Source organism: Dioscorea cayenensis, chromosome 4 (assembly GCF_009730915.1).
Source record: "Dioscorea cayenensis subsp. rotundata cultivar TDr96_F1 chromosome 4, TDr96_F1_v2_PseudoChromosome.rev07_lg8_w22 25.fasta, whole genome shotgun sequence".
Classification (NCBI taxonomy): Eukaryota; Viridiplantae; Streptophyta; class Magnoliopsida; order Dioscoreales; family Dioscoreaceae; genus Dioscorea; species Dioscorea cayenensis.
This window is the reverse complement of record NC_052474.1, coordinates 21638241-21710329: the sequence shown is the minus strand read 5'-3', so window position 1 is coordinate 21710329 and position 72089 is coordinate 21638241. Positions and strand designations below refer to the sequence as shown.

At 34.1% G+C, this 72089-nt stretch overlaps 4 protein-coding genes, 1 long non-coding RNA gene and 1 pseudogene across 9 annotated transcripts in view; 4 read left to right on the top strand and 2 right to left on the bottom strand.

The window, feature by feature from the left end:
- LOC120258961 (coilin) overlaps positions 1-12461 on the top strand; it is a 14388-nt gene extending 1927 nt beyond the window's left edge. Inside the window, exons 3-14 of the mRNA XM_039266452.1 lie at positions 1270-1548; positions 4134-4367; positions 4537-4767; positions 6932-6998; positions 8132-8209; positions 8353-8542; positions 9407-9444; positions 10806-10997; positions 11126-11197; positions 11344-11502; positions 11589-11754; positions 12106-12461. Coding sequence (XP_039122386.1) covers positions 1270-1548; positions 4134-4367; positions 4537-4767; positions 6932-6998; positions 8132-8209; positions 8353-8542; positions 9407-9444; positions 10806-10997; positions 11126-11197; positions 11344-11502; positions 11589-11754; positions 12106-12293 — 1894 coding nt within the window. The 3' untranslated portion in view covers positions 12294-12461. The remainder of the gene's footprint in view (positions 1-1269; positions 1549-4133; positions 4368-4536; positions 4768-6931; positions 6999-8131; positions 8210-8352; positions 8543-9406; positions 9445-10805; positions 10998-11125; positions 11198-11343; positions 11503-11588; positions 11755-12105) is intronic.
- A 935-nt stretch (positions 12462-13396) lies between these two features.
- LOC120259222 lies at positions 13397-18482 on the top strand. Its single transcript, XM_039266792.1, has 10 exons — positions 13397-13432; positions 13529-13830; positions 14771-15378; positions 15464-15657; positions 15858-15938; positions 16045-16131; positions 16244-16376; positions 16472-16543; positions 16770-16844; positions 18046-18482. The coding sequence occupies exons 2-10, from the start codon at positions 13589-13591 to the stop codon at positions 18174-18176; spliced, it is 1623 nt and encodes a 540-aa protein (XP_039122726.1). The 5' UTR covers positions 13397-13432; positions 13529-13588; the 3' UTR covers positions 18177-18482.
- A 356-nt stretch (positions 18483-18838) lies between these two features.
- LOC120258924 lies at positions 18839-26199 on the bottom strand. Of its 3 annotated transcripts, none has more exons than XM_039266400.1 (15): positions 25914-26199; positions 23809-23919; positions 23612-23711; positions 23300-23443; positions 21753-21857; positions 21314-21397; positions 20456-20571; positions 20254-20355; positions 20056-20169; positions 19891-19947; positions 19743-19809; positions 19605-19658; positions 19423-19497; positions 19301-19336; positions 18839-19223 (listed from the first exon to the last, which is right to left on the bottom strand). In XM_039266400.1, exons 2-15 carry the CDS (start codon positions 23835-23837, stop codon positions 19113-19115), a joined length of 1194 nt encoding a protein of 397 aa, XP_039122334.1. In that variant the 5' UTR covers positions 23838-23919; positions 25914-26199; the 3' UTR covers positions 18839-19112. The 3 variants fall into 3 exon arrangements, with proteins under 3 accessions (XP_039122334.1, XP_039122332.1, XP_039122333.1); XM_039266398.1 differs by having other exon boundaries at positions 23612-23723; positions 25914-26198; XM_039266399.1 differs by lacking the exon at positions 25914-26199 and adding an exon at positions 25871-25892 and having other exon boundaries at positions 23612-23723.
- A 9432-nt stretch (positions 26200-35631) lies between these two features.
- On the top strand, positions 35632-47266 carry LOC120258111 (annotated as a pseudogene).
- Positions 47267-47431: 165 nt separating this feature from the next.
- On the top strand, positions 47432-48426 carry LOC120258110 (CRIB domain-containing protein RIC4-like). Its single transcript, XM_039265455.1, has 2 exons — positions 47432-47715; positions 47804-48426. Exons 1-2 carry the CDS (start codon positions 47586-47588, stop codon positions 48187-48189), a joined length of 516 nt encoding a protein of 171 aa, XP_039121389.1. The 5' UTR covers positions 47432-47585; the 3' UTR covers positions 48190-48426.
- Positions 48427-49988: 1562 nt separating this feature from the next.
- On the bottom strand, positions 49989-71794 carry LOC120258112. 3 transcript variants are annotated; one of them, XR_005535955.1, is made up of 8 exons: positions 71679-71794; positions 71511-71556; positions 71194-71412; positions 62262-62356; positions 51347-51527; positions 51210-51274; positions 50287-50368; positions 49989-50190 (listed from the first exon to the last, which is right to left on the bottom strand). It is a non-coding gene; the product is annotated as an uncharacterized LOC120258112 (long non-coding RNA). The 3 variants fall into 3 exon arrangements; XR_005535954.1 differs by having other exon boundaries at positions 51222-51274; XR_005535953.1 differs by lacking the exon at positions 51210-51274.
- Between the last annotated feature and the right edge of the window lie 295 nt (positions 71795-72089).

Sequence of the window (72089 nt, the reverse complement as noted above, 5' to 3'; positions counted from 1 at the left end):
AAATGAGGAGAAGTAGAAATTTTTTAACCTCTCTGGCATGGTTATATAAAAACCTTGGTCTTTTGTACATGTGAAGCACAAAAGAAGTTGTTGATTTGCATGGCATGTGCTTCTAGCTATTACATTAAGCGTCAAATATCCAAGTTAACTATCACTTTTAATTGCTTCCTCTCAACAACTATTCACTGAATCTCAATATTTGACAAGCGATAGCTTCTATTCAAATTTCAATCAGTCATCGTTTTTCGGAGTTTCAAATTTCCATTCTTGAGAAATGGGATAGCCAGATTGCCTGAGTTGGTCACTTCAGATTTTAGATCTTACTGCATGCTTCTTCTCTTCTCTAAGTTTATCAAGTTCATTTAAGCTTTTGTATCGATAGACAATTTTTACCAGGTCTTTCATGAGATACCAGGTCTTTCATGAGTTATTAAAAGTCTTAGCAGTAGTAGTTTAGTGGTTGTTCATGGCTATTCTTCTATGTCAGACACTCTTATTGTGCACTAACAAGCAGATTGGTCTTCATTTCTTACCAAATTTGCTGAGTGCTAATACTGTTACAGTATCCTCTCTTCTAGATTCACCAGTTTTTATCTTTTAGTGAAGTGAAAAGCATGTTGGTCTCTAACTCTTATCAAATCCACAAAATACTGATGCACTTATCCATTAACCTGATTTGAGATACTTTTCGGTTTGATTAAGAGACAAGGTAATTATCTAAGTACCTTTTAAGAATACAACATCTAAATGATAAATTTTTTAAAAGCTTGTTCAAGCTGAGCTGGTCATATATTCTACTCATGCTTTATGCGCTTGCAGATAGACTCTGGAAATTTTGTAATATTAACATTGCTTACCATCTTTTTAAGAAAATAAATCACAGTAATATTAAATGAGTTATGTATCCTTGCCCTCTACCTAAACTAAAGAACATTTTGTTGCCCATCCTGCATTTTGTTATCTTATACAAATTGTGAACCCATAGTACCTTCATCATGTTGTAATATTATGTTTCTATTCTTTAGCAGGTTATACATTTAAGTGCATATGATGAAGTTCAACACTGTTTTTGGTTATGCCTTGTTTTTGAAAACCTAATATTATATCTATTTTTCTTATTATCATACTTAATCTTTAAAATTTTTGCCAACATGACCTGCACAGAGATTTCCACACTTGCATTAATTAAGGCTGCTTGGTTTAAAATGATGTTTGCAAAATCCTCATTAGAAGTGATTATTATGGAAGGCCTATCTGTCTCTGTTTCAGTGTGAGGAAAAAGACTGTTCAGTCGAGGAAGGTTGTTAACATAGAAGATCATGATGCACTTCAAATTCAAGATTGTGAGATAGTGGAGAAACAAACTATTGCTTGTGGTGACCAGCGTTTGGCCATCAAGGAGCTCGAAGAAGAGTTGGAGGGACATGAGAGTGAAAATGAAGAGAATGCAGATGATCATCCTGAGAAAGCAATATCCGAGGAAACCCCTGTTGGTGTACAGATAAACTCAAAGAGAAAAAAGCGTTCAAGTGAGGATTTGGTACCAAGGTGAAAATATCATCTATTACTTTTCTATTCTGATATTATCAAGACTGAGCCTATTATTATTCTTAAATCATTCCTTTTAAATGCTCAGTTGGTTAGCTTTTGTCAATAACATGATGACCTTCTGACTGTGGGAAAGATAATTTATTTCAAGTTATGCCTCTCTAACAATTTTGGTATAACATCTGATATTATTCTTTTGTTTGTGTTTGAGACTACAATACCTTTCCAATAGAATCACTTATACCTTCCTTAAATTTGCATTAATGTATTTCAAGCATTTCAAAGTTTAATACTTGGCATATTTTGTGAGTGCTCATTGTTAAAAATATGTTTTTATTTCTTTTTCTCTCTCTTTCTCACTGATGATGGTGATTCATATGTGTTATACAAATTTAGATTCATTTGTCAGCAGTCGTCTTGTTGGCAAAAGCAGTATCCCTTGTTGAAGCCTTGTAGCATGTCATATTATCATTTATGGATTCAAATACCATTTTTTTGCTGACTAGCAAAATTATTCATATTTAAGGAATCTTTTATAGACTTTTTCTTGTTGAATGATGAGTGCTAAGAGTTACTTGTTTTGTTGTTAACGATAATTATTTGTTTGGTATTTCATCCTTCATTTGAAGAGATTTTGTTACATCTATCCCTTTGTGGAGCATAGGCAAGCTATTTACTTGATGGAACTAATGTGAAAACTTGATATAATCTATGGTCTGTCATAATGCTCAAAAATATACACTCCATTTATATACTATATGTTTACAAATCACTCTGTCTCTTATTAATGACAAAAACATTGATGAAAAGAGTATTCGCTGACATGAATATGATTATATATGGAATTAAGGATATTATATTAGTATTACTGCTTGTTCTTTTCCAAATTCAAGTTGTCATAAGCAACAGGGTCCTATCATAAAGATGAACTGAACCATGCATCATGCAATAGGAAGCTGCACAACACAAATCGAACAAGAAACCTTTTAAAGGTGCAAAGTTGTGAAAGTATGAATCGAAGATTATACTGCTCAAAGATGCAGGGCCAAGGATGAAGCATGTGGAGCACTGTTTTGTGAATACTGCTTATAAGTTGATGTGATAGGATGTTGAAATGAAGCTAGCAAGGAAATAATATATCTGGCAGCTTAAGTATGGCATTATTTAACAGTAGAAGGCAATAGTCTTATTGTGATATTAAAATGCTTACATACGTAGACATGATTGCATGTGTATGCAGAGCAGAGACAATCGGAATAACTCTTTTGTTTTACCTATCAGTAGTTGGTATTATTTTGTGAGATCATCATTGGTGATTGATAATAGCCTTGCTTATATGATCTTACATTTTGAAAAGTGACCAAGTGTTACTGGTCTCCCTTGAGTTATAAAGATTTGCATTCTATGTGTTGGTTTGCGTAAAAATCTTAGACATTCTGCTTGTTGGTAATGCTGATCTGTGTAAAGATAACAATTCCTAAAATCAACTTAAATACCATTGGATCTTAGTGGCCAAGTGACTCGATCTTTTATTATGAAATTTTCCTAAATGCTAATGTGCGTGAGCACGCGCACACGCACGCACGTGCTGTGTGTGTATATGTATTCTTTAGAACTTTAATTAGATGTTACATATTGTTTTTAGAAAGCTATTATTCTGGATATTAAAGAATATTAATTTAAAAGAATTTAAATGGATATATATATATATATTTCTGAACTTGGTTCTTTAGTAGTATTTGAAGACCTTTCTTTCTGTGAAATTAATTTATTCTTTGTTCTAATCAAGCATAGAAATGTAAGCTCATAACTAACCAATTTGTACTGCTTTAAACAATGCCTTTTGTAGCTTTTCCAATAAAAGTTATGACTTTTCATCTTGATAATTGAATACATCCAAAACAATTAGCTGCAATTTTTTTTTCTTCAGTTTGTGAGTGTGTGTGTGTGTGTGTGTTTTCCTTGTTTCATCTCTATTATATTTCACATCAATTTTCTGCCTTACAACGGGTAACTAATTTTGGAAATAGCACATTTATAGTATTTACTGTATTTCAGTTTCATATTAGAATCATATCTGAACTGGTTTTCAGCAAGCTTTGAGACAGCCTGGGTGTGTACTTCATGATCAGAGGCATGGGTAGTGCATCCAGGCTATTAAAGGTTTATCAGATTATAATATTTATTCTGTGCATTTGTCATTTGATATATGTATATAGCTTGTATCCATGGTTGCATATGGATTTGTTGCAGTGTTATAATTCCTTTGCGTTGTCCAAACAGGTTTTTGCTTACTTGATCTCAACTCCAATTCCTAGCAAATTGAGCTGATTATTTGCAATTATTTTGCCAATAAAGCGCATCCAAAGGAATTTCTGTATTATATGTGCATCATTTAGTTTTGCCTAGTACGTTATTTGGGCTCATATGATTATTGCAGATGTGAGTCACATATTAAACCAAGCTATTTGTTAAGTATCTGTTATAAATTTTTGCTTCTTGAGGCATCAGTTTACCTGGTTGGATGATATAATTTTTCATACCGTCTTACTATTGAATCCATCATTTTCTGTAACTTATCATAGGAGAAAGAAATTGAAACAAACCAGCTTCGAGGAAATGATTGAGGTTAGTGCGAGAGTTGATGAAATTCACATAGAGCATGAGGAAGTTTCTTTGAAAAAGAAAGCCAGATCCAGCAAGAATGGTCACAAGAAGGGGAAGGTACCTTCCAGTGATTTTTCATCTGATGGAATGACTACCCCTAAAGTTGGAGTTAATGATAAGAATATGGGTGGTTCTGTCACTTCAGAAGGGAGGTAGACTCATTTGTCTTATATACTCCTTGAAAAATATTTAGTGATATTAAAATTATCCTTGTCATAGCCAGTAGCCATTTTCATTGCTCTATTTTTTGGCCTGTTTGTGTACATTCTTTAGTATTAAATGATTTAGGATTTTAATAGCATAATTTTCAAATTATTGCAGGGGAAAGAAATTGAAATCAATTAGGCTTAAGGAATTAATTGGTGCCAGTGAAAGAGATGATGAAATTCACTCAGAGAAGGATGAAGATTTTTCTAAAAAGAGAGGCGGTTCCAGGAAGAATGACAAGAAGTGCAAGGTACCTCTTGGTGATACTGTATCTGATGGCATGTTTACCCCTGAAGTTGGAACTAGTGATAAGAATAAAGCTGGTTCTGTCACTTCAGAAGAGAGGTAAACTTAAAGTTCTTTTATATTCCACTTGAAAACAATTTACTTAATGTGAGTTGGACTTGTTATGGCTATTTTCATTGTTCTATTATATTACCTGTCTACATAAATCTCAAGTATCAAATGACATTATGATTGAAATAGTATGCTTTGTCTACTTATTCTTGAAGAATAAATCATTTGATGCTCAAGAAATAAAAAATAATGCAATTGCCAGGTCATCATGCCATACAACAGTAATTTCTTAAACTATGATTTATAATTTGAGTGCAATTGAGTTGGTTGTTTTATGCTTTTTAGCTCAACACAAAATGAAATAAACATGATAGTAGAAATGCACGCCCAACATGTTTTCTGTTTAAAATCAACCAAGAAACTCTCTTATGGCTGCCTTGGAGGATGATCAGGTGTGGTGCAGTTGCACATGTGCTATATTATCTCTGTGCTCTTAGACTGTCAGGTTTATTTAATTCGCCATTTTTTGTGTGAGAAGGGGCCTAAGGACTTATGCAATTTTCCTACTGGATGTGACTTCTTCCATTTATGGAAGGATAGATCAAGTGAAGAAGGAATGTTATGATTCTATGTTCTTTCAAAGTATCACTTCTCGGTTGACAATGTTTGATGCTTACGCTTGAATTCAATAGAAATTAATGTTTTCATATTTAGAACTAAACCTATTAGTGTTACTACATTTAAAATTTTTGGTTAGTTGAATTTTTAAGTATATATTTATTATTTGATTGCAAATAATGACATAGTAATGGTATATTTTTCTGTCTTGGTATCTTCAAGAAAACATAATATTGATCCATTGATCCATGGATTTTGTGGCCTTCTACTACCTTCATATTCATAGCTTCAGTATGTTATGGCCATTATATGTTAATCTAATCTGGCCTGATAGCAACTATATTATGATAATTTCTGTGAAATATTGAGTTAGTTTTGACCTACTTTGGATCATAACAAGACCAACAACAGAGCAACTGGTCCCAATGGTTGTTTGAGCTCGAGTATGAAAGTAGGTGACTTGATTGCCAAGAAGCTTGAAGTGGCTTCATGAGATTTTCAAAGGCTGTGTTTGTCATAAGTTCTCACTGTGAAGCCAAATCATTTGAATGATAGGAAGGTCTAATCAACTGCAAGATTTGACTGGCTTGATTTAAGCCGTAGAGGCGACACTCACAAGCATGGCTGAGTTGCCCTCTGCTAACATTTTTTGGGAAATAGGATAACAATGAGAAAACAATGAATTCTGACATTTATTTGCCCTCTTGAAGAGGAAAGTGGAATGTCTCAAATTCATAGTGTTCCTATTACTTTCAGGAGTCTACAGGATTAGATATGGCCTTTAACTAGGCCATGATTCAGATTGCAAAGGGCTAGTTTTCTCTGAGTTTGGTTGATGCACTATCTATGTCTGAATTAGTTCATAATTCATGCTGTCTAAATAAAGTGTCCTGTCATCTTTCGTCCTATGATATTGCTTTAGGGTGATGGTTTTACTTCTAGTGCTCATATCCTGTAAGATTTGGCATGTGTTATGCTGATATACACTTATATATGTAGACAACTGATTTCTTATCAATTAATCTTGCTTTACATGATATATCACTAAGATGAGGATTGCTTCATAATGGAACACAACCCTTGATAGAATAAAGTATGCTAACCCTCCCACACAAGCCGCACATGGAGATCAAACACAGCCTAGATTATTTGGAATGCAACTCCTGATTGGATAGCCTGGAAGAGCCTTTGTGAGGACATAGCAATCTGTTAGTATACATGCAAATGAGGAAGACTTATCACTTTGGCCTTGAACATCTCTCTTATTAACTGTCTATAATATGTCTTTCCTGTAAAGGCTCCCCAATTTTTAGTAGTTTACGAACTATTTCCTATAAATTTTTAGGTTATAAGTTGAATACATTTCGAAATGTTTATGATGAAATACCTTTATTCTTTTCATCTGACACAATGCCCTTGCTCTCATAATATGATGTGTTTCTTCATCTGAATGCCATCTATAATTTTGTTTAACAAGTAATTAGAAAATTAGAACTAGTTTTCAAATGATGAACCTTCAATATATTTTCCTTTATTTTTTAAATTTACTTGATTTTGCCTTAGGTTTCGCATTTACTTATTCCATGCTCTGTAGGCACAACCAAGTTGAAGGAGAAATTGAAATAAATGGATGTGAAGCACTCAGTGAAGGTGTCAGGAAGGTTAGTTATTAGCTGCTATTTTCTGTTTTAATTATTTGACTGGAACCTACTAGTTTCATACTTGTTTTTCTTTTGGTAATTTTTCTTGATATCCTTAACTATTTATTTGTCATTTTACTTGACTGTACTTGCTTAGTTTAATGCCATCCGCAGGGCAAAAACCTCGTGACCTCACTCAAATATTGATACTAAGCATAGGTGTCTTCTTTATGCGGATAAAGCAATTAGCTTAGGCTACTGGAACTTTTTATGGCTATTTGGCTTCAATAGTTTGGTGAATTCATGTAACACAATGCATCACTGTTGTTGCCACTCGAATACAAAAGATGACTATAAATTGAGTTGCAATGAGTAATCAACATTGTTGGCATGACCTAGTAATTACACATTATTACTTTTATGCTATAAATTGATATTAAAATTGAATAAGCCGATAAATTAATTTCATGTGAAGCAATATTTCAATTTGTTAGTTAGTGCCAAGCATATTCTTAAGTAAATTTTGGCTTTACTTTCTTAGTTATTATATTGCGAACTAATTTCATAGCACTACTAATAATGTTATAAAAAATATCTAGCATACATTGCATTAATGATGCTGATGGTAAATCTTACTAAATAGGAGCGCCTTTTCATTGTATGTGATAATTTAGTAAATATTAGAATAAGTCTTTTTTAAATTGAGAACAATACTGAATTGGTATGCCACATTCCCATGAGAACCTCTCTACATAATTTCTTTTAAAAGTTATCACACAAATTTCCGTCATCGTTCTAGGTGATAAGATTCCTTTACTTTGGGATATGCACATGTGTGAAGTAGGGACTGGATCTCAGATTTCTTAAATTTTATGGTATATCAAGCTTTTCCTGAAAGAGTGATTTTGAAGAAATAAAAAGTCTTATAAACTTTTTGATGTGAAATATTTGTGGTAACCTGAATTAACATGTATAGATGCATTCAGTTGGAATCATATAAATCTGTCTCTTAACCTTTCTTAGTTGTTACCCTTTTATTGATTCAGGGTATCGATTAGTGGCTTTTTTTATGCTTTGATTTTAGACAACAGTTACTTTCACTCAATTTACAATTATATGATGAAATTCCTGTCACAATAACATATGTTTAACAGTCTCCAAGTCGGAGTGCACGTCGTAAGAAGGCAAGGAGAAAATGGAAACAGTTATTGTCTAATTCTAAGAAGCAAGAGGTATTGTGTGTAATTAACAGTTTTTTTATATTTGACAAATATGGAATGGATACATTTTTTTGTATCTGCTGGGTGTAACATCTGGGCATTCAAAATTTGTATCTTCTTCACTGATGTGGAATTTACTTCCTTTTTGGAGCCAGGACCCTGGAAATGATGTTCAGATTACATCTTCAAAAAATCAATCCTCAGAAACTCAAGGAAGGGATCAAATGGAGGAAAATTTGATGCATCAGATTACAGAACCTCAAAATGTGGAACAGACTACTGATATGGTTGAAGAAGTAATTCCCATTGTAGTCCGTCCTGGGCATATTCGTTTTGAGCCAGTAGGTAATGTCTCATTTCAGCATCCCTTTTATTTTGTTCGAACCATTTTATCAAAGCTATACATTTAACTTTTTTCTTATTTTTATTGTTTGTTAATTTATTCATAAAAGAATCCCTTGCATTCTACTTGACTTCCAAACTTGTGACCAGCAAAACTGTTAACCTTATTGAGAGCAAGTCTTTTCTTTGTCACTGACTGTTTGATTTCCTTTGTCTCTTTCCTGATGGTCAATACTTGCTACTCTTATTTTGTTTGAATGTGTCAAACATGAGAATGGTAAAGGAAGTAGATCAATTTACTCAAAGTACAATCTATGCCTGAAGCTTTATGTTAGCTCAGAATTGTTGAAACACCTTGATATACCTGTACCTTAAAGCATTTATTATGTCAGGATATCTAAGTTGTGTGATATATGGGAAATAAAAACTGCATTATATCAAGGTGTATGTGCACTGTTGATATGTTTGCCCTTTGACCCAATTAAAATAGATTGTTTGTGAAAATGCTATTAGTGATTTCTCATTTGAGTGAACCCACATTGTTTCACCACTCTATTGTCCATTTATGTTATTGTTTTGTTAAAATATTTCCTGTGACAAACATCATACTTTATTTCTGTTGGTATATGAACATGATTAAGTTGATAGCTTTTGGTTTCTGTGCCATGTCTGCATTCTTCAACTGAACTCAAAGGTTTGACTAACTTATTTAATCATTAGTGCTGTTGAATTGTTTGCTTTTAGTTTTACCGGTGCATATGCTGAGCAGCTGAGTCTTTATTGCAGACTGAACATTTTTGTGAACCTTACTTTATTATATATAAAATTCACATTCTACCTATTGATGAATATTTCTCTTTCTTACAGATGCAGAACATAGTACACAACAAACCAATGGAAAAATGGTATGTACCCGTTCTAGTACCAACTATATAATTTATGATCTTTGTTTAATCTTACCTTTCTCGGTATTTATAAAATTGGGTAGTTTTTTGTTGTTTCAGCGGCTGGAATATCTTTCGTTTTTTTTTTTAAATTCTAATTTTATTTATGGTCTAGTGAACCTAGCTTGGAATATTGATTTATTCTTGAGCCATGACTTATAAATACAATCAGCTTCTAATTTATGGATTCTAACGGATGTAGAAGCATTTAAATTGACATTTCAGTTGGTTAGTCAATTATTAGTTAAGTTGTGACCATTTGGCACATATAGATCTGGTCCACATTATGTATGTAAAGTTGGATGATTTCATCTAAATTTCCCTTGCATGACTTGCTGATTTGTAAATTATGTCATGATTTTTGAAGGTGCTTGTTTGACTCTGTGATTTAAGTATAAAAAAAAGGGGTAAAAGAACACAAATATACCCAATTTTATCTGTGACATATTGCTCCTGTATTAGGAAGTTAATTCATTTTTTTTTTAATTGCATACATACCCCTGCAAAAGTGGTAGTTGCTGATGTACCTCTGCAAATATGGGTTTAGAATTTTAACCAAGGATAAAATACTAACCATAGGTAGGCTGTAAACAAATCTAAAATGTCTTTCTCGCTCTTTCTCTTCCCTTCTTTTTTTTTATTAAATAAATTGTTTATTTACATTAAGACAAGTTCTCTTCACTCAGTAAGCATTAGTTGACTTTAAGTTGGTTGTTCTGCTGAAGTAGACTTGCCATATGTCTGATTTTGGAAAACTCATGTCTATGCTCTTCAGTTTTTTATAAAATTATTGCATCTTGCTATTTAGGAAACTAAACTATAATGCACCAGAAATGATTGGTTCAGTTTAGTTTTTAAGCAGTTGAGGTATAATAGTTTGAACCAAAAAAAAAGCATACCATATTTCAAAAAGCAGAAGATAAAGGAGGCGGTAGTTGTGTTTTTCTGTTTAAGATTGTTGAGTTTGAAAATCTTGTTAAACATTAATATAAAATTATTTTTATTTTTATTTTTATTTTTTTTAATTAATAATGAAGATGTGAATGAGTCCTAACAAGAGTTAGACAACTAAATTTTTTTTTATTTATTAATAGTATTTTAAAAAAAAAATTTAAATCTCTTCTCAAATCAAACTGAACGAAAACTCTAGCGGTTTACGAGAAATTGAACCTGAAAGAAACCAAATAACCAAACTGAATTGATTTTACCCGTGTGGCCCGATTTATTGGTCTTATGAGGTTGGCTGAACAACCTAGTTCAATAGTTTATTCTGGGACATCACAACTAATTTCCGACTGTTGATTATTGTTTCTCTTGTTCAGGAGACCTTTCATTGGAATGGAATCACCAACAAGAAAAAAGGCCAGAAGTGGGGCAGAGAGAAGGGTTCATGGAGAAATGGCAATGATGATAATGTCTGCACCGCAGAGGCTAATGAGATAAATGATGAAGTATCATTGGTGAATGATCAGATAGACTTTGAGAAGCTAAAGCCATTAACTTCCCAACCTAAGGTTGCTTTCCATACATGCTCATTGCATGAGATAATAATCATGATCAAATTCACTATCATTCTCTTTATCTTAATTAACTTTATTGATTATCAGATACAAGCTAGTTATACTATTTTATGTATTTACAGGAAGGTGATGTCCTTGCTTATCGTTTGGTTGAGTTATCATCATCATGGACTCCTGAACTTTCTTCATTTCGGGTTTGTAGCTCCGCTTACGAATTTTATTTCAACTGATGATAAATTTTTTACCTTTTATTTGAAAGTTGATGATCAACTCAGCAGAATGTCTTGATATGCTTGACCAAATAGTACTCATACTTTCTTGATCTTTTAAAATGTTATAGGTTGGGAAAGTATCGTCATATGACCCCATATCGAAGAATGTAATCTTGCTACCTGTACCAAATTTCCCAGTTTTTCCTGACAAGGAAAAAGAAGAAGAAGAAGAAGAATTTTTATGGCAAACGAGTGGCTCACTTTATAAAGAGGATGGCTCTTTAGAGGTGTTTGACATTCTCATATTTAGTTCCTTTTAAGTTTTGATATCTCAATACCTGTTTAACATTTAATCGGAAAAATCGCCATACAGATTGATTATGCATCACTAATGGACGTCCGAGTTTTCAGACCGAACAAGCAACTGGTGCTCTCAAATAGCAAGCATGGAAACATGACCAAGGAAACAATAACTCGGATCGGAGATTTGAACCCCGTCTTGACTAACAATATTAATGGGACAATGAACCGGAATGCAGGTATTTTAATATTTACCATGGCAAGATGTACTACAATATTTTGGGTTCAACTAATTTATAATATTTTATGACTCAAAAACTATTTGTGGACTACATAACACATGATGATTCTTTGAAGATTTAACTGTTTGCTTTATTTTTGCTCATCAAGTTTTGTAGTCATAAAGACGATTTCGGAACCACCAATGAAATTCTCATTTCACCAAATCTTTATTTGCAATTTAATTCAATAAGATGAAGCCTACTATGCAACTTATAAATTCTCATACAATATTTGAAGAACATATTGTCATGATGTATATATATTCTTTGAAATCCTAACATCAACGTGCATTGGTCTTTAATTTGTAGATAAGACACCGGATAATGAATGGAAAGAAATCAAGCAAGCCCTCGACGAGAAGAAAGAGCAACTTCTGAAGACGGATTGTTCGAGTAGTTCCAAGAACTGCTCGACCGGTACTTGGTCTTACCGTGCAGTGAGAGGTTCTGCTCTCGGACCTACAATTGCTCTTCTAAGAGCCGAAAATGATCGATGAAGAGTCATATCTATGTTCTCTTTAGTTCCAAAATACTTGATCATGTATGATATCTAATGTTTACTTTCAGAGACTTAAATGTTCTTGTTTGATTTTTTATTTGTTTTGTTTTTGTTTTTTTTTTTTATAGAACTGCTGCATTATCAATATCCCTCCCTCACTAGTTAATTGAATTTGTGTGTGATTGATGGTGATTTTTGTTAGTATCTTTTATCCTGAAATTTTTTACAAGATGTAATTAACTTACAAGATGTAATTTTTATTAGTATAGATAATAAATATTTGTGTATACAAATTAAATCTAACATTTTTTTTTATTTTAATTATTATTGATCAAGTCCAGATGTGGTTTTCATATAACTACTCGAATTTTGTGAAGAAATTAATAATAGTACATCATTAAAAGCACATGATATTTGTTTGACTCATTGTGTAATGCATTTTAACTCTAAAAGTAAATTCAAACATCCTAATGATAACTTTACCAAACGATACTAAAATATTTTTAGTGCAATAAATTTATAGTATATTTATTTATATCAGTATAGAAAAAATTTTCTTTTGAAATATTTAAATAAAGAAAATAGAGCATATTAGCTCTCTGTTGTGCAAACTTCAAATATATATATATATATATCAATGCATAATAATATGTTAAAAATCATATAATTAAATTTAGAGAGTGAGAGAGAGAGAGAGACCTTGGATTTTAATCAATGAGATCTCCACAAAGCCAAGACCATATAAAGCAAGAGGTTCGCATTCAGGAGACCAAGAAAATCACAAACAATAAAATAGAGAATTTTGAATACCATCCATGACTTTCTACACATTTTTTTTATTTTATAAACCTTTAAATAAATAAATAAATAAATAATATATAAAGTTAATAATACTACACCTCTCTGACTCTACCCCATATAAAACAAAGCCGGCACTCCTTAAATTTTTTTAATTTTTCTTCATTTTAAATACATTGAATCATCTCAAAATAACTCCCAAATTTTGCCGGCCTTTTGACTTTCTTCATTCCAACTACTACTTCTACTTATACTTCTATTCCCCTTCTCTTTGCAAACAACCCATTCATTTATTCATTCATTCATTCATTCATTCATTATGGCCATGAGATCTCACTAGTACTAAACTTATATATATATATATATATTTTTAATTTTGTAAATATTTATTTAATTCATTAATTGACATGATACTTTTTTTTTCTCTGTGTATAGGAGAAGCCATGGAAAGAAGAGGATAGACAAAATGAGCATCTACATAATCTTAGTGATTTGATGAATGGGCAATTTTTGGGTGAAAATGCGAAGAAGATCGACGATCACATTCGAAAACCGAGTATGAGTACAAGTAGTCAGACACATGAGTGGCTTGTTGAAGCTAGAAAAATGGTCGAAAATTCACCTGCCAGGACTGGTTCATCTCCTAAATTAGTTTCGGCCTCGCCAAAGTTCGTTGTTAAGGACAATTCTTCGGCTTTGAATGATCGTCGTGATCCTTTCTCTCGGTCTGCAAGAAGGTATATCATGTATGTGCATCTTAAATTGATAGAATGAGAGACTCAGACTATATATATATATATATATATACATTAAAATTTTTAATATAGTCATGTTTTAATATAATGTTAAATATATTGTTCTATGTGGGAATTAATAGTGTGAGATTACAATGTCAATGTAGGATTACATTTGCTCATTGAGAAGAAGCAGAGCCCAACAAAATCTAATTATTATTATTATTTTTTTTTTTTTTTTTTTTTTTTTGCTTTAAAAAATTATGCATTTTTATGTTCCTAGTAATGTAGTAATGTAAAGCTTTTATCCAATTTCTCATCTAATTAGAATAATATTTAGAACAACAAAACATATGCATAATTTTTTTTTATCATACTGAAAATTTTGAATTCCAAATTTATATATATATATATATGTATGTATGTATGTATTATAGATTTCACTTTCAATAAAAGTGGCATTTTATTTTTTGGATAGAAAGAGATGGAGGCAAGCCTTCTAAAAATAGATTAGAACTGTTAACATTTGTCATTAGATTATTAAGTTTCTTTAATTTGAGTTTTTAGTCAATTATCCAGCTAAAACATTCATTAATTATTCTGAGTTTAAATATTAAAGAGCAATTTGCATATACAACCTTTTGAGATTATATATCTGCATAATATTTATATATATATATATATATATTTCTATGGTCAAAACTTGCTCTTTTTTTTTGTAAAAAATGAAAATTATTAAGATTTTTATTTTAGTGTAAAATGAAAATAAAATTTTTAATTTTTTAATTAGTTTTGCAGGTTATATAAGCTTTTTGTATTTACAATTCTTTCTTTGTAGTTAATTCGAATTTCGAATATAAATATATATATATGAAATTATGAAGGTTTGCAGGGTTATTAATGCAAAAATAACATTTAAAAAAAAAAATGAATGCTTGCTCAGGCATCGATCATCACCGAGCATCAGCGCCGAGATCCTCTTCAGGTCGGCAAGGCACAACGCCGACGGAGAAAGCTCCGGCGATGGCTCCGGTGATGGATCCGATGACCGCCGATGGCAGTGCGGCGATCCCACCCCTGAACCCGATGACTATCTCGCCTCTTCCCTCCCTCCGAGGCATCCCTCTCACCGCAAGTCCCGCTTCAACGATGATTCTCAGCCGCCAATCCCTTCTCGGAGGAACTTCCGAAGCTCCTCTCCCGGCGCCGCCGCCGCTGAGCCAGCCTCCCGGAACGATCTCGTGTTGTCGCCGCCTCGGAATTTGGTGGAGACTGCACATCGGCGGTCAATTTCCTCGTCGACGTGCTCTCTTGAAAGGCTCTCCATGGCGGGGAATGAGAAGGAGCTTGAATCGTCCAAGCCTAGAGGCCGGCGGTCTGTCTCCGTCAATGCCGTTCCTGGAGGTGGCCGGAATCTCGATATGGTCGTGGACGAGGACGTGATGCTGATTAACTCTTTCCTTAGAAAGAAAAGGTCTTTGGCTGCGAGGATTGTTAACCGGAGGTTGACTGCCAATGCCAAGATCGTGCTCTCGGATTCCTCCGAAGCCAGTTGATACCTAATTCTGAGCTCATTTCAATCCTTTGTTGATGTTGATGTTGATGTTGATGTTCTTCTCTTTGGTTTCACTTGTAGGCACGACGAGCTCGATGGTGGCCACCATTTGCTATGCTTGGCTGATGGAGAACAGGGAGAAGAGGGAGGGAAGTGGAGAGGTTGTGGTGCCCATGATGAACATGAAGAGGGGGAGAATGCATAGGCACAAACAAGCTGCCTGGCTCTTTCATTATCTAGGAATTGATGGATCTGCATTGCTTTTCTCTGATGATGTGAGTATTATTACTTGATAATTAGACCTTCAGCATTCTGCATTCCCATGTTGTCTGTTAAACATTGATCCTCTCTTTTTTGAAGCATCATTTGAAAGGGATGCTGTTGGGTTTTCATTGCTTTTTAATGCATCACATGTTTATCTGTTCAAAGGAATGATTTTGTTGTTTGAACATGTGTTCTTTATGTTTGAAATCAGATAGAATTGGAGAATCTAATAAAGGCAAGACAAGTCACTGTGTTGGTCACTGGGAAGGATGTTCTGTGCACAAATAGTGAGGTAATTCTGTCTGTGGTTATCCATATTCCACCAATTGGTTTATTCAAGCTTTGCAAGCATGGGCTTGTTATCAGTCTTATAGATACATCATTTTCTCTGTAAGTAGGTGGGCTCACTATGTACAGTTCTCACAGATCATTACTGTGAAGATGCATATGACCTACTTAAGACTCCTAACCTGAAAAAACTATTGGTATACTTTTTTTTTCCTGAATTCTTATTTCTGTTTGTGCATTCATAAATAACGTCATGTTTTATCACTAATATGTTTTTCATGTGCTTTCTCATGGTATACCTTTTCACAGCTTGCAGGAATTTTGTTGGATACAAATAATTTGGATAAACTTTCGAAGTTTCATACACAGAGAGATGCAGAGGCTGTACAGTTGCTCGTGGCTGGCTCTGCTCCCAGTTTCAGACATGAATTCTTTGAGCATTGTATACCTCTTCTCTCAGGCTGTTATTGTCTCATTGTGCTAAAACGTTTCATGTATGATTAGTTTGTGACTTTGCATCACTTTTCTCTATAACAGTAATGCAAGATGACAGAGATAAATTGTTTCTTGAATCTCTGCGGCGCAATTATGGGAATCCTTCTACCGAGTGTAAGCTATTTTACTAGATGCATTTTTGGGCTTACATATTTGTTGGTTTTATGTATTTCTAAAAGCCATTATTTCATGAACTAAAGTTATTCATTTTTGCTGGTTTTACTGTCATTACATATGAAATATAGTTTCAAAGGGCAATTTTTTGCTTTCCTATATTCATAAGTCCCTAAACCCTATGCTCAAATATTTCTAATGGCTAAAATTACTCACATTGATTCAGACAATGATGAAAATGGAGCACCAAAGGAACATAATATTCCAGTAAGGAAGTCGATTTCAGGTTCTCTCCAAGAAGGTAACTTGCCAGATTTCAGTATGATTCTCTTCATTAACTGTAGCCTGCTTTTACTTCGAATTAATTTTTGAATTTTACTTTGCATCAATGGTTTGGCTATAAATTTACCTGTGTTATTCAGACGCAACTAATTGACCTGATTGCCATTTGATTTATTAATGCTAACAATGAACCAGTCAGTGATCATAACCAAGAAGCTGAAGCAGGCTCCAAGGATTATGATGACTTAAATTGAAGGAATAATTCTTTGCAGCATTGAGGACAAAGAAATTTAAGCATATATTGCATAGCAATGAACTTCACCCCATTTCAAATGTCGCAAATTAGAGACAGAAGACCAGATTGATACTCGTACATCTAAAATATCTTGTCTATGCACATGCCATTCCTAATGTAGGTAGTTTAAGGATCTGTTTGTTTTCAAACAGTAGTTACCTGCTAGTATAGTTTGACCCAAACGAATAATTCTTGCTAAAATTAACATTTTGCTTATTTAGCTGTAAGTACTAATTAATCTTTAGTTTTTACGGTTTTCTGTGTCCATGAGCACTGTAAAGACTACATAATTGTGAGATTTCTACAGTTTTATAGATCCAAACTCCTGATGATGGCATTGATAGACTTTTACAATTGGTTATTCCAGTAATTTAATATATCAGATTAAATTTTATTTATTCATGCATGGCATTCCAAGGCCAAATGAATGTGTTCTCCAAGACAGTTAAATTTTTTTTTTCCTTAATGGTGTATGACTTGAGGCCATGACTGATTTGAGCTAGGTTTCACCCTCAAAAGGCTCCTGTTGATATGTCAAAGATATTTTCCACTAGAAATAGCTTGTGTATAATGATGGTTATTTCATTGAGCATCGACGTGAAGTGTCTACATTTATATTTACATCTACAACATACTTTTATCTTATTATAGTTCTTAGAAACTCCCTTTATTTTAAGCGATTGTACAATAAGCGTTCAAATTACGTTCTCTTATCAAATTATTTAGTCAACACTCTATTTATGAACATTCAGAATCAGCCACTTATTACCTTATTGTATTAATCAAAACAAATCCTACCATACACATACACAGTAATTGTTGATGTAGTAACTAATATCTCTTGTACAAAGCACAACAAATAAGCGAATTCATGAACTTCATTAAGTTTTGACTAATTTAATTGATATTCGGGCTTGCCTTGCAGTTAAACAAAATCAGACACAAGTTCTAACACCAGTTCCAGCTCCATCGGTGGTTCCCGGAACACCTGAACCAGCTCTACGAAGGAAGAACAAGTTATCCATCGGAAAATGGTTTGGTTTTAGTTCAAAATGATAGAACCAGCTTCATTCCAACTGATATTAGAAGTCTAAAAACCATATCTTATGTCCCTACATGTTTGTGAAGTGAGCAAATTGATGCATGCTTAGTTCCGGCACAAAGTTGTTCATGAAGATTGTTTTCAATGTTAATATCACAGAATCACAGTATATGAAAATTGAGTAGTAGTAAAACAAAATATAAGTCAAACTTAGCATATCGAGTGCTGAGAGTTCGAATTACAGGTGAGGGTATATTTTTGGGAGTGTGTGTAATAATTGTGTGGGGTGATTTCAGTGCTCACATGTGCATGGGTTTTATCTTCATTTACTCTACCGAGAGGTTTTATATCGAGTGGATATGATTTTCTATTTAAAGTTTTAAACGTTGTCGTAGCCGTAGCAATGAGTATCTGTTTTTCAAATTTTAAAAATAGACATTATGATTAGAAATCAAAGAATAATTATGAGGTTGCTTCAAAAATTTCAAACAATGGTGATTGCAAATAATATTTTCACCGGTTTTTTTATAAAAAAAATTACCATACATAGAAGAGATTATAAAGTAATAAACCTGGCAAAGTTGGCTTTACTGAAACATCTGAACCAAAATGTATAACAAACAGTAAAAACAAGAATTTGACTAAGAAACACAAACACAATTGCTCTTGAATCACATTGAAAAAACATATACCTAAACAGAATGAATCATTAAGAAAATAAGGCAGTGTTTGTTACACCATGAACATATAACAAGTTGCCAACAGTTCCAAATTTCTACAGAGAACTTCGAAATCGAAGCTCAACTATTAATGCCTAGCGTCGTGTCAAATATTACAACATATGGGAATGGTCCTAACGAGGAAACAGAAAACCTAAACGAAAGCTACAAATATATTGTATCACCGTCAAATCTACACATGTTATTTGCACCATACAAGTATACAGCATTCTACAGAGAAGTTGAATTCAATGAACCAATACCCTTTTCTCTGTAGGTTTTTTCTGCTTCGGCCATTCGGTTTTGAAAGATTCCCCATTCTTTTCTGCATCGTTCCCTCACCTGAAACGGCAAAATGAGAGTAATATCAGCACCAAAATCTGAATTATGAGTCTTGGATCTTGATATTGTTAACATACCCCTTCCCATGGAGCTTTGCCGTTCTCTGCATGTCCCTGTTTAATGACAAAGAAAAAGATGAGCAGCAGAGAGCCGGGGAATTGTGTCAATGCATAAGATTAAGCAGTTTGTCTTCTCTTACCTGGTTCCCGAGTGATGGAACCACTTGATGAACGATCCACTGAGAATCTACCACGCCGATCTTCTCATGAGCCGGCTTTTCCAAGTAATCAAAGAAAAGGGCAATTTTTTAGCAAGAAATTATGATAATGTACAAAGTTATGGATAACCGTTAAGGAATATAGTTATAGAATGCTACATCACCTCCACGCATTTTCTTACAGCAAAATCAAGTCCCCAACCATGAACCAAGTCATTCTGCAATGAAAAATATACAGTGGTATAAATACTCCTCCATGAGTACAGAGATTTCAGAATTATTCGGCGTAAATTGTGTACTACCTGAATCATATGCCATACACAGCGCCAGGCATCTCGAGAAAAAACAGGTGCCATTATCTCAACGAACCTAAATATTGATTATGGTTGTAAGGCATGATGTGTAGATAAGCTGTAAGAATTTGGAAAAAAGGCCAAGAAGGTCTCTTACGCAGCACATGGCGGCAAATGAGGATCTGCACACCAGCCGGGTTTCTCTTCTGTTTCCCTGTCAAAAAAGATAGCGTTAGTATCACGATAAAATCAATGATCAAGAAAATATGAACTATGGTAAGAACCATCAGAAAGGATTGCGACAAAGCGTAGCAAAGCTCACTTATGGACTTCACGGTCCCCTCTTCTTTTCGTCATTTGCCAAGTCAAGCCTTTGTTCGGTTCTAAACCAGGCTGTGAAATCTCCAAACCATGCTTCCTCACCAGTTTAATATACCTGAAAAGGGGAGGTAATAGATGGATTTGCTTTATGATTGGCTTTGGGGTAGCATATATGCTTAGGAAGAATGCTTTTGCTTACTCCTCGGCATCAAAATGTTCAACTCCCAAGTCTTCATCCCAGATAAATATGTAGTCATATTCAGCCACAATGTCAGGGTGCAGAAATCGTTTTGCATACCACCTTTGGAGAAAAATATGTTTAAATAACAGTTCTCAATCTAACATGGCAATCACCAGAATACGATGCACAAAGCAAAGAAAAAATAATGATGAAACCTCACCATTTGGTTTGTTTCCTTGCACTGACATGAATCGCACTTTTGGACCACTCAAACTCATCCCATTCACTAGTCCGACCATCATAATGAAATAGGACAATTGTAAAATTTCCAGAGAACTGCAAAGGCATTGTCCTTAAAAATTTAGACAACAGCGAACACCGAGTAGATCATAATTCTGAATTATTTAAACCTTGTTTTTCCTTTTTCTTCTTTATTTAGAAAGATAAATTATTTTTTGAGTTAATTTATTCAAATCTTTTACATATAGTAACCTGAAAGGTCAACAGTCAGTGCTGGCCGCTAAAACCAATGGTCATATTTCTTGAACAATAACCAAAGTTCAGGTTTTGAACTCAGTCAAACACGGCATACATATTATTCCCTTCCACTTTGCTCTTTCATGGCAATCTTAGAGTAATTTGGTTAATACCTTTAGCACATTATTCATACATGCGCTTCCATTCTCCTTTGGGACAGGTATATTTTCTTCAGGGGGGTTTTTTTTTTTAATTTTCAGTAACCTAACAATCTAAAATCTAAATTCTAATACAAACTAAAAATTCCAAATAGGGATGAGGTAGCTAATATAGCTGATTCGCTGAATTTGCTCCATAAATTATGCATGCAAGGAGGAAACGTTACATGGAAACGAAAGGAACATCTACAGCATCAAGTTTTTCATAAATCATCAAAAGAAAAAATTAAGTGATCACCAGCATCTAACTTCCAACATTATGTATGTTGTTTTGCCCAAATGAACAAAGCTTATAAACAACCACTGCTTTGATCATGCTTCTAGATTAGTTGATTGCCTAGTCTTCTTGCCAATACCAAGAATCTGGATGAAAATTTACCAACCTTTTTCACAGCAGCATCAATATTATTTTTCTGGTCGTATCCAACCGTGAATGTCACGAGATATTTCTGTTTCATGGGCAAGTCCTGCAAATCATTCAAGCAAATAACATAAGCAGCGAGCATGATCAGGCCAAGCACAGAAATAAATATTGAATAACTGTTGGACTAAGGCTTCACGATTATGAACTATGGGATGTAAAAGTTTGCACGGGCAGCTATTGCCAAAGATAGGAATTTGGCTAAGTCACAGATTGAAAAACAGCCGGATGTAGCTGGTATGCAAATATTTTCACTAAAAATCAATTATCAAAATTATTTTCAGGTCAACCTAATGACAAATGCCATCCATAAAAAAATTTTGGAAAATGATCTTCTCGTAACAAAATAAACAAAATCGCAATATAAAACTGTCATTCAAAATACAGCAGCTGAAGAGTACCTCGCTTGGGATACCCCATAATCTACGGGGGTACAAATCCGATTCTGTGACAATTATATTTGGTGGCAATCTTTCCGCACCTCGAGGATTTGTAGGAACATATATCTGCAGAAGATGGTTGGGATCACTCATGCAACAATAAATACCACCGGATAAATAGCATAGTAGCACCAGTAGAAAGCTCATAGAAACAAAAGGCAAAAAGCATTTGTAGAATACCGATTCTTTGGTTCAGAGAAATTGCAAACAAGAAGGATATAAAACTACAAAATAAGATACCATCAATGTCTAGAAACACACACACACTCACAGAGAGATGAGGAAATCTATAACTAAACCAAAGTATCATGTCCCTAGTAAGCTAATGAAGGCACATGATCCCCAGAGGAAGGCTGCATGGTGCATTTCTCCTCTTTCAACCATGATTTCACTTATTCATTGTATAAATTAACATAACACAGTCCATTTTTTACCACCATCAAGCTGCCTCTTCTCCTTATGCCAACAACTGTACTACAAACAAAGGCCAAATTTGGACTAACTCAAACTTAATTAGGATAAATGTGATAAATGTGCAACCCTATTTTAATCGACTTAGTTTATTTGGAACTTATTGCAGTCTAATTACCAATCCAACTAAACTAGATGAAATTTACTTCAATTAACTTCAAAGTAGCTCAATTAGGATTATTCTAGGGAATCTAATTCAGTCAGACCCAAAATCAAACCTGTTTTGGTTCAACCAAGCATTAAAACATTGAATCCATGGAAAAGAATGAGGTAGGTTATTCCAAAAATACACCTTATTTTTGCCATCCTTCTCTAATAGTTTTGCTATCTAGCTTGCCTCTTTCCTTGCTTAGATGAGAATAACAGATTACGAGAAACAAAGCTACAAGAGGATTAAGTGAATGCCATTTTGCCAAGCATTAGCTTTTATAAGGGCCACAATAATAATAAACTTGGAGAACATAAATACAACAAATCAAAGATAAAAACACATACATTCCTAAAAATATCAATTTTAGACAAAATTTGTCTACTTTAATCACAAGAAACCTTCATTGATCACCAAGGCTCAAAGCAACCATAACAATCAACTGGGTTAGTGGCCATAAATTGCATTTACCTGTTAGTGCACTCAAAACTAGGACTCTAAAGGACTTTAATGAAAGGACATAGGCTCCTGCACTTTTATACATGCTTCATTAACTTTTGTGTGTATTTGCTTCTCTTGTAAAAGTTGACAGATATGAGTGGTCAGTTGCCTTTTGCCTACTTATTGGACACCTCACAAACTCTTGGGCTTTATCATTCTGTTTTTAAGGAAAAAAGTTCCTTCTTATTGTCTCATTGATTAACATTCAAAATCTGCTTCAGAAAAATTCATATTATGCAGGCTTGAAATGTAGCAATTCACAAATCAAAAGAAAATCCAAATAACAAGGTTGATCAAATCCAATTATTAGCACCAAATATGGGAAAAACAAATTATGCAAATACAATAGAAAAATAGTTCACTTTAATAAATGACAATAGGTGCCTACCTTTAAATTTTCAACATTATTCCAATCGGGATCATTACTATCATGGGTATTGGCAGAAGTCCACACATGATTCAATAATGCTTGTGTTGTAATTCCTGAGTTCCTATCTTCAATAGATGATAAAATGCTCGAAGGAAAGTGAAGCTGCCAATTTGAAACAGTAAAATAGTCAATCCTTTAAGGCCGGCCATATTCTTAATACTGAATTATACCTGGGGGAAAAGCCCTTGAAAATTGTATCCTTTCGTGAGTAGAAACTGCCTTAATGTTAAAATTCTGATATCGCAAAAAAAAAGAGATACATCAATGCACCTTTGTGATGTTAACAGGAGGAAAGGAAATGCCAATGAAGAAGCCAAATACAACTCCGATTATTGTTGTAGTGATAAGCCTCATACTTTCATTTGGTTTCCTAGAAAATACACTGTGGCACACCATAACTCAGCTCACAATAAATGATAAAGCAGGAAAATATTTATATTATGGTCACTTGCAATACAACAACAAACCTGCGGCCAGCAGGTCCAGATTTTGCCATAACTTTCTGACTATAATATTAGACAGAAAGTAGTCTAGCAATTGAAAGGTGCCCCATAGTACGTTAGAAAGATCACAATTTACTGCATTCACCAAAATAAAATTCAGCCATCATAACAATGAAAGAAAATGAATGAAGAAACTTGAAGCATCTTGTAAAAAATTTAATGAAAAAGAAGGATAGCATTGTCGAGGTCCTACATATTCATGCTCATAAGTGATGCCACTAAAAAAATGGTTAAGATTGAAATTCTAGTCATGTAAAAAAGTTAGGAATGATATAAAATTAGCTATTTCAGAGAAAACTGCTATAAAAATCTGAAAGCACTCATTCACACAATATTAAATCTTATTAGATTCTGCAAATCAAGTGCAAAAGTAACCTATGATTTAATAACTGATCTAATTAACATTTCTTGTAAAAAGAGTTTCAATTTTCAGCCAACTTCAAATCATTATGTCCAATCTTAGGTCTAACATTACTGCTCTGACAACAAGTATCATTTTCCCTACATTTAGCAGCATGGCTTCTTGCCAGTTCCAAGCTTAACTATACTTCAATTGCTATCTGTCGGCTCTTGTTTTAAGACTACAACTTCTACTACCCATCAGGAATTTCTCGCATTATTTGAACAATCAACCCTTAAGGCTGTCATCTTCAAATTGTTTACATTATATCTTGATGTATTACTACAATTAGGATTTTTTATATTAGGAAGCTTTCTATGCTTTGTATTTCTCTTAGGTCTATAAAAGGGACCAGGTACCATTGTAATAAGTGAGATTAGATTTGATGCGTGATAATGAAGTTAGTTGGTTTTTTATTATTTTCTATGATTTCCATCACCATTTTCCAGCTATTATCTTTTAACTTTTCGACGCCATTCTTCTAACTCTTTAGAGGTGGAGAGTGAAGATCATTCCTGTGTTGTTTTTCAGCCTTGATATTGGGTATTATTTTAGGTCCTAAGTTAAAAGTTTTTGTCTATAGAATCCTACCCATAAATGCTTCAGAGATTAAAGCTTGTTTTTATCCACCCCGTGCTACATCAGCTACCAGTTATCACTTCTGACATCTCCTTCAACTCAGGATCAGTATCAGAGGAATTTAGCCTATTTTTAAGTAGCTAACAGCAAATCCTTTGCAAAAAGCCACTATGAATTTCAAGGTAGAGAGGCAAAAAAAAACCAAACAGGAGTAAATGTCAAACAACATTCCCTTACTAGATTTGCAAGCTACAGCGCCTTTTCTACTCCTGGTTAAGATATGGTCTTCAATTAAGAGTGAATTAATGGCAATATGGACAAAGAGAGAGGCACTCCCATTAGAGCTCACTTTACATTTAATAAAAGCAGGAAGCTTTATAGAATTAAATGAATCCTATAAGAATATGTTCAGTATTTACATATATTTTGTCAGCCTATGGTTTGTATATCATTATATACAATGTTCTGTTTATGCTAAAGCAAGTCCATATGATCAGGAGTTTTACTTCTATAAATTCAAAGAAAATCGCTACCATATAAATCAGTAAACTAATCTACCTGTTTGAAAATTATGGAAACAAACTAGAGCAGTGAGCTCAGTTAAGAATTTAAAATAATAATAATAATAATAATAATAATAATAATAATAATAATAAAACCTGGAAATCTGGTCTTTATTCAATTTTTGAATCCTTGATTAGATCTTCATCAATCATGTCCAATTTTCAAAAAGGGAAGACATCATAAAAAAAGGGGCGGCCTTATGAAAAAGCAAAACAGAAACTAGGTGATTTTTCCATCAAAAAGGTCCAAACTTTCTTCTGCCTCTACTCTCTGATTCCATTTCCTACACTAGACTGAACCACTCCCAAGCTTTCCAATCAATCCAAACTTTAAAAAAACCAATAAAAATACATTGAAATTAAAAAATCATAGCAAAAGCTATCAAAATTCATACTTTTTCCCACTGAGAAACAAATCAAAGATTTAGCAACATGAACCAGGTTCAATCCAACAAAACAACAAACAAACCAAAATCAGCCATACCAAACAACAAAAATCTCTTGAATTAACGAAGAAAACACATCACCTGGATCTGGAAATCACCCTCCTAACTTCTCGACAGCCACGAAATCTACAAACCTCTCGTGAAATCCGGTTCACAGAAAGTGAGAAGTCGAAACGAAGGCAAGAAACCCAAATGATAATGAAAATGAAATTGAAAACGAAAACGGAAAAGGAGAGCAGTAGAACTCTTGTCAGATGAAAAGGGAATGTTTGTTTTCGTTTTCAGTTTTTCCCGTGATTCCCTCGTTGGTTGGGTAGATCTTGGAAAATGTTTTCCAATGAAAACGAAAACGGGACGCGAGAGAGAGAGAGAGAGGGTTTGAAACGTAATGCGGTTTTGAATGGAAACGGAGAAAATGGAAAATGAAATAAGTGGGCCGAGAGTGACGTGGTCTTTGTTGACGAGCACTAGACCGGCGTAGACCCGGACCCGGTCCGGTCTATTTATTTCTTTTAAAATTTATAAATAAGTAAATTAATACTACATTTTTAAAAAATTATATATATATATATATACGGGTGACTCATCATAAAATAAAACTCAAGGGTGCACTATACACTAGGATCAGTACTATTTGTTAGTCATGGTATCAGTCCAATAAACAGTATTTTCTCTTCTCTAAAATTATATTACAGAAGATTTATCTAAATATATATTTTTTTTTTCTTATATACACTCAAAATGATAATTATTATATCATTGTAAAAACCACATTTCAGTTTGTATTAAATCAACTAATAACATTAATTTTGCATATATATATATATATATATACTCGCAAAAAGCTGCAAAAACCAATACTTGTAAGTGTATATATATCCACTCTAAAATCAATTGAATTTTTAATTACTATTTTGTAAACTATAACAATGAGATTAGTGTAAAAAAAAATTGAAGATAAAATGATAATTCAAAAATTTTGAATTGATTTTTTTACTGTGGGTATTAACTCAAATATTGATGTTTAGTGGAAGACTTATTAAATTTTATAGGGGTCCATATATATATATATAAAGACAATTTATGAGTATATTTGTTTTTTTTTCTATTTTTATGAAAAAGAAATTATAATATTTTTAGTTAACCTATAAATGTAAAAATAATTCTTTTGAAAGCCAACACTGAAGACAATTCCAACGCTTTGGCATTCTGAATAATAAAAACTCATTTTAGTTATTGAGTTGACCTTTGCTTCCACACTATAAAATCACCTTCTCACTATTCTTTCATGTTTTTTCAGATTTATTGTACTACTTACTTTTTATCTTTGTGTATTTCTCATCTCATGATTATCATTGCTTGCATTTTGCTCTCCATCTTATAATTTTGGTATTTCTTGTTTTTTTAATAACTAGTGATTTATTTTTATTTTTTTTAAATTGAAATTTTTGTTAGAAAATTTAGTAAAATTTGTGTTTTTTTTGCATATGATGTGATGTGTAGACCGGTCGAATGGAGAGGACACTCAAAATTACAATTTGGTCCTTTCTTAATTAATTTTTATTATGAGAAAATTGAAAAATAAAGAGTAATTTTCACATTAAATGTTTTTTATATGATGATTATTTGTGGACTTGTCAATTGGAAAGGACAATTTTTATCAAAAAAAAAAAAAAATGGAAAGGACAATTGAACGATTCAAATCAGTTTATTGGTTTTTATTATGAGAAAAATGGAAAATAAAGAGTAATTTTCACATTAAATGTTTTTATATGATGATTATTTGTGGACTTGTCAAATGGAAAGGACAATTGAACGATTCAATCAGGAAGCAAGTCGGCAAACATATTTAATAAATTATGAAAAAATAAAATTACGAAATATAGTGTTTATAAATTACCAAAAATATTTAAAAATATATAAGTGGAAAATTTATGTATATATATATATATATATGAGGTGGATATTTTGGTATAAGGATAAATTATTTATTGGTCTACAAATATTTTTCTTTTTAATCAAATAGTTTAATGAATTTCAACTTATATTTAAAAAAAATTAATATGTTCCTTGAGTGATGTTTGTTGTTGATTTTTGTTTACCAAAATTTGTTATAGTAATAATTCATTTTTCAATAAACCTCTTATTACAAACCAATATATTTCACCTCGATTTTTTTTTTTTTGTTTTCAACTGAAGGTCATATATAAAATGAAATACATAACAAATTTATTCCCATTTTCATTCAAAAACAAAGGAGAGCTTTAACTCGGAAATAACTTACCAAGTTTTAAAGATTTTATTCTAAAATAAAAATTCATTTTTTGCTTTTCCCTTGATCTTTTTAAAATAAGATATAAAATAATATTATATATATATACGAGAACTAAAAAGCTATCATTAATATTTTCAATATATTTTTAAAATAATATTTTATATTGTTGTAATCTAGCTGTATGGTTTACATCAAAGTAACTTTTTTGGAGTGAGTATCCAACTTTACTTTATTTTCAGTTTGAGTATTAACTTTGAATTTTGTATCAAAATGAGCACAAATCTTTAATTTTGTTTCTCCGATGAAGAATTGGGGGTTTCCGGTTAAAAACTAGTGATGTGGACGTTGGAATGCTGTCATGGACACCCAGAAGCAATGTCATCAACATGCCAACTCAACAACTTAGCCGTCCACGTTTACATCACAAGTCATTCCTTCCTGCCACAAATCTTAGGGATGTCAAACAATCAAGCTGTTCATGAGCAGCTCGAGCTCCGCTCGGTAAAAGCTCGAATTCGGCTCGGAATTTTGAGCTTTCGAGTCGAGCTAGAGCTTGAATTTTGAGCTCGAAATTAATTTCTAGCTGAGTCGAGCTCGAACGGGCTCGGCTCGATAGCTCAAAATTATATATATATATATATATATATACATAATAATTTATTACAATATATAAAATCAACCTCCGCCTCCTTTTCCTTGTAATTTTGATCGTAAGGGTTTCCAGATGCTTCCATAGAGAGCAAGCACCATGTTCATCGTCTTCGTCCGTCTTTCCCCACTACTTCCAGATCCGATCTCAGCATCGTAAGTATCTTCTCTCCCTCTTAATCAATCCATCCATCCATCCATCACCCCACCGATGAGTCGGCTCACATCTTTCCGTTCAACAGCTCGAGCGCAGCATCCATGGTGTTAGTTCCTCCGGTGTGGTTTGTGGGTATTAAGTAACACTTTAGCACTCATAGAACTCTCACACAAACCAATAAAGAAAAAGCACACAAACAAACACAAGGAGACACACAACGTTGGTAACCCAGTTCGGCGTTCACTCGCCTACGTCTGGGGGGCCAAGCCCGGAGATAAACAATCCACTAAAAGAGGTAAAAAAAGATGAGTACAAACACTTGTCACTCATACTCTCAACAATAAAGATCACTACCCTCTCTAGATTGTCTGGTGCTCAGACACTCTCCTCAAAGAGTCACCCAAAAGTCACACCTACAATCTACGAGCAAGGTAGCTTATATAGACGCCTCAACGTCCCAAATATAGCACATACCTCTTTTAGAATCTCCGCGGCTACTAATTTAAAAACCTGCCCAAATTAGCTGTTGCAACTCCTGTTGTAACATAAGTTGCAACATGGCCCTGACTGCTGATTTGACTGAGTTCTGGTTACATTGCGGACGACCTCAAGACCCATCAACCTCCCGGTCATGCTTAGTCCGAGTCGATGCAGCCAAATCTCCCAATCCCGACTACCGGTAACTAGCCTACCTCCTCAATTCCTCATCACGCAGTCCCCTCGCAAGGGGCGCACGTCCTTGTGCGTCTTCACGAAACTTGCCAAACTTAGTCTTCAATCCACCTAAATTTGGTCTTCAAAGATTCTCCAAACTTGATCTTCAATTCACCCAAGTTTGGTCCTCAAATCTTGCCTTCAATAGACTTCAATCAATCTTCATCAAAGATTCTTCAAATCATATCTTCATTCACACCATGATAGATCTTTCTTTAATTAAGCTCCACCATATTTAGTCTTCAATCAAATCACCTAAATATGGTCTTGATATGATCTTGTCTTCAAGTTGTAATGCATTACCAAAAATAACTCCACCAAGATCTTTAAGATAGCTTCATCATGATCTTCAAGATATTTGGCTCCATGTTAGAGACTTACTAAAAATAGCTCCATCAAGATCTTCAAGATGTTTGCCTTGCACTCCAAGTCTCCTTGCCATGTCACCATGCTTGCCACATCATCAATTATGCTTTGTCACCTTGGTTGCCACGTCACTTGGTCTAGGTGTCAAATCATGCCAATAAATAGTGCGGTTGCACTAACACATGGCCTAGAGCCCATAGGGCTTTCCCATCCAGAAATTTCGAGATCACCGCCCCACATCCGGGCAGGACACCCAGTATGCTCTTCGATTACTCTACTGTTTCTCATTATGCCAGTCGAATTCATGCCCTTTTCTTTTCTTTTTTCTAAGTTTTATCTGATAGAAAATTCACTTTTTGATATAAAGACACCCAATGAGTTTACTTTTTTTTTTGTGTGTGAATTTGGTCTGAAATAGAATTGGTTTTGTTTGCATCTTAACTAACTAAACCTAAAATTCACTATTTGAATTTTTTTTTTTTTGGTTTGAAATAGTCAAATAGAATTGGTTTATAACTATTTTGTCATTTTATAGGGATGTCAACTCTTATTTCTCAACAATCAATTGCAATTGCAAGTGTTAATGAGTCAGAATTTCAACATGAAGAACTTGAAGAAGAAAATGAAATAGAAGGGGAACATGGGGGTCGGAAAAAGATTTCAAAAGTTTGGGATGTCTTTGAGGTAATTGAAGAAAAAGAGCATAATTCTTTTTTTGTCAAAAAGCACAAATGCAAGTATTGCCATTGGAAGTATATTTTTTCTAAATCAAGCACCACCACCCACCTCAAAAGACATTTAGTGGAATGCCCATATTATAAGAATGTTGCAACAAAACAAAGCACCATCCATTTTCTACCAATAGAAAATGATTTTGATGACATGTTCTCATATGTTTCTTATCCTTCTACTTTAGACATGATGAAGATTAGAGACATTATTACAAAGATGGTTATAGTACATGAATATCCTTTCAACATGGTAGAGCACGTTTGGTTCAATGTACTATTGAAGACAATGAATCCACAATATGAGAAAATATAAAAAAATACAATAAAAAATGATTGTATGAAATTGTATGAACATGAGAGAGAGAAATTAATCAAGACTCTAAAACATGTTGATAGGATTTCTCTCACATCCGACACTTGGACATCTAATCTAACCATTGGATATATGTGCTTGACTATTCATTTTATTGATTCCAATTGGAAGCTACAGAAAAGGATTATCAGTTTCTATGAGTTGGAGCACCACACACCGGTCTTGTTATTTCATATGCAATTTTTTATTGTCTTCTTGACTGGGGGATCCAAGATAAAGTCTCTATAATTACTTAGGATAATGCATCAAGTAATGATGTCGTTGCTAGACATTTGAAGTCTAATTTTGAATCTAGAGGCAAACTTTATTTCAAGGGAAAGTTTTTTCATGTTTGGTGTTGTGCACATATATTAAATTTGATGGTTCAAGATGGTCTTAAAGAGATTGAAGAAATAATTTACAAAATAAGAGAGAGTGTCAAGTATTTGAAGAAATCACCGGCCCGGTTGCATAAATTTGGTGAAAATTGCTAGACAATTGAATATATCTACAAAGAAGGGTTTGTGTATTGATGTTCCAACTCGTTGGAACTCCACTTATAACATGATTGATGGTGCTATTATTTTCCAATCAGTTTTTGATCAATATGCTATTAGGGATGCCAATTATAAGTGGTTGGCATCATTTGATGATTGGGAAAAAACCAAAAAAAATTTGTTGAATTTCTTGAAGTTTTTTATGATGTTACTCATATTTTCTCTGGAACTTCATATCCTACAGCTAATTTGTTTCTACTAGAGATATGGGAAGTTAAAGAAGTACTTGATTCACATGTAGAGTCTTCTGATTATTTCATGCAAAGAATGGCATTGTTGATGCGTGGTAAATTTGATAAATATTGGGGTGATTGCAATATGCTTATGGCAATTTCGGCGGTGCTTGATCCAAGATATAAAATGATTTTGATTAATTTTTTGCTTTCATAGAATTTATTCAAATCCCGAGAGTGAAAGAAACATTCTTGAAGTCAAGCAAACCCTTTGGGAGATTTATGAAATGCATGCAACTTAGCAAGCCTCCCATTCTACTTCAAATAGTACACATCATGAAGTTAGAAAAATTTCAATGGCATCTTCAAGCGACACATGTGGCTCTTATGGTAAAAAGTATAAAAGCAAAGGTAGATCAGAGTTTGATGAATTTATAAAGCAGAATAATACTTTACAACCTATGAAGAATGAGTTGGGAATTTATTTGGAAGAAGATGTTGTGAGATTTGGTGTTGAGATTGATGCTACATTTGATGTCTTAGATTGGTGGAAGGTCAATGTTGTGAAATTTCGTATTCTTTCAAAAATGGCTCTTGATATACTTTCAGTTCATGTTACTATAGTTGCCTCAGAGTCCACATTCAGTGCTGGAGGTAGAGTGCTAGGCAAATATCGAAGTTCTCTTGCTCTTAAGACAGTTGATGAACTAGTTTGTACTTCGGATTGACTTAGAGCCGAGTATGGAAATATGAAATCCAGGGTAATAAGTTCAATTATTTTCCATTTATTTATATCACTACTTTTAATTTCTATGCCTTATCTTTTTATTTTTTATTTTATTTTTGTTGTAGAAGGAAAAGGAAGAAGATAAACTTTGGATACATATTCTTGAAAGTAATTAATGTTTCTTATGATAGAAGGTATAATTAATTTATAAATTTAGCACTTTTGTTAATTTAGCACTTTTATTATTAATTTATGATTAATTTATTTTGTTTTAGTGGCTATTGGATGATCAAGATGAAGCTTGCAAGCTACAAATTTATAAATGATCAAGTCTTCAAGATCAACATATCATCAAGCTCTTTATGTCATCAACTTTAAGTGTTTGGTTTATGATACTTAAATTTTTTCTATTTGTGATTTATGAATTTGTGATGGGCCTAATGACCATTAACTTTGAAGCATTGAATGTTAAGACTTTTAAGTGTTTGGTTTATGATATTTAAAAATTCTATGGATGATTTATGGATTTGTAATGTTCATGAACTAATTAAGATGTTCTTTTAAGTATTTTTTTTTTTTTTTTATAGATTACATTATTTGTCATGTGTTTTATCGTTTGTGTTGTGTTAAATATAATATAGGTAAAAAAGACACTTGCATGTTTCGGTTGATAAATAAATTGATTCATTATGAATTTTACAAATTTTGTCATGTGTTATAAATGATAATTTATATATAAGATTTTAATTTTGAGCTAATCGAGCGGAGCCGAGCTCAAGCTTTCGAAATTAAAATCGAGCCGAGCTTGAGCCAACATTTTCGAGCTAATTTTGAGCTCGAGCTAACCTATTTCGAGCCGATTTCGAACTAGCCCCAGCCTGATCAAGCTCGGCTCGTTTACAGCCCTAGCCACAATGTGTATTGCATCGAAGCCAAAGATAATGCAAAAGAGTAATGATATACCATTTTAATACGATATGGCACATATACAATAATTATATACTAGGCAAATTCCCTTGTTTGGTTTCAATAAAATTTTTTAACAATTTTGATGGTTGTAAAGCAATATTGTATATAGACATAATTTGAAATTTAAATAAATTTATTTAATTAATAAATTATGCCATCATGCACATAACTCTTACGAGAAAATGAATAAAACAAATGCAAATGCAAATGCAAATGAAACAATACCCCTCAAGAGAACCATTAAAAAAAAAAAAGAAATACAGTGGTAGAGAAAATTTAATTACATAATAATAAATATGGAGACAATTTAATTACATAATAATAAATATCACAACTTTTTCTACAACTCATTAAAAAAAATTAAAATCAATGATCATATTTTAGAAGTACATTTACAAGTTTTAAATCAATTATTATATTTTAGTACAATAACTTTCGTTCTTTAATTTTTTATATTTTGATATCCTCAAGTTCTTCTAATTTGCTTAGATATAAACCGAAGCAAATGTTTAGATGAATGCAATTAAATAACTCCATATAGGCGTGTATTTTCTAAAAAAACAATTATTTTTATATCATTATAATTGATTTTGAAAGGTTTAATATAATATTTAATGTAAAATTAATGAATTTAATTAAACCTTTCTATTACTATTATCATAATTAATGCAAACAAATATTTAAATACAGTAATATTTTTTAAAAAATCATAATTATTTCTTAAAATAGTTTCAAAGCAGATTATATATATAGATTATAACCCTAACCCAAGATATTTTAGGAATAAGTCTCCACCGCCATCGCTATTTTTTTTGTAGCTGTCTTTTTATTTTTATTTTTTTTTCAATTTTTTCATATGTAGTATGGGAGTAAAAAAAGTTACCATTTGACTATTACAACCGTGATGGTGATCGGTGTCATCTTCTCTCCCAATCTAGTATGATATTTATTTTGTATTATTTTGATATTTTATTAAGAAATTAATGTTCCTTTTTTTATGTGTTTGTTTAATGGTTATTTTGAAATCTTTGCAGGACGCTAAAATAAGGTTTTGTGTCTTCAGTGCTCAAAACATTATAAAAAATCAAGTATTGTATGGATCTCAAGATGATTTTCACAAATACTTGAGTCATGTGGCAAAGAAAAACAATATTATATTTTGGTTCTTTATCTCTATCTCTAATTCCTTCTCATTGGAGAAGGAAAATCATACGCAAGTCAGGGTAACTTCACTCATTGGGAATTTTAGGATTCCCTAGAGAACAAAGCAAGGGACTGAAGGGGAGACATCCACATGAGTTAGGAGAAAGAAGAGATCACAGAGCTTGTGAGGTCTTGGCTCTCTACTAGTTTTTTCGCTTGTTTTTGTTTAGCAATTTATCAAGTCTAGTTTGTAAAAATATTATTAATGTAAACAATCATCAATGATACAAGTGGTCTATTCCCACTCGATCCTATATATAAGATGTTCGTATTTGTAGAAATTGTAAAGGAATGAGTAAGGTACAGATATATTAATAGATTAACTTTATATTTATACATGTCTCTGAATTAGTTTTATTCATATTTTATTAAAAAAAAAAATGTGAATATGAACATTTTTGAATTTGAATATGAATATTATGTATTAAATGGTAAAAGAAAAAAAAATCTAAAATATAATAATAAAGTCCCAATACTACCCATTTGATTGAATATTTAGTATTATTTTGATATAAAATGCAAAATATTTTATAAATATTTATAATAATTCATCTTCACAAAATGCAACTTTCAGTGTTTTTTCATAAATTTACTTTAAATTCTTCTTAAAAATCTATAATATATATCACTATAAGTCATACAATAATGAAAAATTTTAAATAATCAACTTTAAATAAAAATAAAGTTAAAAAAGTGAGAAAAAAAACAGCCAACACAACATTTTAATCACAAAATCCATGTTTTAAATAAATAAAAAATTAAATCCAAATATTTTTTTTTCAAAATTTTTTTTATAACTATATTAATCCAAATTTTTTTTCCAAAATTTTCCTAAAAAAAAACTACATTAATCCAAATATATTTATATAATTTAACTACAAAATTGTTTTTTTAAAATTAAATAATAAAACGTTGGGGAAAAAGGAATGCACCAATGAGAGTTCGCGGTCGCGGTAGTGGTTCGCTAAGCGAAACCAGCAGCTCTTCTTCTTCGTCTCCAAACTCCAAATCGTCTCCCAAATCTCGAATCACGAGCATTGCTCCGGTTTCCAGATCCATGGCGCGATCCCCTTCCAATGGATCCCCTCTCCTCGCTCTCCTCTTCGCCCTCTTCATCGCCTTCCCTGCATGCGTTTTGTCTCAGGTATTGATTTTTGAGAAAAAAAGAAGAAGAATTTCCTTATAGTTTGCTGCTGCTGTTAATGATTCAATTTTTAAGGTCATGGACCTTGATTTGTTTGTTTTTGATGTGTTGTTTAGAAGCTGAGCAACGAGATCGTCACCGACAACGCATCCACGCAGTCGGTTGGATCTTTGGATCGCCGCACAAGAGTGAGTTTTTTTTTTCTTTGTGTTTTATTTGATTTATTTTTCTGGAGATTTGATACATTCTCTTGTTTTCTACTGATTTTTGTGTTTTTTTTTCTTGAATTTATGTTATAGATGTTTATACATGCATTGAAAAATGATGGTGGTTTTGTGGTGGAGGGTTCTGGTCTAGGGGTTTTTGATGCTTTGTTTGCCAGTTTGTCCATGATCATTGTCAGCGAGGTAGGTTTCTGTTCATCAATTAAGCCATCAAAATTAGTGTTTGCTTTTGTTGGATCTTTATTTTTAATGTTGGCTTTGCATTCCTAGATTGGGGATGAGACTTTTATAATTGCGGCACTTATGGCGATGCGCCATCCGAAATCCATTGTTCTCTCTGGTGCGCTGACTGCACTTTTTGTGATGACGGTAAGCATAATGAATGAACACTGCATTGGCTTAATTTGTCGCATTTGTTTATTTCTTGGTCTGTGTTTGATTTTATAACATGTAACTGTTATATTTTGATTTTAGGTGCTATCAACTGGACTTGGTAGGATAGTGCCCAATTTGATATCAAGGAAGCACACAAATAATGCTGCAACAGGTAATTTGTTTTATATTGATATATGTTTAAGTGATTATGATTGTTTTTGTGATTTATGTCAGAGTCTCCACTTTGTATGAACTTTTCTTTAGGAGTTGTTTTTATTTGTTGCATTTTAATTTGCAATTGCACATTCTGCATTTTGTTGTAGTGAATTCTCTTATCCCTAATTGGGTTTGTGGTTTCTGATTTCTGAGTAATGGCTGTTTGTGGAATTTTTTCAATCATGTATATCTTAAATTGGGTTTTCTCCCACTCCTAAAAACTCAATCACTTTAGTAGGTCTGTTAATTTAACTTCCATAACTGTGCCTTCTCATTCCACTGTAAAGTGGTCTTTGCATGTGTGTCGAGGGATGGCTTTTAATATTAACTTTTGGGTACAAGAGAAAGAGGTCGCAAATTTCTTTTAAATATGACGGGCATGTGGGCATTTTAGTAGGTCTAGATTGTCAGTGGAAGCAGAAATTGTGTCACAAGAAAAGGGCTAATGTATTTGTCTAACTCTAATGAATAAAAAAAGGAACTTGCAAAATACTAGGGTCCCATGGGTATTTTTTCCCCATATAAATGGAGTATTCACATGCTAATGTTGTATGCTTTGTTTGATGAAATTGCTGCAAGTTTTGTAAAGTACTAAAGCAGGTTGTTGTTTTGTTCAAACTTGGTAAGGTCCCAAAGAAAATGTTTAGCCTTCTAAAAGTAGTTTGAGCTGCTGTTTAGCAAATATCTCTGCTGGGGTCTTATCTCATTGAAAGCACTTCTGATATAGATCTATTTATCCCTAACTAGAAATATAATCATCTCAATTTGTACCTGTGAAAGCTATGCTTTTTAAGCTAAGAGGTTGAAATTAGAGAAACTTCAGGTAGGCTTTTGAGAATCATTTGGACATTTTTCAAATGTGAGGATTGCTGATTTTTGTAAAATTTGTTTCATTCATTTTCTGGAATATATCTCATTGTGGTATGCTTAATCCCTAATTGTTAAAATATTTTCACTTCATGAGTAACTATATGCCAGTGGACCTTTAGCGTAAATGCATGTATTGTCTTATACTGTATTTAACCTCTCTATTGCAGTCGTTGGTTGGGCAATGACTGGGGATAACCCTAACTTTCCCATGGTATACAACCAAAAGCAATAGCTTGGAATACTAGAATTCCTTTTACAAATTTTAGTAACTTAAATTTTTAACTAATGTTAATCACTAATCTGACTGATAAAATTTAAATCGAAAATCATTTGTTTTAATTAATATTAATCAAGTAGGAACTCAGCTTAACTTGGATCAACTTGGGGAACAGTTTTTCTGCCGGTACAAATTCAAATTCCAAAACTTCCATTCCAATTTATTTTAACTTATTCCAACTTCAATAAAACACCTGTATGAGTATGCCAATTTAAATTGAAAATCATTTGTTCTAATTAACATTAATCAAGTAGGAACTCGCCCTAACTTGGATCTACTTTGGGAAAAAAATTTTCTGCCAGTACATATTTAAATTCCAAAACTCTCATTTTAATTTATTTTAACTTATTCCAACTACAATAAAGCACCTATATGAGTATGCCGAACTTATATGTCAGTCAGACCCATCCATATTTTTGGCTAATATTTTTTTCATGTATTTGTAGTTCTGTATGCATTTTTTGGGCTACGATTGCTGTATATAGCTTGGAGATCTGGTCCAAAATCCTCACAGAAAAAAGAAATGGAAGAAGTATGTGGTTCTGCCTCTCAGATTTCAAGTGTATTCAATTAGTTATTAAATTCTTTAAGATCAAATTAATTACTATTTATGCTTCAAATTCTGTACACATCTTTTTTTGACATATGCGGAATGCGTGGATTTGGTACACATGCTCCATGGTGCTTGTGCTTATTTTCTTATTTGAATGTGGACTATACATTCTTTTGAATTATCAAGGAGAAATATTGTTTCCATTTAATGAACAAGGGAAGCAAGCTAGGTGGGTAAAGGTCTAAATAAGAAGGGGAATTGATGTGATGCCAGAAAATGCAAAATAGTAAACAATGTAGACTGTTAGAGTTTTATTGTATGTTAAATCATACATGAAGGCACCTGTAAATGCTAAGAAGGAATTGGAGCCTTTGAGATCTGGGAAAAATTCTTGATAGTCCTGTATTCTTAAACACTCATATAATGTGATATAGCTAAGTGGATGTTTTGGGTAGTGGTTAAAAGTTCATTCAATTGAACATTGCACCTGCATAGGAAATTTGAGATCTTTTTCTCTTCAAATAAACTGCAAGTTTGAGAAACACAAATAGATTTATGTGTGCTAACATATGATTGCCTGGTTTTTGGGGGCAATCATATATATCAGGGAAGATGAATATTTTGACCTTTCATTTTATATATAATTCATATTCCAGAAGAATTGCTTATGGATTAATTGTGTTTGGTGTAGAGTCTTGGGTTTCTCTATTATGGCCCAATTTTCTTATAAAATAGCCTTAACATCAAGTTGCAAGAATTGCAAATCAGCTTTGCATCTTTGTAATCTGCGGTCCCCCTCTATTGGACAATAGATGAATGCTAATGGTTGGGTTGATTTTTATTCCTCATTTTCTGTGTCATGATTTAGCTCTTTTTCTTGTTCTGCCAAGTTTCCTCTATAAGAAAGGCGTGAAGTAGAGTCCTTTGCATCTTTTTTCTTCATAAAAACTACATGGTAGCTTATGTGGTTTTTTGTTGACCAGAATCTTGTTAGATGGTTTATTGCTTTGTGAAAGAGTGCTTCGATTGCTCTTTGAAGTTGTTCTTTTAGGTGTAGTTGCAGTTCAACAAGTTAGAAAAGATGGATTTTAAGGCTTTACCTGTTGTTGATAGCTTCTTGTCAACCATTTGTGCAATTTCAATAGTTGATTTTGTTATCTATAAGATTGCAGAACTATTGATAATATCATTATGAGTGTCTCTGTTTCTTCAATAGGCAACAAAATTGTGAAAAGCTTTGTGATGAATATGCTGTTTGAATTACTTCAGGTTGAAGAAAAGTTAGAGTCAGGTCAGGGGAAATCAGCATCTCGCCGTTTCTTTTCAAGATTCTGTACACCTATTTTCTTAGAGGTATAATTTTTGTTTGTTACTCCATCTTTGTGGATGGTAAGATTGTTACATTTAAGGATTTTATTCCTTTAGCTCTATGCTATTTTCTTATTCTCTTATCTAGTTAATACCATGCGCATAATAGTTCTTGCATGTCAAACCAAGATGTTATTTTCCTTGCAAGTCTGATTTTTTTTCCTTACATGATTTTATGTTGAATTTCACAAATATCATTTTTGCTAATAATTTTTTTTTCACTATTTTTTTTTAAATCCTACTCTTTTTTTAATCTGTTATGGTATAATAATGTCATTTCAAGTGCAGTCATTTATACTAACCTTCTTAGCCGAATGGGGTGATCGCAGTCAAATTGCGACTATTGCGGTAAGCTCTCATCTTTTCTATTGTTAAACCTTCTTAATTTTTCATTTTATTGTTGTTGTTGTTGTTGTTGTTGTTGTTGTTGGAGAGTTTGATGGCATATTTTCATATCCTCTAGAAGATGCAAGTAGATTAAGCAGCCATTTGTCTCACCAAAATAATAGAATAAAATGAGGCTTGCTTATGTACCACAGAAATTATGAAATTGTGTATAAATTCATCATTATTGAACCTAGGACTGAGATGGATTGAAAAAGAATTAAATGGCAAAAATGCCTCCATCCCTATTTCTCATTTTTGACCGTTCCTTTCTTTCTCTTGATCCTCCTTGCATCTCCAAAAAGATTGAAATAGGGAAATATGAACCCACCCTTTTTTGCTCTTGATCTTAATTCAAAAGGAAAGCTGACCACTGTCCCTTTCACATTTTTTTTTCAAAATCTAATATAAAAAAGAGACAATTGTACCGTCTTTTTCCCTTTGATGAGATGCCTCTTTTATTGTTATCAAAGTTTGGGATAATAAAAAGAGAGTTGAAGATGAAAGAATCGGGGTTAAGGGCAATCAAACCATTTTATCAACTCCATCCCAACCCTAAGAGTATATTCACACATGTTGATGAAACCTGGGATGCGTGCAACATGAATTTCATGGGTGCTTGTTGGCAATTCCATTTTTTAATGGGGGGTGTAAAAGCTAAAACTCCTTGAATGAAATGGCCTAGAAAACATTGGAACTTAACATCAGTTGAAATTAGACATATATCAAATTGCAGTGAAGTGGTTTCCGTATGGATATTGAAGCTTGAAGTGATTCGACATAAATCTTAGCTCTCTAAAGATCTTGTTTCACTGCCCATATGATCTTTAATATGTCTATTACCTTGGTCTCTTTAGGATCTCTTGAAAGTCCTTCTGGAAAAGACCTTTTCTTAAGAACTTTTGATTGGAGCTTACATTAAACAGTTTTTTTTTCTTCTTTTGTTGACCCAAAAAAGTTTTGATATAAAACATCAAATTTGTAGTCTAAAGTAAGGGTGTGCAATCAATCTGGCTCAACCAATAAACTGATAAAGTGTCACACTTAAGATTCTGCTCGGTTCTGTATATTTGAAAAACTGGTTTGTCTTGGGTCAGCCTTATATCAAACCAAATACAGATTTCATTTCAAAATGTCTTTACTCACCATTGTTTTCCTTTCCAGTAATCCTTATATTACTGGTCTACCATGAGCTTGTGAGGTTAAATGAATGTACTTATCTTGTGAAAATGAAGCAGAAGGTATGCTGTCAAGTTTCAAGAAAGAATGGTGGACAAATAACTAGTATATTTAGATGTTTGCTCTAATATGGGTCAGTTAGTTTTGGTGGTGCTAGGAAACTAAAGACCCCTCTTCACTTCAAAAAAAAAATAAGTTCAACTTAAACCAACCTTGATTTCTATTGGTGCTTATGGATATAAAGGAGGAAAAAAGGTTGCACTTATATCCCCTAAGCACAAACTAATTTCACTTGGATGATTTGGATTTACCAAAGAGTATGGGTTTTGTCTTTGATGTGCTAGATATGCCCTATGTCTCCTGTAAGCTTGGCTGCAATATATATGTTTGAGTTTGTTAGGCAATCATGAAATAATATATCCTTGAAAGTGCATTTTGGTTATGGTGTGCAAATGACATTAGTTTGGGTTAAGAGGTCTCGGTGACATTTTGGTATAACCAAGGGAGTGTAAATGCATTTTACCGTATTATAATGATAGCACTATGACCGGCTACAAAAGCTGGGCCAAATGAACTCAAATTGCTGCAGCCCTAGATTTCATAGCTATTGAACTTTTAAGATTTTTGAACAACTGCATTGTGTGGATACCAAATTGAATTGGTCTTCCAATAGCAACAATAGACTATAGAACAACCTTAGCTATTGTTTGCAGTAACTTCTCTTATGATTTCTGTTTTCCCCCTGATCTAGACAATTCAGCATTTTACATTTTGGTGCAGCTTGCGACCCACAAAAACGCTGTTGGAGTGGCAGTGGGAGCAACAATTGGGCACACAATATGTACATCCCTTGCTGTGGTGGGTGGGAGCATGCTTGCTTCAAAGATCTCACAACGCACAGTTGCAACTTTTGGGGGCTTGCTGTTTCTCGGATTTTCCCTCTCATCATATTTCTATCCGCCACTATGATAGTAGATATTACTTAGATTCTTTCAATGAGTTTGGTTTTAGGCCATTCTTGTTTCACTGTATCTCTGGTTTATAACTCCTGGTTGGTTCTTCGCATCCTTTTAACAGTTTAAACAAATATTGATTGACAACCAGGGATGATTCTTGTACGTAGAATGTCACAATTTCATTTACTTGTAAAATTGCTTGTCTGATTAATTTTTTTTTTCTTTACCAGCATTTTCGGTTTTCGCTCAACCAATGGTCTATTGGGATGCCTTATATTCTTGTATTAAATACTTATGCTCATATGCTGGCATTGTAATTTGCTGATTTAAGCTTTTCATCGGCTGCAAATTTGAAGTAAATTGTTTGCAAATGTTATCCGGTTAAAAGTTTCTTTATATGATTGCTTCTTTTGCTTGACATTCTGATGTGTTTTTCTCTGTAATTAGCTACTTATTAAGAGGGAATTATTACATAATGATGTTCATGTTTTATCTTATTTAACAATTCAGTGACTTTTCTGCAGCAATATTAATTATTGTTGTGGTTGTTGTTGTTGTTGTTATATATATATATATATATATATATATATTTAAGTCAATTGTTCTCATTTATATTTCATGAGTGGAAATGATGTGAGTGTTCATAACTAACGGGTTCAAAGATTGTCTATTGAGATGTATTACTTATATCCAATTGAATAACTTGGACTATAGCATTTGTTTTAATTAAAATTTGGTTTGATGGTAAAAATGCATGTCTTTGTGTTTTACAGAAGCTGGCCAAAAAAAACAAAAGTGCTAACAGTGATAAAATCCAACTCCTAGCTATGATTTTTGATAAGAGGGCAATATGAAAGATTATATAATTTCAAGTTTTTCCAGGAGTTTAATAGAAAATATGATTAACATTTGGGTCTACATTTTTTGTTTTTAAAATCTATACACCTTTGTCAAAACCTGAAATCACAAATTCAATTGTCAGATAAAATATAGATACACCCCTTGGCCCTTACAAATATTTTTTCTCAAGAGTATAAATAAAATAATTATATAAATACATATATTTAGAAAATATAAATTTCTATTACAAGTGGTTGACCGAAAATGTAAAAAACATATATGTGTTAATACATTAATCTATTTAAATGTTTAAACGTGTCTTTATAAAATAGTATAAAAGCTATTTAAGAATCTTAATTTGCAAGAGATATGTACACTTGTGTGTCTATACATAGAATCCGTACTATTCAGGACATTCGTAGATTTAAAATCTACTAATATTTACTAATAGTACTGCTCCTCCTGCAGCGCAATTCTACTTTTCTCTAAATTCAAACTCTATCCAATACTTTCACTATTTTTATATTTTTTATTATCTATTACTAACATTCGGAGATGAAATATATATATATATATGAGCTATTTTTCAAAGTGAATTGGATTTGGATGACTGGCTTTTTTACATTTCTTCTAAAATTTTAATAATTAATTAATTAAACATAATTTATTTATTTATTTAAGAATAAATCATGTGCTATTTTTAGCCGGTTCATTTTGATTCCGAATCAATGCGAACCCTAAAATTCCCAATTCCCATTCAACTGAAAAATAATTCAACCGAACTTTTAAATTTCCCGCGTTTCTCAACGACATGCTCCAACAATGTCTTGCCAATTGCTCCACTTTTCTCTGATAAGAACCCTCAGAGAAGTTTCATTGATTTGCTCAAGATCATCTCAAGAAGAAGAAGAATCACATCTCCATCTCTTCTGGAGATTGAGCTGCAGCATTGCAAAGCAATCAAGGCTGGTTTCATCAGTAACATCAATGTAGGTAATGGCATTCTCCATCTCCATGCGAAATTTGGTTCTCTAGAGTTTGCACATAACTTGTTTGATGAAATGCTTCAAAGAGATGCTCTCACATGGACCATTTTGTTATCGGCCTATTCTCGTAGCGGAAGGCATGACATGTCACTTGGTCTTTTTTCTGAAATGCTAACTGATGAGGTTTTTCCGAATCATGTTACTTTATCTTGTGTTTTGAAATGTTGCATAAATTTGAATGATTTTGGAAAGGGTAGAGAAGTGCATGGATGGATAGTCAGGAATCGGATAGAATTGGATGTCGTTTTGTGGAATACGATTATGGAGTTATATGTAAAGTTTGGTGCTTTTGAATGTGTGAAGCGGGTTTTCGGGAAGATGGTCGAAAGGGATGTTGTTTCATGGAATATTATGATCTCTGCTCATTTGCAGGTTGGAGATATACATAGATCGATGGAATTGTTTAGAATGTCGCCTTTTAGAGATGTTTCAAGTTGGAATGTAGTCATTAATGGGCTTATGCAAAATGAGTTGCATATGAGAGCCTTGCAACTTCTTTATGAGATGGTGAAAATTGGTTGTCGACTTAATCAGTTTACTTTCTCTATTTCTTTGGTATTGGCTGGTATGTTAGTTTTGCCAGAATTGGGACGGCAGCTCCATGCCCAGATACTGAGAAATGGATTTGTGCATGATGCATTCATCAGGACTTCTCTCATAGATATGTACAACAAATGTGGTAAAATGGAGGCTTCCAAAGTCATTTTCAGTGGTATACATAAATCAACTTATTATGATGGCTTGATGTCGAAAGCCATTGCATGGAGTTCGATGATTGCCGGGTATGTCCAAAATGGTAGGAGTGAAGACGCTTTCGAGCTGTTTCAGAGGATGCTGCAGGAAGGAGCCAACGTGGATAAGTTTACTTTAACAAGTATTGCTGCAGCCTGTTCTGATACTGGGCTTTTAGAGCAAGGCAGGCAGGTGCACGCATTTGTTGAGAAATTAGGGCATGGTTTTGATGCTTATCTAACTTCGGCAATCACCAACATGTATGCCAAGTGTGGAAGTTTACAGGATGCTCATAAAACTTTTGACAGCATAAATTGTCGAAATGTTGTGTCATGGACATCAATAATTGGCTCTTATGCTCTACATGGGAAGAGTAGGGAGGCGATCAAGCTTTATGAGAAGATGTTGGATGTGAATATTATACCAAATGCTATAACTTTTGTTGGAGTTTTATCTGCATGCAGCCATGGTGGCTTGATTGAAGAGGGCCGTAAATATTTCAAGTCAATGCAACAAGATTATGGAATTGTTCCGTGTGTAGAACATTTCACTTGTATGGTTGATCTCCTTGGTCGAGCCGGTTTACTTGATCAAGCAAAAGAGTTTATCCAGGAAAACAACATCAGCCATTACAGTGTTGTATGGAGAGCATTACTAGCAGCTTGTCAAGTTCACAATAACATAGAAATGGCCATCTGTTCTTCTGAACATCTAAGCCAACTTGAACCAAATGATGTTGGAGCGCATGTTTTGCTGTCAAATACTTTTGCTACTCGGAGAAATTGGGTGGAGGCTTCGAGGATAAGAAGTCTGATGCAACAAAGAGGTCTTAACAAACAAGCCGGTAAATCTTGGATTCAATTGAAAGGTGAACTTCACACCTTTATCGTTGGGGATAGGCTACACCCCCAGTCTGATGAAATATATTCTTACTTGGAAAAGTTACTTGGGAGGTTGAAAGAAATGGGATATTCAAGCAGGACCGAAATGTTATTACATGATTTGGAAGAAGAACAGGGAGAATCTGCTCTTAATTTCCATAGTGAAAAGCTTGCAATTGCTTTTGGGATCATTAACACGCCTTGTGGATCACCCATAAGGGTCATGAAAAATCTGCGTGTTTGTGTGGACTGTCACGTTGCAATTAAATATATTAGCCAAGTCACTGGCAGGGAAATAATTCTGAGAGATGCACACAGATTTCATTGTTTCAAGGATGGAAAATGCTCGTGTGGGGATTACTGGTAAATTAAGCTAAATTGCATCACTATCCGACAAGACTTTGCCTTCAACATTGCTTCCAACTTGCACCATTATGTCTTCTAGCAGCTGGCAGCTGCTGTCATTGTAAGTTGCATTCTTAAATCCAACCTTGATTATCCTTTTTGCAAGCATTAGCATGATTTTTTTAAAGGATTTCTGTGCACCTCTTGTTACGAATGCATGTTTGAGTTATTTTAAAGATTCATTGGATTTGTCGGCTTTTAAGAGATGAGTAAGACATAAGGCGATTGCGTAGTGTTAAACTCTGTTTTACTTTTCTATTGAGTAGAAGGTTGTCATTTCTACCTTTCAAAGTATTCAGTTTACTTTTGGAAGTAAAATGTTGCTTGAGATGCTTGCAAATCTGTTTGGTCTATCTTGGGGAAAATGAAACCAGTAATAAAGGTATTTTGGTCCCATGTTCTTTCTAAATGTATAGATTAAAACACCGTCATCTTTTGCAAAAATTCAGCACCCTTAGGAGACCACTGAATTAAAAGTAATCAATTCACAAGATATGTGCTCACTTTTTAGCAGTGGTAAAAGTAAAAGTCACCTCTGATTCATCGGTATGGAAACTTTAAGAATAAATAAGGGTCTCAGATCTTATCATTCCTTGTCTCAATCACAACGCATTCAAGCACCCCATTTCCTTAGATAGAAAGCCTCCATTGATGACTTTTAAGTGAGCGCACTACTTGAATGTTGCCACAACAAACAGTTTACATGACAGGTCTAGTATATGGATCTAGTATCAAATCCATATACCCTGCTAATAACTATATGAAGTGAAGAATTGCTTGCTACTTGGAGTGCACAATAGTTGACAAAGAAACCGATAAAGTTGCGCAATTTTATATCTCATAACAACGACATCGATGATCCTGGCTTCCACTTGGGTATCCTTGATTTAGCAGTAACGTATTCCGATTTGGATTCACTTTCTTTTTTGGAATAAATTCAGTATCAGCACCAGGAATTGCTTGCAGTTCACTCATAATTATAAATCAATGTCACAGTTATCCTAATTTAGAGTGGTTGGTATGCAGGACAGAAGAAGACTTCTTTTAAGATGAAGCAATGTCTTAATTTTTAAGAGACTATACAAAAAAAGTCCATTGGCAAAGATATAACACACCATTGGTTTTGGGACACACAGAGAGAAACAAAGTTTGGTGGGGGCTCAAAGAGCCCTACAAATTGGACTTGGAATCAGCCAAAAAGCAGCAGGTAACAACCAACCAACCCAACCCACTCCATAATACTTTCCCTCATCACCTTCTCTATATCTCTTTATCCTTCACCAAACATGTGTAAGTCCTACCTCTCCATTGCAAGAAAATCATTTCCATTTACTTGCTAATAAAGGCAGCACCACCCAATATAACAAATCCATTAGCACACTTCACTATTCAAAGCAGCCATCCACACCCTTGTCATTCATTCATGAAGCAATGAAGGACAGGATGGAGAGATTCAGTGTTCTTCCCTTCTCCATCGGTTGCGTATCTCATTCCAGCGTCGCCGTTTCTGAGAACCATTCAACGAAGAAGACACATATCGATGCACCACCACCACCACCAAGTACCTAATATCTTCAATCATATACATGTTTATCATTATGATTTTTGTTATTGATATACTGCTGTTTGTTATGAAAAATTTGATATAGAATGTGGAGGAGAAAGCCCGGCGACAATGAGGACAGGGAAGAGCTCAAGCTCGAGCACATTCGGGTTTTTACCGCTCCCCCGGCCGAACATAGCAGCCGGAATTCAAAGGCTAATGAAGAGCTTCAAGAGCTTGTCTCAATTGTTCTCAGTGTATGAAGAGGAGGATGAAGAAATGGAAATGGAAATTGGATTCCCAACAGATGTGCAGCACTTGGCACACATAGGATTAGATGGTTTTTCCAATATTGGTAACATGAAGAGCTGGGAGAAAACACCAGATTGCCTTTCACTCCCATCTCTGTCTCTAAGACAGTTTGAGCTGGCCATGGCTTCACAGGCTGATGCTCAATTGGCTCATCAACATGGTCCCCTTCAACTTGCTTGATTAATGTGAATCATTTGTCCTTATTTTTTATCTTGTTTTTATTGATGTCTTGTTTTGTTGATGGTGAATATGACTATATGAGAGTTTGTTTGTATAGTTCTTCTGTTCCCACTGATGGTACTTTTACATATATGTGTATATGGGGGAATCTTTTAACATGGTTTTTATTATTATCTGATGGATTTGCATGGCAGGCCGCAGAGGTGATGGGTGTAATAAAATGTATAATTGTTTGAAGTGGTTCATGTACCTCACATGATCATGTATTTAATTTTTTGGTCCCCCCACAAACTTTTTCAGGGTTTGGGTGACTCAGAGATTGGTAGCATCTCAGGGCAATGAATTCAATTAATTATTGTTCACGGGATTGCCCATCAAACCAAACCACACATGATATTTGTTTTGTTTGAAACGGGAGATTCTTTTTTATTTTTTTCATGTCATTTATTCATTTATTGATTTATATATTTAATTCTTTTTAGCACATTGGTCACTGAATCAGTTATGTTTGTACCAAAAATGAAAGTTTAAACCTCAACATACACCGATTGAGGATATAGACAGATTAAAATATTAACTTTTTATCTGTATACACTTTTGAAGCGGTTTGTAAATTTTGTAAAAAAAAAAAAAAATCTTTGTATATTGTTTTTTATGCTTCTTTATTTTCATTTTTTTTAATTTTTAATTCTTATTTTGTATATTATATTGCAGACATACCCAAATTTGAAAGAGCGCAACAAGTTTATAGAATTATATTCCAAGTGTAACCAAATTCTGTTTAGTGATTGTTTGTTGTTCAGATATTTATTACTCTGCGGCATCCAATAATTGCATACCTACAGACAACTGCAATTAACAATAGTTAATGCAAGATTACAACAATGCCAAATAATATATATATATATATATATATATCCAACTAAAACTTCTTCAGGACATTACTTGTAATTATCAATGGCCACATTGTACTTCTGCAATATTCTTCAATGGCCTGGTATTTGTCTACCCTAAAAAACAGTGCACCTGGGCAGACATTTTATGAAGCCACAACCACTCATGTCTTGCTTTAAATGCATAAAAATTATAAATTCCAAATTCTCTCCAAATGAGAGATTGGACTGTTGGCTGTAAGAACAAATTCAAATTTTGCATTTCACTTGCATAAATGCATTAAATTTTTTTTTTACAGTGCTTACATCTCTTTATGATTTGCTTATGAAAAGAAAAATATTCATGCACAGCAGACAATATCTGCTGATATGAATAGAAAGAGTAAAAGATATATAAACACTATTTATTGTTCTCAGAAACTTCCACATGAGACAAATGCTGACTGCTTAGATTTATGATCATTTTGACCATGTATTTATGCAACATAAAACAAAAGCAGAAACACAATTGCAAAGATAACATGTATAGTTCACCATGCATAGTTTTTAAGAATGAATACAAGCAAATAGAAGATGACAGGATTTGAAAGTCACATGTTCATCAATTTACATCATTCACATAAGACTGCTATAAATCCTTTTCATGTACTCAAATGCTATTACTGTAATAGAAGAGAATATTTCCATCAATCATTTTAAAGAACAATTGGACAGAGCATTGAAAGTGAATCAAAGCAAGAAACTATCTGGTAAACGTAGAAAGATAATAACTAGAGATATGACCATTGTATTAGCTGTTTCTATGAAGCATATTTAGTAATGTGCAAGTCCAATGCCTTTTTGGTCTCTATAACTTGAGCATAAGAAATACATGCAAAACATGGAAAATGCATTCTTCAGAGCATATGAGAAAGAAAAGGTGTTATTAACTTTGGATGGACTAATTGACTGAGTCAACAATAAAGTTTGGGTAGATATTACCACACTCATAAAGCATCAAAATATTACTTGTTTCTGTATACCTTAATCTGTACTAAATAATTGTCTGTCCAAAATGCTGCTGAATGCTGATGATAGTGCCTTGACAATTTAGTCATAAGTACACATTCTGCAGTTCAGTATTACAAAAGATTAGATTATACAATTGGCCTCTAAGCTAAGCAGCTTTGGAAAAGCTAAGAAAAGAGGAACAATAAATACGTACTTTTCTTTAAATTCAAGGACGAAAATAACCCATCTAAATAACCCATCTTTTAAGGTGCATAGTTTGAAGGACCAACCTCGTACTTCAACATTCAAAAACAAAGAAAATAGTTAATAAAGTTCAAGATAAGAAGCCCGCCACAAAAATATACATGATATTTAATTTGAAAAAAAAAAAAGTCTAGACAATAAGATAAACTGAGAGATTGAATATGTACGTAGTAAAACTTTACTAGCCTAGTATTGAAAAAAGCATCAAAGATTAGAGGCCTGCCACCAGAAAGTACTCAAAGATATAAAAAGATTGAGATGTTTTTTCACTATCGCTACAAAATATCTAACATCTAATGATAGGATTATGACGGAGATATTATATAAAGAAAGGGGGGAAAAGGTCATTTAATGCAGTTTAACCCAAGTGAAAGCATTTAAAGTTACTTAAAGAGGAAGGATAAAATTAAAGAAGAGATTATGGGGCACTTCAGCATGTTTGAGGGTAGGAAGTAATTTTGCTATTGTTGGTAAGTAAAGGCTCCAAAAGGAAAACTAAGTGTAAGCAAGATTAATATCCAAATTAGTATCCAAATGGCGTCTAAGACATACAGAAACTACTGTACTTGCATACTATCAAGATTAGTATCCAAACAGATGCCTGCCACCAAAATATAAACCAAGATGCAATAAGAATAAACCTAGACAAGATCTAAATGACATTGCCGATGAATTATGAGATAAAGTCTGACATATAGAAACTACTGTACTCGCATAACATCAGGATTATAGCCTTCAAATTTGTGCTTAAAAAATAAGGAACAAAAATATTAATATCAAAGAGTAGGTTTTGCTATCAAAATATAAGTAGGAACCACAAAAAACAGATTATGATTTGAAATAGACAGCGACATGATCATATTAGCATAGTACCAAGATTTGTACCAAAAATCAGGGGCTGCCAAAAAAGTATACAACAACATCCAATAGAAACAAGCCTAGACAGAAGAAATAAATTCAAGTAAGATTATGAAATGAAGCATAAAGTAAAAAATAAATTTTCAGAGTACCTTGATCAGTTTTACAGGGCTGTTAAGATCACATTTAGGTAAAGCCAGAGATGCAGTAGTTTGACAAAGCTTTAACTGGTGGATACCAGCACACTGCCATGGATCCATGACCAACCTTAACATGATAGCAATCATCGTCATCCAATACCGGTGTTGATCACCTAAACCTCTAAAACTATCACTGCTCAAACCAAAATCAAAAGAATACAATTGTGTAAATTTCTAACTGAATAGCTAAAATTTCAAGGGAAATTATAGGTTGCACAAATAGATAAAAGGAGGATGATGATGTGAGTTTTAATCCATAATAGATTCTCTGTTTTGTGGAGCTTTATATTCCGAATTATGGGCCTATGAATGGATGCCGGCTGGAAAGTGTTTCCTCAAAGCACGCCACTATTTGTGTGCAAAGTTGAAGCTCCGTACAGTAGGTAAGATATGTTTTTAATCATTGAATCTTTGATCAGATGCTAGTTGTCTTTTGTACTGTTTCTGAGTCTAGTTATTAATTTCTAGAATAACAGTTGTTTTGTATCTATGTAATATATACTTGAAGTTGTTCTCTTTTAGAGTGGTTGGAAGTGTTGGGCATGTTCATTTGGGGGAAAGTGATCTGAAGTGGGGAAATACGGGAAGTGCTACTTCTCTGAAATGGGAGGAAGTGATATCACTTCTAGCACTTCTGGTGTTCATTTGTCAAAAAGTGAGAATATAAATAGAAAATTTAGGTGTTATATGAAGTTCTATGAGTTCAAAAAAAACTTTGAAAGTGAGAGGAAGTAAGTTTTTATAGATTGACTCACTTCCCTCCACTTCAGTAAAAAAACTGCCGAAGTGAGTTTATTTCAAAATTCACTTCAGGACAAATGAACACATGAAGTGGGGGAAGTCAACCCACTTCCCCCATTTCCCCCAAATGAACAGGCCTAGTAAAAGCTATCTTCTTATTGTGTTCTCTGTCTGTGAGGTTGCTAATTTCGGCAAAGAAGGTTGATGTGATCCACGAGGTCAAGGCTGTTGCTGCGGACAAAGCCAAGGCAATTCAACCAAGCTCAAAACTTACATCTGGTATCAGAGCTATCAGGTGCATGGCAAGGTATCTTTGGCCTGAAGACATGGTGATCACCACACAACAGGCAGCAAAGTTTGGAATGGTACCGCTGCACTATCCAATGCTCACACCCACAAATTACTCCACCTGGGCGATCAAGATGGAGGCTAATATGGACGCTCGGGGAGTGTGGGAAGTGATTAAGCTGGCTGCCGGAGTGGTGATGGATGTAAGAAAAGACAAGATGGCTCGTGCTTGCATTTTCCAAGCGGTGGCGGAGGATATCTTGTTGCTGATTACCAAGAAGAAATCCGCAAAGGAGGCGTGGGAAAGCATTAAAACCCAGTTCCTTGGTGTGGATAGGGTGAAGAAGGCAAGGGTTCAAACACTCAAAAGTGAGTTTGAAACCCTGAGAATGAAGGAGACTGACTCTATAGATGAGTTCGCCGGAAGAATCAGCGGCTTGGCAAATAAGTTCAGTGAACTTGGAGCAACTATGGATGATGCCACACTTACGAAGAAGCTATTTGGCTCAACCCCAAATAGATTCCTGTAGGTTATCGCATCTCTCGAGCAACTCTTTGATTTGGATGCTATGCCATTGGTCGACTAAAAGCTTACGAGGAGCACATACAGAAGGAAGACAATCAAGAAGATCAGCTATTGCTAACTCATGAAGAGTGGAGTGCGCGCGCAAAAAAGGATGGTGAGGAGAAGTAGAAACATAACAATGGAAGTCAAGAGAGGTGGAGCTCGGGAAGAGGACGTAGCAGAGGTCGTGGACGAGGTAGAAGGGGTCACGGTATTCCTAGCATGTCGCACCAAGAAGGAAGCAACAGCGGAAATAGAGACAAGAGGCACATTAAATGTTTCAATCGTGATAAACTAGGGCATTATGCCTCTGAATGCTGGAGTGAGAGACGAGAAGAGAAGGCCAACCTCGTCCATGATGAAAAACTAGCTCTCAGGTTGACCATATCACAGGAGGAGACACTGAGGAGGAAGAAAAAGCAAGATGTTGTGATGTTAAATGATGAAGAACTGATCCCTGAACTACACAATGCCGAAAAGGAACAACTCCACACTGATATATGGTATTTAGACAATAGAGTCAGTAACCATAAGACAGGTCATCATGCAAAGTTCCAAAGGTTGGATGAAAGCATCACAGGTGCGCTTAAATTTGGAGATGGCTCCATCGTAGAAATAATGGGAAAGGGCTCCATCTTGCTTCAGTGCAAGAACAGTCATCATCGGGTTCTCCCTGAAGAGTATTATATACCAAGACTTCGCAGCAATATTATAAGTCTCGATCAAATGACGGAGGACGGCAATGAAGTTGAAATAGTCGGTGAGTTTCTGAAAGCCTATGATGGAAATGGGACACTACTGATGTCAGTGAGACGCTCGTCGATTAGACTTTACAAGATCCAACAAGAAGCATGTAAACCAACTTGTCTCATGGCAAGCTTTGACAATCCGGCATGGCTCTGGCATGCTAGACTCGAGCATATAAATTTCCATGCCTTGAAGCTGATGGGTGAGAAGCAAATGGCCCTCAGACTCCCGGTGATCACACACCCGAATAAGGTATGTGAAGGTTGCCTCGTCGCCAAACAAGCAAAAAGTCCGTTCCCGGCCCAGGAAAATTTCAGAACAAAGGAACCATTGGAGCTACTTCATGTAGACATGTGCGGACCTGTAATACCATGCACCGTGGCAGGTAACAAATATTTCTTCCTAATTGTAGATGATTGTACTCATTGGATGTGGTATATTTCGTGAGAACTAAAAGCCAAGTGTGCTCTGAATTTAAAAAATTTAAAAACCTAGCAAAGAACTCGATGGGGCATCGGATAAGAATAGTAAGGTCGGACCGTGGTGGGGAATTTCTATCGAACGAGTTTACAGAATTGTGTGATGAATGGGGCATCAAGCGACACTTCACCGTGCCGTATACACCTCAGCAGAACGGCGTAGTGGAGAAGAGGAATCGTACTGTCATGGATACCGCGAGATCTCTTCTCAAGAGCAAGTATGTGCCCGGGAAGTTCCGGGGAGAAGCTGTGAGGCATGCTGTGAAACTGTTAAATTACTTGCCGACGAAAGCATTGGGAGACTGCAAGCCATTTGAAGAAACCTCACTTGGCTCATTTGAGAGTGTTTGGTTGTATGGCGCACGCCAAGGTGAAGGAGCTACACCTTAAGAAGCTCGATGACCGTAGTTAATCCATGGTGTATCTCAGCCTGAAAGAAGGGAGCAAAGCACATAGCCTATATGATCCACACTGCAGCAAACTACATGTAAGGATGTGGTATTCCAAGAAAATATGGAGTGGGAGTAGAGTAAAAGCAATGAAGTGAATACCTGTAACTATCCGGAAATCATAGTATCAACAACAGCAGGAGAGGCTGAGATCTCAGGACGCACTGCGAATACAGTGGCGGAAAGTATAATGGACACGATGGAAACTACAATAACTCTAGTGCTTGGAGCATCCGAAGCAACTAGAGGTGCTGGGGAAAAACTCCCGCTGCAAGAAGGGGCAATTTCAAGTACCTAAAACACATCTCTCGCTGGAAGGACTATGTCTTTTGGGCCAGAGACAGCAACCACACCAGACACAGACGGAAGATCAGATAGATAGACGATATATATACAGAAACCGAAGGAGAACAAATTTTTTAAGATCTCTTATTATTGGGGACTAAAGAGCCTACCTCTTATTGTGATGCAACGGGTGAAGCCATATGGGAGCAGGCCATGAAGAGAGGTGGAAACCATTGAAGAAAATGATACTTGGACCCTAATTGAATTACCACCGAGACATAAACCCATTAGACTGAAATGGATTTACAAAGTTAAAAGAGACTCAGAGGGCAACATATTACAGCATAAGGCAAGGTTGGTGGCAAAGGGGTATGTTCAACGGCAAGGAGTGGATTTTGATGAAGTTTTTACACCAGTCGCAAGACTTGATACTATACGTGTGATACTAGTTATTGTAGCCAACCAGGGTTAGGAAGTCCACCACATGGACTTGAAATCGGCCTTTCTGGATGGGGTTCTAACACAGGAGGTGTATGTTACTCAACCGGAGGGGTTCGTGGTGCCAAGCAAAGAACATATGGTGTACAAGTTGACAAAGGCACTGTATGGACTCCGTTAAGCCCAAGAGCGTGGAATTCACATTTGGTTAATCATCTAAAAAAACTCAAATTTGTGAAATGCACACAGGAGCAAGCTTTATACACTAGACAAGAAGGAGTTGCGGTTATAGTCGGAGTTCACGTAAATGATCTGGTCATCACGGGGAGAAGTAGAGAGTAAACTTTAAGGTACAGATGATGGATGAGTTCAAAATGAGTGATTTGGGATCTCGGTCATACTATTTGGGCATCGAGGTTGAGCAGAAGGAGAAGCAAATCACGCTCAGACAATCAGTCTACGCCAACAAGGTCTTGCAACAGTTCAAAATGAATGATTGTAATGCATCAAAACTTCCCATGGAGCATAGACTAAAATTACATAAGGATGGAGAAGGTGAACCAGTAGATGTTAAAGAATACTGACGCGTTATTAGTTGTCTCAGGTATCTCTTGCACACGCGGCCAGATTTATATTCTGGGTTATGGGGCCTATGAAGGGATGCCAGCTGGAAAGTGTTTCCTCAAAGCACGCCACTGTTTGCGAGCAAAGTTGAAGCTCCGTACAGTGGGCAAGATATGTTTTTAATCACTGAATCTTTAATAAGATGCTAGTTGTCTTTTATACTGTTTCTGAGTCTAGTTATTAATTCCTAGAATAGCAGTTGTTTTATATCTATGTAATATATACTTGTAGCTGTTCTCTTTTGGAGTGGTTGGAAATGTTAGTAAAAGCTATCTTCTTGCTATGTTCTCTGTCTGTGAGGTTGCTAATTTCTACAGACAAGGTTGCTGTGATCCAGGAGGTCAAGGCAGTTGCTGCAGACGAAGCCAAGGCAATTCAGCCAAGCTCAAAACTTACAGATGGTAATGATGAAGTTTTATTAGTTTTCTCCACTATCTTTCCTCATACATTCATCCACTAAAAATCATCCCTTTATGTAGCACTTAATATATATGACACATGCTTAATACAAAAGTCAAAACCTAAAACTCCGTAAGTATTAAAGTTAGTGCTAGTTACATTAATGCATGAAACAAAAGTCTAAGCACACATATTAGCTTGCTAACAAATGCTTCATAAGCCCAATATTCAAGCCATTAATTTTGTAGTAAAATAAAGCAAAAATACGACATGGGAAAGAAAGTACTAAATTCCTCACTTCATATGAATTGATACTATGCAGTATTGTATAGTAACTTAGAAGACAAAACATAAATAACTAAATCACTTCTAAACCTTTAAACTTTTTATCCAAATGCCTCCATTTAAAGAATTGATTCTATACCTCCATTTAGGGGATTCCAAACCAATCTTCCTAACTTAGCCTATGTTAGCTAGGAATAGCTGACAATTTTGGTATATGGAGTACATTTTTAAGGACAAGGGAAAGTGTGATGTACATATCTAGGAACTTTGCCATTACCACTATAATTTTACTATCATGTGGCATGGTGAATAAATGTGGACAAGAGACTTTTACCCCGCCATATACTAATTTATTGGCTTTGATACCACAAGAAAGAGGGACAAGGGCTTTCTACAAATAAGTGGTTGTGAGAGTTATTAGAATAGACCAAGTGAAGCTAGGAAAAAAGGTTAGACATGGAGATGAGAAGAAAATAGAGAGATGATGAGCAAGACACAAAGCAATTATTCCAAGCTAATACTTTTTCATTCATGCCCAAATGGTTACAAGGCTTAACCTTATATCGAAGGAGAGATTACTATTCTAAAACCGTGGATACCCATGGTTTTATGAAACCACTTGATGTGACAAGTCATGCCACATCATCTTACCTAGAGCAGGTTTTGACTAATTACATCATTTGTGAATATTTTACAAAGACTTAATAATAACCCTAATAACCCTACCATGACAGTAGCATTTGACTAAAAAGACACCATAACCATAATATTAATAAATCACCAAGATGTCAAGATGTGATTTCAAGCATGGATGTGCTTGAGAGGTGCCTGATTGTTGAATAGAGACGATCATGGATGATGCATATTGATGTGGATGAAAATGTAGCATGGAAGAGAAACGTATGATAGAGCTAGTTAATGAAAATAGACGTCACTTGAATTTCGAAACTACTATGAAGAGTTGGGCATCAGGAGTTAGTTAACGGTACCCTACACGCCTCAACAAAACGGCGTGGTGGAAAGGAAGAACAGAGAACGGTGATGGAGATGACTCGAAGTCTGCTTAAGGTGGAGATAGCTACCCCAGTTTATTTGATTAATAAATTACTAACTCAGGCAATTCAGAACAGAATGCCATATGAAGTGTGGCATGGGGTGAAGCCATCCGTAGGTCATCTCACAATGTTTAGAAGCATCGTATTTGCCCTAATTCTCGCACAGAAGCATTTGAAGTTGAATGAGAAGTTTGAGAAGTGTATACTGTTGGGTTATTGCTCTGAGACAAAGGCATACAAGCTCTACAATCCAGCTACATGCAATGTAGTTGTATGTCTAAACCCTAGCTTTTTAAGCTTGTTTGCTTGACAACGTAAGCCTCATTAAGAATTTAGTTAACAAAATATTAATATTAAGTGGATGTGAGTAAAAACCATTTTTAATGTCAAAACCCTGAGACAAAGGCATACAAGCCCTACAATCCAGCTACATGCAATGTGGTTGTATGTAGAAATGTGTTTCATTAGAGTAAGTGCTGGGATTGGGCTGATGCTGGAAAAAAGGAAACGGTTATTACAGTTGAGGAGTTAATGGGCATTGCAAACGAGGGTTCTCTCACCACCGGTAACTCAACACCTAATGTTGTTGCAGAGTTGAGTGAATCAACAGGAGATGCATGTTGTTCAAACCCTAATGAAATAGAAGAAATATCAAGGCGTAGAGTAGCACCCACGGATGGATCTTCTCCCATGAAGATAAAATCACTTATTGATATCTATAATTCATGCACATTCGCACTGAATGTTACTTAACCCGTTTTGTTTTAGTGAAGCAGTTAGGTGCAAAGAATCCATAACTGCAGAGATGTTAGCAATTTAGAGCAATAATACATGGGAATTAACCGAATTACCGTCAGATAAAAGAGCAGCGGGTATCAAATGGATTTATAAGACTAAATACAGAGTCGATGGTTAGATCCAAAGACATAAAGCTAGATTGGTCTCCCGAGGGTAAACACAGCAATACGGAGTATACTATAAAGAAGTGTTTTCACAGATGGCACGGATGAAATGGTGAGAATTCTCCTTGCTCTCGCGGCACGAACTACCTGGCAAGTGTATCACTTTGATGTAAGATCAGCATCTAAATGGGGAGATAATGGAAGAGGTTTTCATTGAACAACCAAAGGGATACATTGTAAAAAGGAATGAGAACATGGTATACAAGTTGAGGAAGACCTTGTATGGGGTAAAAGCAGGCCCCAAGAGCCCGGTACAACAAGATAGACATGCATTTTAAACAGCTTGGATATACAAGAAGTGAGAATAAACACACCATGTACAAGAAGACTCAAGGTAGGAAGATTTTCCTGTTGAGTATCTATGTAGATGATATAATATATACTAGTTCGTCATTGAAAATGATCAAAGAATTCAAGGTAGACATGACAAACACTTTTGATATGTCTGATCTGAGCCTGATGAACTATTTTTGGGGACTTGAAGTGAAGCAAATGATAGGTGGAACGTTCATCACTCAGAGGAAGTATGTGAGTGATTTCCTAACTCAGCTAGGTATGGCGAATTACAATCCTGAAGGAACACCAATTGGTGTGAATGAGAAGCATTTGTTTGAGGAGAATCCAGAGAAGGCAGATGCAAGAACGTTTAGTTGTTCAATTAGAAAATTGCTATACATAACACACACTAGCCCCGATGTTTGTTTTGCAGTGAACTTGTTAAGATTTCTATCTAATCCAAGCAAACAACACTAGAGGTATAAATGAGTCAAGCTACTCGTGAGTTACTCGAGATCGGCTCGGTCTGTGCTCAAATTCGATTCGACTTTTCACAAGCCGAGGCGAGCTCGACCTGCTGTTTTGACAAACCGAGCTCGAGCCCAAAAATACTAAACTCGTGAGGCTCGCGAGCCTAAACGAGCTTTTATACATAAAATATTAAATTATTTATATATAAATTACAAAAATACATAAGTATATAAACAATATATTAAATTACTTATATTATTCTAATCTATTCAACAAATCAACCCTAACCCTAATTGAAATTCCTCCCAACTCCCAAGTCCTGGCCTCCCACGCCATAACTCCCACCCAGTAGACTAGTCCCGTCACGTTGTCATCCCAATCTTAGATCTCTGTCATTTGCGCCGACCTCGTCTCCGCCACCCTTGACCGTCTTGACATCCCTCGCCGTGAGTCCGTGACACTCCTCTCCATCTCGCCGTTCGTGTCAAACTCCCCACCGCCTCTACTCTCTCGCCGCTGCCGGCATTGATCCGTCCCTCCAGAAATCTACATGCCGACTCTGCATGCTTCTGGAAACTCTCAGGTGATCTACACGCCGACTTTATCATCCCTTCCTTTGCCTCTTCCCTACGACTGCGTCGCCACCCTAAACTTCATCTCCTTTCTCGCCGGCCAGTTATTATGCTATCTTCAAGAAGTTGTGGAAAATTGATAACACTTTGGAATTAGATGCCAACAAAGTTAATGGGATTGGGGACCAAGCTGTATCTCTTATTGCAGTGTTCACAACATGTTTTACGACACAGATTATGTGTCTAGATGTATCAATTAGTGCGGAGGTTATCTTGTTTTAATTGTTCAAAGTTCAATTTTGATGCATCTATCAATACTAACATAGTGATTGGTCTGTTAGTGTGTGTATGTATAATTATGTATGTATCTCTTTGTTCAGGTGCTTGTTTGATGAAATTCTTTGCTTTTTTGTGTCAAAAAATATTAAACTATACTTAAGCCGTTTCAGAATTTGTGTTAGTTAAATGATCAATTAAATACATCTTTTAGGTTCTAGTATGTGGGGATCAAGTAATCAACGTGGTAATCTTACTGTCTTTCCCTTATCAGAAGATCTAGTGGTTCCAAATTCTGTCGAAGTTACTCTAGAACCAATCCGATCTTGCTCATCATGTAAAATGATAAAATTCTATGCCTTCACAAGCTTAACTTTTTAAGTACTATCAATATAAATCTCTCCATTAGCATTTGTTATGAACCTTAATATGATGTTTTTCAGGGTCTTAAGGAAAAAAGAAACCCTTGGCATTGGATTCCAAAGTCTAGACTGATGCTTTGTAAGAGACGGGTCTTTTTGATGTAATGCATATCCTATCACATGCTCAATATTCGTGTGTCCTAACTTCATGTGTTATACTCCTTTTGCCCTGCCTGTTGCGTGATCAAGCTATTGTGTTGTTTATAAGGGAATGGAGTTGACAGAGATGGAAATTTTATTTACAGATTGAATCAAATCTCATTTTGTTTGCTCGAAATTTTTTAATCTTGATATCGATGGTGCATATATACAATTAATCTGGTGCTTATTCAGTTTGTTGATTCTACTTGGCTGTTGAGGTATCTTGCTTGACAAGTTAGTGCATTTATACAACTAATCTGCTTATTCAGTTTGTTTGATTGATTGTTGAGTGAAAGGTTAATCAAGCTTAAACAAGCTGAGCTTGAGCTACTTGAGCTTTTCAATGAGCCAAGCTCGAGCACAAAAAGGCTCGAATGAGCTTGAGCCGGAGCTTTTCAGCGAGCCAAGCTCGAGCACAAAAAACATGGCTCGAATGAGCTTGAGCCAAACTCGAGCCTTCGAATAATATACTCAAGCCGAGCTCGAGCCTGGTGATACTCAGCTCGACTCGTTTACACCCCTAAAAAACACATATGTGCAGCCAAGCGCATAATGAGATAATTGGCAGGCACTACTAAATATGGGTTATGGTTTTCACAAAATTCAAATAGAGTTCTGGAGGGATTTACAAATAGTGTTTGGGGTGGTTCTATGAGTGATTGGAGAAGCACCTCTGGGATGGTGTTTCTACTTGGGTCTAGTGCAATTGTGTGGGGATCCAAGAAGGACGACATTGTGGTACTATCAACCACTGAGGCTGAGTACATTGTCGCTACTTATGTTGCTTGCTAGTCAGTGTGGCTCAGTAGAATGCTAACGAACTCTGAAGTGAAGATTTCCCATCCAACCATAGTGTGGTGTGATAATCAATCCACCTTATCAATTGCTAAGCATCCAACACTCCACGGCAGATCCAAACACATAGATATAAGATACCATTTTATCAGAGAACTGACAGCAGATGGTGTAATTACTCTCCAACATTATGATACCAAAAGTCAGTTCGCGGACATCTTCACTAAGCCCTTACCTATGGAGAAGCATACAACAACCAGAGCACAGCTGGGTGTCTGCAAACTTCAATCAAGGGAGGGTATGTCAAGACGTGAATGAAGCATGGATGTACTTAAGAGGTGGCAACTTGTTAAATGGAGAGGCTCGTGGATGATGCATGGTGCAGTAAATGTACGCAGCATGGAAGAGAAAGACGTATGAAGATAGAGCTAGTTAATGGTCTGAACATGGAGATCTATATTAGTATGGAGTCAGTTAATGTTAGTTACTTGTGTGTTGCTTTATGTGTGTACGTGTCATGATGGCACTCGTTGGTTTTATTTTTGAATGTAAGTTACTAATATGTGTTGTGTAGAATAAATAAAAGCAGAAAGAGACCTTATGAGTGGCTCTGTGTATGTGAGTGAGTTGAATCCTTGCTTCCAAGTAGAGCTGATTCTCCAATGATCAGAGTGCAGAGAAACACTTTGAAACTTCCCAACACAAGAAACATACATCAATCAGTAGTTGAATCGCGAGAATCTGGATAATCTGCATAGTCTACATCTACAAATCATTTGACATTAAGCCAAGTTATGAAAAAAATAGAGATCTTGGTGTTGGTATCGTACCAAACATGATATTGTAATGCAACAGTGTAGCAACAGTGTGTTTTTGCCATTGTAGCAATTCTTCGGAAGGATTTATTTTGCCATGGAGTTGAAATTAAAGCTGTTAAAGCTTGTTTAAATGGTTCTACTATTATTATTGATCTTATATGATAACCAATTTTCTTGAAGGAAAAAATGTGTTGAAGTATGCAGATAGATCTTTAGTTATGCTTATCTTTGCTAAGAAGCAAGACAGTTATGCAAAAGCTTTATCCAATCACGAAAAATGCCTATGTGAATGGCATATCACTAACATGAAAATCATCACATGGATTAACAATGTTGCTACTCGGGGTATTGTTTTCAATTCTCAAGCAACCTACCTTATTTGTTCTTTACACCTTTTGACGCTTCAAGACTAAAAAAATTATGCAGGTAAAGATACATTATTTGTGTTTAATAAAGATGCACTAGTACATCAAAAAATTTCATTAACATTTTTTGTTCCTTTGACCATTTTATTTTATAATTTGTCTATTCTCTATTTTCATTTGTAAAAGAAGGAAGTCTGCAAATCTGACGACAAACAAACATTCTTTGCTAGCAACCCCTTTCTATACACCTATAACAACATTGTTGTTTTTTAGCAGGTAGTTTTGTTTAGTTTGGATGTAATGGTTTACTTTATATTAGATTTGAATGCAGATTGATATAAAAATTTAGAGAATTGAAATTTTTTTTTAATTTTATAATTTACAATTTTCATTTCTCTTTATAGGAAAAAATCCCATAAGCTCCTTAATTTTATTTTTTGGATTATATCTCATTATTTATGTGATCATTGATCATATTAACTATTCAAATTAAAAATTCAATAGTTGAATTTGAATTTTATCTAGGGTATATATGCAACTTTATGCTTGCAAGGGCATTATATGAAAGGGTATAATAATAATTCTACATAAAAAAAAATGTTTTTAATCTATCCATAGTGTTAACTACAACCGCAAACAACTGAAAAGCCAAGAAGCTTAACATATAACTTGAATTTCCCAAAGGACATACCGTAATTTCTTATTTCTTTTCTAGCGTAAACTTTCAAATTTCCCTACCTTCAAAGTTCTCATCCGCAAATTTAAGGTTCTGAATAGGGGAGTACTATGAATCTCAGCACTGAATCAATTTAAGTCAGGTAATTGCATTTAGAGTTAACACACATAGGACAATAGCTTCACTAATTGAAGGTTATGATCATCTCTAAAGAGGCAGTGCTCAGACATAAGTATACAGTTCCCAAAATTAAAATTTATTCCTTATTCCAACACTTCACTATTCTCTGGTGCAATTTCCCACGTTGATCTAGGATTTGATGCACAAATTGTTTGATTTTTTTCTGTTTTTTCCTACCAACTAATCAATTTTATCCTAAATAACTGCCACATACATTTACATAAACAGATTTTCATTTGCTCATGTTATCTCATTTATAATTCACGCATTTTTTGCAAATGTAGATAAGTACTTTTATTGATTCTAAGGAATTTTGCATATATTATCGGTGCAATACCATATATGATCCCTCTATTGTACTCAATGTGCCCCTTTAGTCCCTCAATTTAATTTGCCCCCATGAGGTCCCTGTATTATTGAAACAGGTAAATTCAGTCCACCTCTTGACGGCAATTTGGTTTTCCTTCCACCCCTAATGACATGGCTTTTTTAAAGATTAAGAAAAATAAATTAGTGGTGATCATTGCAATGTGGAGAAGACATAGCTTGTTTATATAAGGGAGAATACAAGTGATTCCATGCTTCTACTTCTCTTCCCTTTTTCTTTTTATTCTTCTTCCCTTTTCTTCATATCCACCGCATTGCCACCACCAAAATCCAAAAAATTCCAACAAGCTCAAACCATGGAGGAGAATATTATTATTCATGGTGGCGTTGATGTTCAAAAAGGAAAGGAAAATCATTCATTAGATTTAAGCCTTTCATTGTTGAGCTCTACTACAAGTATTAAGTTTGTTTGAGCATCGACATAGACCAAAAACTGTCTTCTCATGCAACATCTGTTATCACCAATTCTACAGTTCATGAGCTCTTGGAGGACACCAAAATACACATAAGAGAGAACACACACTTGCTAAATGTATCAACCGGGCTCATGATCTCTTAACATATGATGATGAGTCATATTCCATTCAAAGCCATAGAACAAGGTATAGTGGTAGTAGTATTTCCAGGGTTCTTGGAATTCATGCTCACTCAATGATACATAAGCCTTATAGTGGTACTGATTTGTTTCATCGATGACACAGTTGGATAGTTATTGCTAGGCCAGAAATTGGCAGAAAACATTTGAATCTTGAATCAATATCTTTAAGATGGCAATAGTTAGGTTTGATCAACCGATGGGTGCCAGAATTTAGCGTGGTCTGGTGGTGGTGATGGAGCATCATAAAACAGTACATCCATGCGATGTGGACAAGAAAACTAAACTAGCCTTTAATCTGACAATGTTCACCTTGAATCACAATGAGCCCATTGATCAAACGGTTGAGATTTGCATGTGACATGCATCCTCCACCATGGCATTCCTCGCAAGCTATACCAACTCCGCCAACCTGTTCCTCATCGCCACCACCTCCTCACCAGAGCCCCTCAACCTCTTCACTATCATTGCCGCTGTCACCGTCAGCACTACCATCTTCTCTTCCTCCTTGACGCTCTTAAACCCTTTCCACGCCAGAACCACACCTTCATCACCTCTTAATTTATTTTTTTTCTAAAAATATTTTATTAATTATATTTTTATTTTTAAAAAACCATGTCAGCAAGAATGGATGGAAAACCAAATGGTCTGAATTTTTCCCATTTCAATAATGTAGAGATCTCAAGAAGGTAAATTAAAATAAAGAGACTAAAGAGACACATTAAGAATAATAAAAGAACCAAATAAGATATTACACCTATGTTATCTCTTTATATTAAAAATTCTCTTATTTATAGAATTATGGAAGCCTAGAATGGTGCAGTTTTTGAGTGTTTGAATTCACATTTCATTGTCAAAATATGGGTAGACCAACCGATTTGGGTTTAAGAGAGGTTATGGGCAAATGGGCAATTCTGGCCTAGGACTTTTATTTTATTCTTGCCTTTAATAAGGAAACTATAATGATTATTGTACGATCTGGTTTTTGGGATCAAGATTAGTGAATTATTTATCAAGAGCCATTGACACAAACAGTGGCCTAGAATCAATATGGCTTAAATGGACAAGTATAGTTTTGGCAGCCTTCACATAATGATGTGTTAAAAAAATTTGCTGGTAGACACTTTGTGTGCATCTATATAAGAGAAATCACATATATTTTTTACACAGAGAAAGGCACAACAAGAAATAGTTATAGACCATGACACTCATGACCATGTCAAGCCATTACGTAACCCTAAAACCCAAATACATTCAACAAAAATATGTGGTAAGGCATGACATATAAATTCAATTATAAACATATACACCAGATGTTAATGGCTGGAATAACCAAGGTAGTCAAATCGAGATTCGAATCGTGAATCGAAATTCTAAATTTGTGAATCGAGTATCGTGAATCGAATCGAATCGTAAGATTTGGTTCAACATTTCAAAGTCATATATATATATATATATATAACATGATTATATAAAAAATAAAAAAATAAAAATTCTAAGTCATGAATTAAATATAAACTAGTTTGGAAGACATTTTCTTAGTTTGAGATCCTAAGACATTTTCAAGTATTAAGCAAACCTATATATATTTAAAAAAAACATTAGTTATTTCAAAAATAGTTCAAATTTAAAAATTAATGGAATAATCATAAAAAGATTAAATTATGTTAAAGATTAGTTTTTAAATTAAAAAGATTTCTTTCCATAACAAGAGTTTTAAGATAACAAATTAATTTGATATTAAAATTTTAAAAAAAAGCATTATCTTTTAATTAATCTTTGAATTTGTTTTTGGATAACAAATTTAAAGATTAATTAAATAATCATTAATTTTAAAAACTTTTATAATAATTAAAATAGTTGATCGCATACTAGGATGTTGGAAAAAAACAACAAAATTTCTTCTTCCTCTTAAGTTTCTTACTCTTTTTATTCTTCCTTTTCCTTTGATTTTTTTAATTCAAACTTGTATTAACTAGGAATCGTTGATCTTCTCGATTCATATCGATTCGACCGATTCGAGATAGATTCAAACGATTCATTCACGATTCTAGATCAATTTCGATTCTTTTATAAGATTCGAACCGTTACGGATGAAAAACGATATGAATCGTAAGATTCGTATCGAGAACCGTACGATTCTAACTACACTGGGAATAACTAATATGACTAAATTAGCACTATTGACAGACAACAATCATAACATTTTGCGATCAAAAAAATCATACAGGTTTTTCATGATGGAATTAGTCATAGCCCTCACCCCATACTTGCAGGCACTAGTATTGAAGTTAAACTAATGGACTCTAATTTAATGAAGTTGGTCTTCTAAAATTCAATTTCATCACCCCTACCATCATCCATGTTCGTCCAATTTATCAAGTTAGAAGAAACCAACATCACCAACTTTGCCATTACTGCCAAGAAGCTCTGAGATTGGCCGCCCAATTTCCAAGACTACAATCCATGTTACTTTTCAATACAAAAGAATCCTCTAGAGATAAGGCTCTAGTACGGAAGTAGGTATGGCATCCATATGGTCATTCTGACAGTTTGTAGGCCTCTTTGAGATACTTTTCAAAATGTAAGTATTAAGAACATTTCACCACAACCACCCATAAAAAAACTTTTTTGACTTTAAATGACCAACCACCCATAAAAACATAAAAACATATACTTCTTTCCTAATTTAAAAACAAAATTTCAGTCCCTATATATAAACATAAAAACATATACTTCTTTCCTAATTTAAGAATTTCTTCATCTTCTTCACTTAACCACCCATGCAAAAACTTTTTTTGACTTTAATTAATGACCGAAGTATTCTTCATAAAAATGCAGCATTAACCTTTGTCTCCATATATATAACTTAGAATGATAACTTTTTCCAAGCGTTCATAAATATTCAAATCTATATGGCCAACAAAACTTCAGTCTGTACCCATTTGAAGCACTTCTACATACAACGCATCGAAATGCACATAAGAAAACCATACATGCTTAATTTACTCATAAAAGCACTTATAACTTACGTATCCATGCAGATATATAACTCATGTAGAAGCACTTATTTAATATATATATGTATATATAGCATTTTCAAAAACCATAAGTTCTAACTAGCTTTCCGTTAATATTATAACAAGATTTTAGCCTTCTTCAACCAATAATTTATAAAGATTGACGCTAATTTCTTTTAACTTTAATCAATGAAAGAAATGCTTTGGTTTCAAGCAACATAATCCTAGTCTCGAAGATGGTTAATATCAACACATCCCAGTCCTAGAATCAATGCAAACATCCTCCACTTTGCACTTTATACTATTTAATAACACAATGCCGAAAAATATAGTATGTGACAGGAAAAACCCAACAACACATTCTGACAAACCAAAACACTTATCGTTCATAGTCCTTGTGAAAAAAGAGAACATAATGTAAGCCAAAATGCTTGCTAGTCTTAGAAAGGATCATCTCTAAATACAAGAAATCCGGGTACCAGAGATGAATATATGGCTTTCAGAAGTTAATAAAGCACAGCATACAAGCTTCAGAAATTTGGACTAATTATTTATCATTAATTGTCTGAGAATTACACTAATTCCAATTCCAAAAATAGTTATTTTCAAGACGAGTCAAGATTAAATTACTATAGATATTCTTTAGTTCATGTTAATCACTCACATGCAAACTTCAATACCAATTCATTCCTTTTCAATTCCCTTGCACAATGTCAGAGCATGGTAAATCCATAATCTAATAATTGGTTAATAAAATTCTAGCCTTAATCATTAAGCAAGTTTATCTTCAACAAATTCTCAATAAGGAATCTTGTAAATCAAAGAAACATGGTCCTTCCACTGCTATATCTATGAATAAATATTCAATGGTCATAAAACAATAAATATTCATGAAATATTAAAAATATATATATATGTATTTAAATCCAACAATCATGCTAACAATACTCTACATTGGCACACTGAATGAATGTTAGCAATAATGTCTTCTTTGTCATTGCTATCCATGCAGTAGAAATCTATGTGGTTACTCATCCACCTTCAAGTATAACCATTCAAATTAACATGAGATAAGAAATTCATATCTTATCTTCTTTGTCATTGCTATCCATGCAGTAGAAATCTATGTGGTTACTCATCCACCTTCAAGTATAACCATTCAAATTAACAAGAGATAAGAAATTCATATCTTATCTTCTGTCATTGCTATCCATGCAGTAGAAATCTGTGTGGTTACTCATCCACCTTCAAGTATAACTATTCAAATTAACAAGAGTTAAGAAATTCATATCTGGCATAAACCTATTTCTTAACTCTGATCTTATCTTTCAAACCCAAGGCCACCAACTGCTCTTTGTGTGGCCCATAATCAAGCACTTCAGCATCAAATAATTTTCAACTAGAGGTATTGAACAAAAATTTCATGCACGGAAACCTATATGTGACAAAAATTCAGTGTCTGATCATAAAAGTTGCTAGGCGTTAGCTGCCAAAGATACATAATGTCAATATCATTATCTAATATCTATGAAGGACACATTAAACTTAGTAAAAAGACAACATGAATAAGATAAAATTTAATTGTTTTGACAAAAGTTAAAGATACAAGCACTTACAAAATCACAAATTACTTATACTAGTCATTTTAATTTGAGAAACAAAATGCTAATCTACAGTGATTCTAAAGCCATCAGTCAACATGCGCAAACACATACACTCATCAATACACAAACAAAGATTGAACCTAGTCATTTGTCAAGCAAACACAATATTGACAAGACAAACTAGATCATGAATTAACATCATTAGAGGGTAGACACAAGATTCCCCATTAGAAGCTCAATACTATCAAAATCTCATATCACGAATGACAAATGAGCAAATCCATTATGGTTGAGATGCAAAACGAAAATATATAAATCATTAGCAAGAAAGGCAATCAGAGGAATTATATACTAATGAATATAAAAGGACAATCTACAAAAGTTCAATTAGAGCATCAACAAGATACAGAAGTAAGAACACAAAAGAAAGCACATTTCATTGATTGCAAATGAGCAAATCCATCAATATTGAGACACAAAATGCAAATACATAAAGCATTAGCCAGAAAATGAAATCAGAGACAATATATACTTGGTAATATCAAAATCCAATCTACAAAAGTCATGATAGGGCAGCAATATGATATGGAAAAAAGAACAAATTAAAAGCAGCTTTCATGGATTGCAAATGAGCAAATAAATTAACATTGAAATACGTACAGAATGGGAAGCCTGAAAATGAAATCAGAGGCAAAATATAATGCCAATATCAAAAGGCAATCTTCACAAGGCCAGTTAAGGCACCAATATGGTATGGAAGCAAGAACACAAAAGCAAGCACATTTCATGGATTACAAATGGGCAAATCTATTAATATTGCGACACATAATTCAAATATTTCGAAGCACTAAACAAAAACACAACCAGATTGATGCCATATTTACTACTATAAAATACAGCAAACTAAGCACTAGTGTAGTTAGAATCGTACGGTTCTCGATACGAATCTTACGATTCATATCGTTTTTCATTTCGAATCTTATAAAAGAATCGAAATTGATCTAGAATCGTGAATGAATCGTTTGAATCTGTCTCGAATCGGTCGAATCGATATAAATCGAGAAGATCAACGATTCCTAGTTAATACAAGTTTTGAATTAAAAAAAAAAGAAAATCAAAGGAAAAGGAAGAATAAAAAGAGTAAGAAACATATGAGGAAGGAGAAATTTTGTTGTTTTATTCCAACATCCTCAACAAAGGCATTTTATACCATATCTTCATCTTTCTTGACATTCTTCTCTTTTTCTTTTAAATTCTTTATTATAATGTATGCGATCAACTATTTTAATTATTATAAAAGTTTTTTAAATTAGTGATTATTTAATTAATCTTTAAATTTGTTATCCAAAAACAAATTCAAAGATTAATTAAAAGATAATGTTTTTTTTTTAATTTTAATATCAAATTAATTTGTTATCTTAAAACTCTTGTTATGGACAGAAATCTTTATAATTTAAAAACTAATCTTTAACATAATTTAATCTTTTTGTGATTATTCTATTAATTTCTAAATCTGAACTATTTTTGAAATAACTAATGTTTTTTTTTAAATATATATAGGTTTGCTTAATACTTGAAAATGTCTTCTAAGCTCAAAACAGGATCTCAAACTAAGAAAATGTCTTCCAAACTAGTTTATATTTAATTCATGACTTAGAATTTTTATTTTTTTATTTTTTATATAATCATGTTATATATATATGACTTTGAAATGTTGAACCGAATCTTACGATACGATTCGATTCACGATACTCGATTCACAAATTTAGAATTTCGATTCACGATTCGAATCTTGATTTGACTACCTTGCTAAGCACATAAAAAAATAAAAAAAAAATAAAAAAAATAAAAATAAAAAATAAAAAAAGAAGGAAGCATAGTCACCTTGAGTTAATTAAAATGGGCATTCAAGCAATGCCGCCAGTCCATTGGTTCACAAGAAAAGACATCAAAACGAAAATTTCGCCGGGCAGCACTAGTGACAACGAGAAGGAGCACGCCAGTACACACAGTCATGGCCACTCATCACATGAATGCCGACCAGCGTGCTCTCTCTCGTTGTCAAACAACTCCCGAGCGAATCTCCAACAACACCACCATCACCTGCAAAAGCAACTCCAAAACAACAACCATCTCTGACAAACATCCATACAAGACAAATCCCGAGAATTCACAACAAAAAAAAAAAAACACATATATACCTCCAGAGCTTCAGATCCAAGACGATGGATCACTCAAAACCCTAGCCTGCAAAACCACAAAAACATTGAAAAAAATCATCAAAAAATGCAGGAAAAAAACCCATAAAAACAAATCAAAATCAACAACGAAGAAATCAACAACAAACACAGAGGAGATGAAGCGCAAACCGGAGAATCAAGACGATTTTAGAAGCAAAAATGATCCAAAACGACGAGAGCGGCGCTTCCCTTCCGAGATCCGATCACAAACCCTTCGATAAATTAAATAAATAAATAAATAAAATTTGAGATAAACTCGTAAATTTCTGACAAGATTAATTTGTACCTCTGATTTTGAGAATCTGTTATTACCACGCCATAGATTTTTAAAAATGATCATTTTCATCTCTACCTAAGAGTATTTGTATCTCTCTAGATGTTGGGGTAGAGATTGAGAAAGGATGGGGTGTGAATATCAAAGGGACGAACATGTGGACCGTCCTCTGCCCAACAAAGATGGGAGCGTACACTGTGTAGTCGGGGTATTGTTGATACGATTGTACGGAAATGCCCCTGAATATTGAATGAAATACCGGAATT

What these genes read in the sequence shown, in the direction of transcription:
- LOC120259222 (XM_039266792.1), top strand. Translation starts at nt 13,589, where the DNA reads ATGAATGGGCAATTTTTGGGTGAAAATGCGAAGAAGATCGACGATCAC. An exon ending in ACATGAATTCTTTGAGCATT is followed by an intron (nt 16,377 to 16,471) that starts GTATACCTCTTC and finishes TCTCTATAACAG; the next exon opens with TAATGCAAGATGACAGAGAT. An exon ending in TTCAGGTTCTCTCCAAGAAG is followed by an intron (nt 16,845 to 18,045) that starts GTAACTTGCCAG and finishes CTTGCCTTGCAG; the next exon opens with TTAAACAAAATCAGACACAA.
- LOC120258924 (XM_039266398.1), bottom strand. Translation starts at nt 23,837, where the DNA reads ATGGCAAAATCTGGACCTGCTGGCCGCAG. An exon ending in TCTGGACCTGCTGGCCGCAG is followed by an intron (nt 23,724 to 23,808) that starts GTTTGTTGTTGT and finishes GGTGTGCCACAG; the next exon opens with TGTATTTTCTAGGAAACCAA. An exon ending in GCAAGGAAACAAACCAAATG is followed by an intron (nt 20,356 to 20,455) that starts GTGAGGTTTCAT and finishes TTTTCTCCAAAG; the next exon opens with GTGGTATGCAAAACGATTTC.
- LOC120258110 (XM_039265455.1), top strand. Translation starts at nt 47,586, where the DNA reads ATGAAGGACAGGATGGAGAGATTCAGTGTTCTTCCCTTCTCCATCGGT. An exon ending in TGCACCACCACCACCACCAA is followed by an intron (nt 47,716 to 47,803) that starts GTACCTAATATC and finishes AATTTGATATAG; the next exon opens with AATGTGGAGGAGAAAGCCCG.